Below are 65304 nucleotides of genomic sequence, written 5' to 3' on the forward strand. Positions count from 1 at the left end.
AAATGTAGTAGGAAACTTTGCGTTAAGCAAAGACTTCTTAGACAAGGACATAACGTCACTGCACCTAAAAGATGAAAGGGACACACTGGGTTCTATCAACATGAAATCTTAAAAGAATTAAGACAATTAAAAGGGCACTAAAAATCCAGGAAACCTTTTTGCAATATGTATTCAGCGAAGCGACTGGGGTAAGGAACTTATGAAAGTATCTTATAATTCAGTTAAAGAAAACAGAGCATTGAATGAATCCAGGTGGAAAACACACAGACAGCGAACCTGCTCTGTGGACGGTGAATGGGGCACAGGAGAAGTGAGGGGCATCATCTGGATTTGAGACTCCTTATTACCACCTGAGTAGTGGAAGCAAAGTCCGTGTGGGTGCAGCGAGCGCGGGGACAGATGGAGTGCTCTTGTTTTGCTGCTAAAGGTTAAAAGAAAGATGGTAGAGTTCATTTGGAAGTGGCTTGGTTTGTTAATTACAACATATATTTACTGTATAACTAACCCACAGGCACAATGAGGTATTTATTCAAGAGAGACAAAAACATTTGACCCAAGCTGGAGCTAGTTAAGCATGCCAGCAAATGGAAGACTGAACCCATAGAAGCCTGCTTCCACCTTGGAGTGTCAACTGGAAACAGAAGGATGAATCCTGGAGCTAAGATAAAAGGAGCTTATGGGCACGTGATGTGAGGCTATTGAAAAGACTTGAATTACTTCTAATACCTGAGAGGTATGGCCTACAACAGGATAACTTCAGTTCCAGGGAATTTGAGGTCCTCTTCTGGTCTCCAGGGACCACACATGTGCCCCTCACTCTCCACTCCACCTTTAATCATTAGGAAATTAAACATCTTTTAAAAATGGCATTATATGAGAAATTATGGAGACCAATGACCCTTAGTCATTGAAGACAGATTTCCGTCATATGATATGAATGCTCCAAGTATCAACTACACCATTTACACTTTGTCACCCACTCCAGTGAAAGTCGAGCAATCCCAGGAATATAAAGGTCACAGGACTCAGCTTCAAACAGGTCAGCCTTGAACCCTTGAACAATGGACCACATACTCACCGTGATGGCGAAGTCTTGGTTTCAGAGGCAAGAAGGGAGTTCTTGGTCCCATACCTCTATTCAGGTGCCTTGAATCCTGGGACCTATGCTTAGAGCCATGGGATGGTTGATCATTTTTTAGTAATAATTTAAAAAGAGTAATTGTATGTGCATAAATACGTGAGTTTGAATGCCCTCAGGGGCCAGAAGAGGGTGTAAGGCACCTGAGCAGGAAGCTGGGAACAGAACTCAGGTCCTTTGTAAGAGTAGTATACACTCTTAACTGCTGAGCCGTCTCTCAATCTCTGTAGTAATTAATGTTCATTATCACCTTGACTGCATCTGGAAGGAACTGAGAGACTTGTTTCTGGATGTCTGTGAGGTCATTTCCAAGGAGAACTTACTAAAGGTAGAGGATCCTCTCTCGCAGTAGGCTGTACCTTCCTGCCATAGCCCAGACGCACACAGGACGGATGTGAAAGCAGTCCTACCTGTCTGTCCACCTTTAGTTTTTGCTTGTATCCATCCCATTGCTGCTAAAGCAGCCATCTTCCACTGACGTCAGAAGCAAGCTCAGTAGGCCTTCCAGTCTTCCAACTTTGTCTTTAACCTGAGTTCCAAACAAGCGGATCTCTGAGAATCCTCTGGAACGTCAGCGCCAGATGGAAACTACTGAAGCAACCACCATTGCCGACTGAGTAGCCTCATCAAGGTGCAGAGAGGTTCTCTGCCTCCCCAGTGTGCAGACAGTTGCTGGACTCCCCGATACTGTGTGAGCCAATCTAATAAACTTCCTTTGTCATGTGTATTCATTCTGTTGTCTCAGTCCCTCTAGAGAACACTGATTGATACAATGTGTCATAAGAGGCGTTGAAGATAGCAGACACACTGCACCGGCCGGTGCAAATCCTTCCGCTGTTCTGGCCGAGTTAGCCCCATGAAATCTCGAGCTCAGCTCGCAGGCAGCACAGTGCCTACCTTCCCCTGATGATCTGGAAACCTTCCCAGCCTGTATATGTAAAACCTCTGCGATGTAAAAATAAAGGCTCCAGATTCAGCTGGGGGACTATTTGTGGTTTGGAAATGAGAATATTCCATTAGAGTGATTCACTCTTAAATTATTATTTTCTATAAGCTTTAGTGTTCTGCAAAGATTTTTATTTTAATGTAAAGTGCCTGATTCTGCAGTCCTCTCAGTAAGGCAATAACTTTTCATTAACTTCATTTTTCATTTTTATCTTTCTCTGAGTGTTGCAGAACATAGCTTGTGATTTTGAATGTCATGTAACAACAACTCTAAAATTATCTGCCCTTATTTGCATCTGACACTAATATTTGATATGTTAAGTTACGCAGATCTACAAATGTAGGTCTGCCTCATTCTGCCTTGGGTGACAATAAGAGCTGTCAGCTCTGCATTTCCGTGCTGAATTCATGTTGCTAATGACTGCTGTTTTTTTTTTTTTTTGAGAAATATTGTGTGTGTGTGTGTGTGTGTGTGTGTGTGTGTGTGTGTGTGCTCAGAGAGGAAGAAAAGGAAAGAAGGGAGAATGAAGCCAAGAAGGAGGGATGTAAGGAAAGGGAGAGACAGAAAAGAGAGAGAGAGAAAAGAGAAAGGAGGGAGGAAGGAAGGAAAGAAAGAGAGGGAGTGTGGGGGGCAGTGAAGTGAGAGGAGCAAGGGATCTCAACTGATTGCCTCCAGAAAAACTTAAACCACAGCATTTCCCCACTTTGGATGTGAATTACTGAGATTTTGCGTAAGTGGCCAGCAGTGACCCCTGACCTTCAGCAACACGCAGTCTCACCTTCATTTCTAAAATGCGGGTTCTCATAAAGTTTTCAACATCCCAGTGCTGATATTGTTTATTCCCATCAGCACTGTAAGTGCAGGTGGTTTGTAGATTGATGAAAAAAAAAAGGCCCCTCCCTTCCCACCTAATCTCTTCCCCAGGGAAGCCCTTTGAGGCACATATTAGCATTTTAATGTATGACATATGCGATTATTTTCTGGTTCTTTCTGACAGCAGAGGTGGATTCCGCTGCCATGCCAATGTGTGTTTCCTTTGCTGGCATGGTTTCCCTTGGGGGTCCTGTTCGGTGCCTTTGTGTATTTTCTGCTTATCAACTGTGGGCACTGTCTCTGTGAGGCTGAAGCCCTCAGGCCTCTGCTTCTCACCTTTTTAGCTCTCCAACTCTTACATGGCATCTGGGCTCTGTGACGTTAACATTCAGCCCTCAAGGTTGACCTTGCTTTACCTTGATGGTATTTCGGTTCCCAAGGGCTGGTAACATGTTGTGGCAGTGGTGAAGGTGGTCCTTTGAGGACCCACCAGGAGGCTTTGACTTGGTTTAGCTCTCCACCCTCTGGTTTCCCCAGAGGCATCCATCTGTTGAGAAGCTGCTTAGCTGTGTACCTGCAGGATGGCAGCGTCACTTGGCTCCATTGGTGTACCTTCATCTGCTTTTCATCTTCATCCTCCATTTCTCTTCTTCATAGTCCACACTGGTCCCAGGTTCCGTTCAGAGTGGGCTTTGCCTTACTCCCCAGTGGGGTTTTCTGGTTATCCAGATCTCCAATGTTACAGGAGTGAGTCACTTTGTAAGCACCAGGAGGTTCATGATCCTTGGCTCCTGTGTCCTGCAGAAAGTGTGTGGGCAGAAGCAATCCCTTCTGAGATAGTGCAGCTGGGTATAGAATCTGAGCCTAAAGCAAGCTTTTCTAAGACTTAGAAGTAGTTCTCAAGGATTTTGTTTGGGAGAAAATTTCTGTGGTTTAGAAGTAGTTCTCAAGGATTTTGTTTGGGGGCAGAAATCTAGAGATGGTCTGACTCCTTGTTTCCTTTTGTATTTAAATGTAAAGTCACAATCGATCAACTTTAGTGTAGGTGGGAGACAGGGCAGACCTTGAAAGCAGATACCCATTGGTTGTGAGTAATTACTTTCTTAGTTCTGTGTCACTATTTCGTCCTGGTGGTCTCTTCCATGTTCGTCCTCCATGGAAACTGAGAAGAGCAGCTTTGAGGAGTGTAAACATGTGCGTCTTCCCCTACCCCAAGCTTCACTTGACACTCTGGGTCTTACAGATGACAGCTTTATCCCAAGTTTCCCTTGACACTATGAGACTTGCAAATGTTAGCTCTCTCCCAGGCTTTGGTTGAGGCTATGAAACTGCAGATGCCAGAATGGGTCTGGGCAGATCCCATCTGGGTAGTGTGTAGTGTATTTCCAGAGAGGACCTATCTATGAAAAGTAATGTCCAGAACCAGAACGGTGTGACATTTCCCACTCTTGACATGCTCTAGTCTAAACCTTGTTGTCTAGCCCTATGTTTTGGTGATGTCACATGGGAATGGACTTCACAGCTCTGACCATGGTGGCTATTTTAGGTCAGCTGTATATGTCCAGTGAAGTCATTTGGATCCTTAGAGATGAGAGAGAGGCCACCAGACTACTGAAGAACAATATGCAGAAAGCTCAGGAACCAGTCTCAACAAAGCCTCAGTCCAAATATGGATGCCAGAAGTCTAAGAGGAATCTCCCTGCACTTTAGGGCACTAAGCTCTACTGAGCATAGGAAAGGTGTGTAACCTTCATGGCTCACTTAGGTGCTATCTCCATTCATCCCCTGCTGGGACAGCATCCAGTTACTTCAGCCACTCTGCTCATCTGGCTTTCCTACTCTTTGGACTCACTTTTGTGTATTTCTGACCTCCCTAAGAAGACTTAGGAGGGAAAGAAGGCAGGTGACTGTGCCCTATCTTCTTAAGGTGAAAGTCCATGGGACATAGCTTAAAAATATCTATTCAGATTAAGACTGCTGAGCCAAAAGTGCCCCATGATCCTTGGACATAATGCATTAATGCAGCAGGTGCCAAAATCCTGGACTTCAACATGCTGCGTAGTTGATTCTAGTTCCCAACTCTGCAAACAGCTGTGTGGCTTCAGGCAGGTCACTAAACCCATCTGAGCCTGCTTTATGGAGACACATATCTTCCACTTATAGCACTACATAGGGAATAAACAACGTGAGATTACTATCGAACCCAACAAACACACATGGGCTATAACCACACCTGTTGAGTACAGAAGTGTAGTGAGGCGTTCCTTTCTGTCTCTGGGGCAGTAGTTCCATCAGAAGGCCAGGGCCCCACCCTGTTCCTCTATGACATCACCCTGGAGCTTCACTGACTCAAAGCAAAACAAAACACTGGTAGTTCCTTTCTTGCTTAGGATGACTGTTGTGATCCCCATACATAGTAGAAAGGGTGACTTCCCTCACCCTGCCAAGGAGATGAATCCTTCACAAGCAAAGGAAGCATTCCCAAGATGAAGCCATCTCATCTCTCACCATGAGCATAGTGGAGCACAGCGTTAAAGGTTCTTCAAGATTAGGATTTCCATCATTGTGGAGGGTAGAGTGTTTTAGATCCAGAACCGGAATGATCTTGGGCTGTCTTTAGCTGCCTTAGAAATCATTCAATGCTCATTCCTGTGTAGAAGTTTGATCTGGTTCTTCCTCCCAGCCACATGCTACCAGATTCAAAATACATTTACAAATAACTTGGCCAGATAGCTGGGCTCTTCTCCGATTAGATCATTACTTAATATAACTCATTATAATCTGTATTCTGTCATATGGCTGGTTACCTGTGCTCATGAACTATACATCTATGTAGTCACATCTTCCTGGACAAATCTCCTGCATCTTGCTCTATCTCAGAATCCTTTCTGCCTCCCAGATGTCCCAACCTTTGTTCTACCCTTTCCTACAGTCACAGGCTTTCTAACAGACCAGTGTTGCATTCATACAACACACAAGCTATTCTCTCTACGCCCTTGTGTCTGATAGCCTTGTGACTGTTCCCGGTGTGTAACAATGCTGTGGGATCAAAACCTGGTGCCTGTCTGAGAAGCTCCCTTGTGCTGGATTGCACTGGCTTAGTACTCTGTGAATGCTCTCTGTAACACTGGGGCTAAACCAGACCCATCTGGCTGCAAAGTGTGGAGATTTTAATTGCCTGGGTAATGCCCCAAGCTGTACCCCATGGATCAAATACTCCGGGATCCCTTATGAGAGCACTATATCTTCCAGTAGGGTCACCTCTACTGTGATGGTGCTGTCTGCTTGAAGACGATGCCAGCTCCCTGCCAGCTCTTCTTGTCTCTCTAGGTCTCAGGCCCTTATTGGATCTAGCCAGTGGTCAGTCATGTAAGTATGGTTGCAACCAAGAACAATAGTGTGGTCAAGACCCTGAACACGAAAGTTGCCATCCATTACTTCCAGAGTCTTCTGCCAAGTGGAGGAATTCACCCTTCTTCCCACTGGGCCAGAGGATGTGCACTATGTGTAGGGTTTGCACGGAATCATTGCTGTGCTGAGAACCACTTAGCTCCACTGGTATAATCTTGGGCCTGTAATATGACTTTTGGTGGTGCCGAACCTCTGTCCTTTACTGTGCAGTGCCCAGTAGAGCACCCTCCATTCTCAATTACTCTTACTTAGTTGACAGAAGTCATTGAACAGCTACTGTGCATCCTGCGCCAGCACCTCCAGGCCTCTGGTTTATAATCAGAGTCGTCTTTCTAATGCCACTGGACTTAGAGTTGCAATGCAGAGAGTGGAGGTCTCATTTTCTGTTAACCCCATATTCAGGCATGTCTGTCCCCTTCTAAGGTGCAACGATGGAAAACAGATGTCACTCAGCTAGGTAAAGTCAGAGCTGACACCGACTCTTGTCATTTGCCCAAGAAAGAGTGGGTGCAAGCATGTCTTGAAATGTCTGTGTGCCTCTGGAGGGAGCCCCGCAAAGAATCATGTGAAAACAGAAGTGTCCTTATCTTCCTGAGTCTCAGTCTTCATATGTAGAATAGGAGCAGTTGCCCCTTGATGCCTTGTCTAGCAGCTGATAGTCATGAACCCTGGGACAGAATGAAAGGCCTGGTCTCCTGCCTTCCACTTCCTGTCATTGAACACCAGGGAGGGATCCAGTACCATCTAGAGTAGCTGTTCGGAACAACAGAGTTAGACATGTGGAGAGATCTATTCAAAGTCTGAGACTTTACACCTCTGTGGATATTTAAACTCTAGTCAACTTTAGTAGACATGAAGGGAAAGAAGAGGGGTCTAGGCTATAGACCATCCTCTCTACATATATGCACTCATATTTGTATAAAACACATACAGATACACACACTCTCTCTCTCTATATATATGTATATATATATATATTTATACATATTCTCTAGTAAAATACTAATGTGTGGCTGCATTATCTACGGGAACATATATGCATGACATATACATGCTATCTGATATGTGTATATTTGTTTGTATATGTATTATCCTCTGTGTGTGTGTGACAGAGAGAGAGAGAGAGAGAGACAGAGAGACAGAGACAGAGAGACAGAGAGAGAGAGGGGGGGGGAACTGCTCCAGCTGCAGTGCCTTTCCTCTCTATAGATTTCGAGCTTTTGCTTCAGTGCTGAGAAAGGCACTAGGCATGATAAATCCCTCCCACAAACAGAGAGAAATAAATACTTTCCACAAAGAGGATCATGAAGTATATTTTTCCCAGGGAGCTCCATTATTTTATAAGCAGTTCCCTTTTTCATCTTTACTGTGCTTGCTTTGACTGGCCAGACTCCTGGCCCAGTCTGGCCTGCTCTCTGCACCACCTCCATCATCACTCACATTCAGGGGATGGGGGGGTGATAGCTGGGCCCCAGATCATCACCCAGTTAGGCTCCCTTGACACCTCTGAAGGCAAGATGAATGGCCAGCTGCCTTTGTGGGCGGTGCTCCCAAGCAAGTGGTCCTGCCTCCGTGCTGCTCTTTGCTTTCTATTTTCTGTGTTGCAAGCTTCTTCTGTATTCCATTCAGATGCTGACTGATGGGCAGAGGTTCCTCATGATACAGAGACAAGGAATGAAAACATTGTTTCATTTGCATATGTAGATATTTGTATCACTTAGCTAAGAAAACTGTAGCTGCTGTGTGTGTGTGTGTGTGTGTGTGTGTGTGTGTGTGTGTGTGTGTATCTGATAAGCACAGAGGAGAGGATGAGAGATTCCCACTGTGGCTTGAACAAGCATGGCACAAACCACCAGGGAGCTGTTGTTAGTCATCCTTATTCCTAAGCAATGCCGGATGCAGGACCGAGTTTAGACGTCAACACATCATGTTGGGAGAGATAGCTCAACAAACTGCCAGTAGTTCCTGAGAAAGTCAGCTTTCCAGCTTTGTCCTGTAAGCCACTGATTGACTCAAATGTCTATTTTTCTCTCCTTGTCTCTTGTGTGTGGTGTGTGCGATGGGGAGGCCTTAGGTGTCAGTCCTCAGGGCGTCTGTCATACATGTCATTTTCTGAAGCAGGATCTCTTACTGAACCTAGACTTTGCCAATTCAGTCAGACTGGCTAGCCTAGCCCCTCTCTATGACCTCACACCTGGCTAGCCTGACCCCTCTCTATGACCTCATGCTTTGTGTGGAATAGAGCTTTAGCAAGGCAATACTTTCAAGGCAAGCCAGTGCCATGAAGGGATGCTGCCTTCTTTGCTTGGAAGTTTCAATGGTTAAAGCATGTTTTCCTAAGGCTGCAACGTTGGGCAGCAGCTGGAAACTGCCTTGCTGGTGAGTCATTTCAGCTCTGAGGGCTTCACTCTTGGGAAGGTTAAGACTTGTGCTCTTGTCAAGGTTCCGGGCATCCCATGATTCACATGTTGTAGTTTCCTATAGCCATGGCTGGATTTCAAAGTCTGCCGATGGGTGGCTGGACCAAGAATGAATGAGCCCACATAGGACAAGATGAAGTATTCTGGGTCCAGCAATGACAGGTTGGACATGCAGTGGCTTTGTGGTAAAAGCTATTTTCTGCCTTTGTGATGTTATGTAACTTGCTTTGGAGCTCGGTCTAAGGTAATAAATGCTATGTGTTTGTGTTTCATGCCTCAGACTTAATAGTAGAAAACTGTTTTGTTTCTCTTCAAATAAGTTAAGCTGTCTAGAGTGGGAGTTTGAATGAGAGTGGCTCCCCGTAGGCATATATATGTGAATGTTTAATTTCCAGTTAGTAGAACTGTTTAGGAAGGATTAGGAGGTGTGGCTTTGTTGGAGGAGGTGTGTCACTAGAGGTGGGCTTTGAGATTTCCGCCCCTCACGCCAGACCCAGTCTCTCAGCCTCCATCTTGGGTCAGATGTGAGTTCTCAGCCACCATTCCAGAACCATGCCTGCCTGTTACCATGCTTCCCACCACAACAGTAATCTACTAAGCCCCTGAAACCGTAAGCAAGGTCCCCAATTTAATGCTTCATTTTATAATCTGCTGAGGTCAGGGTTGGCGGAAATAGAACAGTGCCTTAGAGCAGTAGGGTGTTTTCACCTGGGTTGGCAGCTTCCAGATTCCTCCTTTGTATCCATCCGTACTTAGCAGAGTTGCCAGCACTGTCTCTTCTCTGGCAACCACACGAACCATCATCCTAGAAGTCTGGATGCTTTGGATGCTGCCTGGAAACTTTAAGGAAGATGTAGATCAGCTGCAAGTATCATAGTGGCCAGGATAACTGTCACAGGAAACTTCGCTCTGGTCCTGACCCTTCAGCCAAGCTGTGGATGGATGTATTGGTGAACACTGGACACCAGGCTCAACCTTCAACTCTTCTTGCTCTGGCCAGTGAAGGAGGCAGCACTTCCTCCAGCTGCTGCTGGTGCTAAACGAGGATTGGTCCGTACGGGAGGCCAGTGATTGCTGGAACTGGAACCTGTGTGACAACTGATGGGGATTTTAAGATGACCACAGCCATGCCACATTCCTCTGATCGTAATATAAGCTGTTTTCTTGCCACTGCTTGATGGCTGGGGAGGCTCTCTCCTGGGTTAGAAAGTTGGGCCAGATCGAAGCTCTCCCCTGTTTGTCTATGTGTGTATTCTTAGTATGAGCAAACCAGACTGGGAGGTGTGGTCCTGTGTTGTCCAGACTCAGCAGTAATAGTAACTGGCAGTAGTATCCCAGATGCTCATCAAGAGCGGAGGATGCCTTAGTGTCCTGTCTGGTGGCTGTGATAAAATTCTCCCACAAAACCAACTTAGGAGACAAGGCATTTATCCTTTGTCAGAAGTCCAGGTTACTGTCCCTCACTGTAAAGTTGCCACAGCAGCAGAAGCTTGGAGCAACTGGTAACATCCACCCTCAAGCACACAGAGAGTGGACTAATGGTCTCTTGGTGCTCAGCCTGCGTCGTCTTGTGTCTGCAGTCTATAACCTGAAGTCGCAGGAATGGTGCCACATAGAGTGGGCAGTCGCACCATAACCAAGATGCTCCTTTATGGATATGCCCAAGGACCAACCTAATCTAGACAATTTCTCTTCGAGATTCTCATCCCTGGTGATTCTAGATGGTTGGATTAAAGCTGTCGTGCAGTTGGAGATTGGTGGGAGGAACCTAGATATTCAAAGCTCAGAACTGAAATGACACAGAAAGTTCTAGAGAACCGCCGAGAGTTAAGGGTCACTTACCTGAGACCATGAGCTGTAACCCTGGACTAGGGGAAGGTCAAAAAGTTCTCGAGATTGGTGGAAGTCAGAAACTTCAGCGAGCTAAGACAGACAATGGAAAAGCAGAGGTCAGAGGCTGGGAGACCCCAAAAACCCAATGGTAGAGGCCTAGACTGCAAAGACTGGCCAGATTTGAGAGAATTTCCAAGGGCTGGAGCACCAAGTCCCAACACCCAAAGCTCAGAGACAAACTTCTAACTTGTGGGTTTTGGCCCTATAAGCCCCAAGCAGTCAGCATCTGCTTCAAGTTCCTACATTAACCTTAAGCTCTGAAATCTCAGGGCACAGAAATCTGATCCAAGTCTTGGCGCACAGGGCCTCAGTTTTGTACACCTGGTTCTGAAGCTCTGGAATTCAGAGATATCATTGCCGTGAAACCAGTCTTGCTTCTGAGAATGGACTTCTAAATAAAGGTCTCCACGCTGAAGCGGGAGGCAGAGCATGGACGCAGGATTTGTGATGAAGGAAGGAGCCTAAAGTTGCTAGTCCCCTCAGGATTCTCTGTCATGTTATGCTGTTCCCATACCCAGGCCCCAGATAACAAGGGCAAGGAACACTGACTTAACTTTGTGTAGAATCCCTAATTACAAAAGACACCTTCATTGGGTTGTGGAGTTATGTGCTGAATCTGAAAGTCCATAGAATTTGAAGTATTGGGGGTGTTTTCTTTCTGAAGAGTAGATGGCCTTCAGGTGAGTCAGGCCATCAGTGGCTCCTAAGTGGGGTGACCTCCAGTGCGGACTCCATATTCTTGTATTGTGTTCTGTATTCGTCAGACTGAGAGTGTCAGCAGAGATTCTGTCAAGGAGAAGATGGCCAGGCTTGTGGGTTCAGACAGGGCAGGGTGCTACACTCAGACCTGACAGTGTTGACAAATGAGAGAACAGTCACCTGACCACCTTGTCAAAAGGCCAGAGCCTCCTGCCTCCTGCCTGGAACAGCCAGATTTCTGGGCAGCACTTTCCAGAAGGAGAGAGAGTCAGCTCTGGCCTCTGCAGCACTCCAGGAGAGCCTCTGCATTCGGGCAAGGGACGATGAAGGTAGGGCTACTCACCAGAAAGCTCCTCATTAGTATCATGGGACCACACGTCTCCGTCTGGAGAGGATGTGCTAGCTGAGATCTCATGTAATCAACCACACAGATAGTGCAAATCGTCATTTAAACTCAGGCCCAAATGTTTTGCCTGGAAGCACAGCCCCCATTTGTTCTTCAAACAAAATGTAAATATTTATTGTGTACCGTAGGCTTCGTGAGCGTGAACCAAATTTTGGGAAATAGCTGAAGAATTACTCATCAGCACTGCCACCACTGTACTTTCTGGCCAGAACTTTGTGGTTCTGACGTAAAAGGCAAAGCCAACATTTTGACAAAGACAGAAGTCAGGCATTTGTTAAGAGCGGATCATATGATGGGGGGGGGGGGAAGCTACAGAAACTTAAAGAAACATGGAGGGATTCGCCACTCCTTTAAGTGTGTTATGACGTACAATCCTATGGGAAATCCTAAGAGAATGCCCAGAGTTCCTCCCTGGGAGAGTTAAAGAGGCAGCACGTTGACACTGTCTGCTGGCCCTGCACTGTGCACAGAAAGCATCCTCGGCTCCCCACTACACTTACTTAGATAATAGCAGTCCATTGAGAATATACCAAAGAACCAGAGCATGATTCCGCAATCATTTGGGATTCTGATCTTAATTTTGAAAGTTAGTTCTTATGATATGCCTTCAGATTGTATGTCAGTGACGGAAATTTTACATTATATTTAGAAAAGAGATTGTGTCTTTTAGTGTCTTCATTTTAGTATGGGAAGATAACTAAGTACAAATAAAATAAAGGCAGTGCCGTATATGTAGTATTGTGCAGGGAACGTCTGCATTTGGATGGACATAACCATGTCTCCATGTCAATGACTGATGGGTTGGTACAATTTAGAAAGTGGGACAGATGAGATACTAAGAACTTCTCAGAAAGGACACAGTGAAGGGCCCTTGGTATAGACATTGTCCAGAGAGTAACTTTGAGCATTATACACTGCTAGCATGTCTCGTGATGCTTATTAGGGGAACCACAGATATATTGACCATAGGCAAGTCCAAATATGTCACCACTAACTTATTCCCTCTGGATTTGATCTCGTGAAGGTCATTTTGACATATGAATACAAACTTCCAGTATCACTTAGAATATAATAATCTTGGATCATTAAGAAGGTGGTTGCCACCAAGGCCTAGACAGACGCCAGTAGAGCCAGAGGTCATGACGGTGGTGGTTGTGGTTTATCTCAGTATTCGTAATGTTCTGCCCAGGAGTCATGCCTGAGGTTAGGATCCCGAAGACATTCTGTGAGTAATTATTGTCCTTAAAAACTTACTATGTCTGCAAATAACAGGATTCAGAGACAGAGACTCCCATGTCCTGTTCAATGCAGTGAAGAAAAACTGGGTTGATTATATAATGATGGAATGTTTCCTTTCCCTCTTATTATTCTACGTAGCCTTGCTCTCTTCTCTCCCCCAAATATCTTACTCCAGCATTTTTTAATGAAGCCAAGCCAAGTTTAGATGGGGGCGGGTCAACTGAACATGTGGTTTGGAGGGGCTGTCTAGAAGGATGGGCTGTTTTAGAGTAAAGGGTTGGTAAGAGTGGTGTCTCTTAGGGAAGGGATATCTCTGTCACGTGGTTGCAGATAGGACCTCTGTCTGTCTGTGACCCGAAGGTACCAGGCCAATCACCAGGGTGTAAGAATGGCGTCCCTCTGTGGACTGCTGATAAGAAAACTGCAGAGGATGAGTAGACTTGTGGGAGCATAAGGGACAGACACTACTGCAAGACAGTCTGTGTCCTCCTCCACTGCTGGGACGGATACAACTGTGCTGAACCTGGATGTGCAGAAAAGATATATAAAAAGTCAACATGTAACAATAAAATAATCATCACTTCCCCTGTGATACTACGATGGCTAATATGGTCAACGTGACAGCATCCAGAATCGTCTAGCAGACAAGGCTCTGGGCATATCTATGAGGGAGTTTCTAAATTGGCTGGGTTAACGGTTAACTGAGGTGGGAAGTCCCACCTACATGGGCGTGACCCCCCCCCCAGGCTGAGGTACTGGGCTAAAGGCAAGTGAGAAAGCTGAGAAGCGCACTCAACTCTTCCCAACTCCTGCCCAGAGATGCGATGTGACCAGCTGCATCCAGCTGTCGTTGCCATGATTACCTGATGGTGAGAGGCCGAACCCCTGAGCTGTGAGTGAGTGAAACCTCCCTTCTCTGAACTGCTTGTGTCAGGCATTTTTGTCCCAACAGGGAAAGCAATGAATACGGCTCTCCATCTGGAATCTGTAGAGAGATTATTGTACTACTTCAACCAGCCAGTTAGTGGGTTGCGTTAAAAACATGGCTTGATCTGCTAATAAATGCTCCACACAGGTAGTGAATTAGAACCCACACACAGTGTCACTGTCTGCTTCTTTCAGAGTGATTCACTTTCAGGATAGGGCTGTTAACCGAACAACTTAAACATTATTCAAAATTTTACTTTGTATAAAGAAGACAATGGTTTTCGGCTGTGATTAATCTATTGTAGACGTAGAGGGATTCCCAGGTCACTGACCTCTGTATGGGGTTCAGCATCTGGACTCCTTCAATCCAGGGCTGGAGGGTAGAGTTGTCACCGTCTCAAGGAACTGTCAGTGGTATGTGGGATCCAATGCTGATAGAGATGCTTCTGTCTGTGAGTGGCACGCACCACACTGTCCAAGCTCATCGGTCAAGGTGAGTCCTGCGGCCAGGATCAAGGCTTCTAGAGAGGAGAAAGAACCAGAAAAGACAACAGACACTAGCATTTCCCTCAAGTACTCTTGTGTATGCACGAAAATATGATTGAAACAATTCCTTGAGAGATGGAGCAAGTCAAATTTATGAGGATACAGAGAATGAAACATTCACAGTCACAGAGTTAGAGAACTGCAGATACACCAGTGCCATACAGTGAGAGGCTGGAGCCCAGAAAGACCCAGACCGTAAGACAGCCATAGCCAGTACTGACTTCCCAGCATGCTACCTCAGAAGAGAAAGAACTGTTAAGGCCAACCTTTCTTTCATGATAAAGGCTGCCTGTAGGAGGGATTCAGGGTTCAAAACAGCCCATCCTAATGATGTGGGAAGGAATACAACAGGTAGAGTGGGTGGGGTTGGATGTGAGGTAACCTTGGGAGTCAAGGGAAACAAGAGAGAGAGAGAGTACCTCATGGCAGGAAGAATTCCTCCTATGGATAGGAATGAGTGTCAGTCTTGATTTTCCCAAGAACTGTGATCCGTAGTGTATAAGAGGAGCCGTGTGTTATAGTCATGAAATCTTTAAAGCCCTGAGCGTGTCGTGTGTAACTGTAGACTGAGGAAGATGCTAATGTTCCTCAGTAAGTCGGAAGGCCTGAGACCCAGAAGCTCAGAGGGTTGAGGACAGACTTCGAATCTCTCAGCTGGAGAGAGACAGGGTGTGGGGTGTTGCCCTCTCTGCCTTTGCATTCTGCTAGGTCTCTTGGCTAAAGCCTCTTGGGTTGGATGACACTGATCTCCTTCGCTGAGTTCACTGATTCAAATATTAATCTCCCGCCCACTCGCAGACATATCTAGAGACTGTTCCTATCAGTGCCATTTGCTATCTGTATGTCCCCTAACTTTGTCAAGCTGACATAAAATTAACCTTCAGGAGAGGGGACAGATTGCAAATTGATGGGGATGCGGGGGGCTGTGGGATCTTCAGACTCACTTTGTTGTTGAGACCTTAAGACGGCATAACGCTGGAGTTGTTGGTACTGGGGATTTCTGATATCCTGAGGGTCTGGGGGCCTTTTAACTCTGAAAAATAATAATGAGGAGAAGTGATTAGCTATTTTAATAACACAAGAAGCTCGGGTCTTCATCAGTTCTACTAGCTTTTTTGTCTTTGGGCAATGAGCAGATAAATAGTCTTACCCCAGCAAGAGGTGCTGACTTTGCACAAAGCAATGAGGGACACAGACAAATACCCTGAGCTGTGGAAGCTCCGTTGTCACCCCAGGACATGCAGCATGCCCGCAGTAGCCTGAGTCTGGCAATCAGCACGAAGCTGGAGAATGGGTGAGTGTTAACTGTACAGTAACAGACATACGTACATGCCATAGCGTGTCAAAGGGGACACAGAGCCTCCTCTTTTCCCTCCTGATACACACATGCCATCCAGTGAGTGAGAGCCCAAGCACAGAAAGACCCAGACCAGAAGACAGCCATAGTCAGTACTGACTTCCCAGTGTGCCATCCTGGGAGAGCATCTCTCAGGTTCAGAGAGAAGCCCCAGCTGAAGGAGCTGGGGGTAGAAACGAAGTGGACCCTCTGAGTCAGCCTTCTGCACTCTCAAAATCATGGTAATTTAAGCCATTGGATCTGAGGAATCCAGCTTGCAGCAAAACGTTTCTGAGACATAATTCATCTAATTGTTCATAAAAAATATTTATAGGGGACTCCCTGTGAAAAAGCAAGGCTGTGGCTTTTGGATGCAAACCCCCGATGCTGTCCTTCATGCAGGTGTAGGACCTGTTCCAGGAGAGAGAACATTCTAGAACACTTAATCCTAATCATCCATAAACCAAGTCTCTCCTTTTAAAACTACTACTTCATGGGTCCTATGGCTCTAGGGCACAGTAGCAAGAGTCCTTGTTTGGGCTTTCATACCAACATGAGCTTAAATCACACTTGTACCTCCAGACGTCCACTGTTCCTCTTCTCTTCACAGAGCCATGAAGGACGATGGAGACCGACTATCCTAACCCTACTTCCACTCTGTGGGATTTTGTTTCCTTTATTTGGTGTGTGTGTGTGTGTGTGTGTGTGTGTGTGTGTGTGTGTGTGTACGCATACATGCACTCACATGAGTGCTTATGCACTTACGCATGACCCGTTTATGGAAGTCAGAGGACAATTTGCAGATTCAGTCCACTAACCCTCCACTGTGAGCCCCAAGTCATCAGGCAGGGTGGTAGGCAAGCATGTTGACCCACTGAGCCATATTGTGAACTCAAATTCTGCAGAGCCATGAGCCACCATCTAAGTTTGATGTGTTGTCAGCCATGGCTTAGACCAGGCTCCCACTGCTTCTCCTCCTGGGCCTTAGACCTGAACATCCATGGCCTCTTCATGGGAGTGTGACCCCAAGAGGCATAGCAAGGGCTGTCTCTTCTGAGTCTATGCTTATCCAACATCTCCTTGGAATATCAGACTGCATCTGACTGACGTGGAGATCTGGTTCCTGACCCCATCTATCACAGGTCACTTTTCTGACCCGTTGCTGCCTCAGAACCACCAAATGCCCCCATTCCTCTCCACGACAGCCTAGTGCTTACCCAGACCTTCCTTTTCTTCTCATCCTCATCTGACCCTGCACTCAGAGAGTTTACGTTGAGCCCAATCTCGGTCCAGAGCACCACCCATGCCTCCCTTCTCACGAGGGACCCCACTTCCTCCGCTGCTCCTAATGGCTTGCCCCTACAGATCAGCCAGCAATGTTCTTCCATTTTAACAAAGCCCCGTGGACCTCAGTGCTGTAGCTGGCTTTCCATGGATCAGAAACTGACTTCCCGGTTCTGCCTGCATCGCTAGCTTTGCCTCTCCTGGTGCATTATGGTTGTTTTATAGACGCTGCCCTTGAGCTCCACCAGCTATCCAGCTCTCTGTAGGTGCTTAAAAAGCAGGGGTGGGTCTATGGGGTTTATATTCCAGGGTCCGGGGAGTTTGTTCTTCCTCACCCAGACTTACATGGAAGAGAAGAACATTGCTATACTCTTAGCCATTGTGACCTTCGGAAGATAGGAGGACGTAGTGACTTGAGCAGACTCCACTTGGCCAATGACTGCAAGTGAGGTGACAGTTCCCACAATATCTAACAGCGCTCCCAGTATTGCTTGTGATTACAAGAGGGATGTAAGGTGGAGATACTTGGCCAGGTCAGGGGAATGCAGGGTGGTAGGTGCTATGAGCCACAGGGCCTGGATGGGGCCACTCGGTGCCATAGGAAATGTGTTCTGATTGAGACAAGTCTCTCTACCTCTTGGTGAATCTCAATTTCCCCATCAAAATACTGGGTTGGCACTAAAATCTTTCCTAATGTGTATGTGGAAAATGAGCCATATAGACATGAAAAAATTTATACTATTTCCCCAGATACAAGATAAAATCCTGTCCCTGGGGCTATCTGGACTTCCACTATGATATTAAATGGAAATATTTTAGGACTCACCACTTATTGCAAATGGCTGCCCAGGTTTCTGCAGATTTACCCAAGATCCTCTCCAGAACAAGAACTGCCTTCCTGGGCTCCACAGGCTGGGCTGGGAAGTGTCCTTTACTTTTCTCACAAATAAGAAGTTTTGGGCCCAGCAGCCTGCCCATGACATCAAGCTACTAAATTCGTATGACAGTCATGAAAGTCTCCCATCATTGGGGACACGGTGTGATTTTCCGCCTCTGACAAGCCCGTGTATTGAGTATGATAACAGTTACTTTGTCTTCATCCACTGCCCGACTATCATATCAATCCATTTGATGATCCAGCCAGCCGAGCCGGGCACTTCTGTATCAATCTTCATAGAGCTCTGCCTGTTGTCTAACAAAGAGGCCTGAAATGAGATCACTCAATCACACCGCCGCTCGGCCGCGCGCGCGCCTGGAGGATTTTAGCTCCCTGTCACTTTTCCACTGCAGAGAGGAGAAAACGGGGCTAATTGCGATGGAAACACCTGAGAGCCGTCAGAACGGAGCTGACTGCACAGACTGCGCGGGAGCCAAGGCGCAGACTGGACAGCGCAGGCGCGTTAAAGCAAGGCTACGGACAGTAGTGTGCTGTGAGGTACTTCTGTTCAGTGATGCTCACACATATGGTTACTTGGGGCTGGGATGCTGGTTCCCATTTATTGCCTCTCTGTATTTTCTGGAAACATCTGGAGAATCCATTACTTGTTGGATGGACAGTGACAATCCAAAAGTGTGCTGGGGTTTCCCTTAAATTTAAAGTGGAATAAAAATATTTTATAAATCAGAAAATATGTCAAGAAAAAAATATTACATTTAAAAACTGCAATGGTGATATGAGAGGGTGGGTAACTCAACACGATCCCCGTGTTGTTTGCACATTTCAGTAGCTCTATGAATAAGGAGGGGGGGGGGAGAGAGAGAGAGAGAGAGAGAGAGAGAGAGAGAGAGAGAGAGAGAGAGAGAGAGATGGGAGGGGAAGCTCTTCTCCATCCCGTCTGTTCCTACTCCATTTTGAGAAGTCTGGGACTCAGGGAGAAGGCAGTTTCCCCGTGCTTAATCCAAGAAAATGCAAACCCCAATGACATCTGATAAATCTAGAAACATCTTTCCCAACAGGACCGAGGAAAAGGCTTCAGGACTGAGAAGGGTTTTCTTTAGTCGGCGGTCTGGACTCTTGTGTGAGCCGTTTCACAGACGGATGCTTCCGAACTGCAAGGTCTTCGGTGTCTCATTAAAGAGACGGGTGCACTGCTTTTAAGAAATGACGGGATGCCCAGTCACCGTCAGCTTGGGAGCACTGTTGACCTTCGGCGCCCTTGAGTAAGGCTCTGTGCACTACAGCACCCCTGCGCGTCTCCACACTACCTTCTGGGGAAAGGCATATCACCCAGATCGTTCTGAATCGGGCCGGGGCTCACTCCTGGAAACGCGAGATAGGAAGGGACTTTGTCATTTGCAGGTACTGCCGCGTCCCTGCGGGCCAGGTGCCGAGGAACATGTTAATTATTCCCCTTCATACCAAACCTTTATGCTTTAAATACAGTCTCTCAGAAACCCACGAGCAGATGTGCAGCGGCATAACACAAATGAAGAGGCACACTGAGGTTCCTTAGGCATGCCGGTGGGAATTCTGGGGTGTCGGGAGGTGCACATGGGGCTCCATTGCGCATCTGTGGCTGAGGCTCTGACCCCTATTTGGCTTTTCGTGCATTTGTTTTTCTCCTATTTTAAGCAGCACAGGGACAAACAATGTCGCTAATGATTTCTCTGTGACCCAATTTGGCTATAGTTTACACACACACATAAAGTTCTTGATGCAATATTGGAAAGACACAAAGTGACATTAAACCCGAGTTCCTGCTGCACAGCAAAAACAAAAAAAACAAAAAAACAAAAAAACAAAAAACAAAAAAAAAAAAAAAAAAACGGAGCAGAGGAAAGAAGACCCCAGGAATGGCTTTCCTTTTCCTGAGGAAAATGTCCTTTGTTGTGACCTTGGATGTTTGTAAGGGGTGGCAGACGACGGGAAAAGTGCCAAGGATGCACAAATATGAGGTGTAGATTTTGCGCAAGATGTTGTAACAAAATTGATGTCTCATTTAGTCTACACTCTTCCTCCAGCTCCACATAGGCCGAGAATCCCTCTGCTCCGGAAAATTTAAGGACCAGTTTTGCAACGTCACCAATTTTTTTTCCATCATCCAAATACCTCAGCTTCAATTAAGCTCATAAACCTCCTACCTATGGTTTGGTTGGGTGAGCAACGGCTTGTAGGAGGGGAGCTGGATGAGTGTGCTGTCTGTGTGAGATATAGTCCAATCAGGACCAAAGTTTTCCTTGTCAGTTTTGATATATCCGATAATAGCTGTAGGTTGTCTCGCAATGTCCAATGTCCTGTGAAGATGGGCTTTTCATATTCTTTACTGTTTTTTGCTGACAAAACGTTGCCTGGACTTTTGCAGTTTTGTGAAATGAAACAACAGTAAAAACAATACATAATTCAGCCTCCTTTGCCTGGCTGGAGCCCCATCCTGTGACTGGTTTTGGTAGGATGTAGAAGTCCTATTGATTTGCCTTATAAGCAAAGCCCCGTGACCAACAACACAGCCCATTGCTGTCCTCTCCGCACATGTGTGCCAGCACATAACTGAGAGTCACCTAAGGTCTTATCTCCTGACATCTTGGATTCTGGGGATGGAAAAGGAGTACAATACAGGATGAGGTGTCATGCTGTCCCTTACCTGGTTCCCGTGGGTCTCTTCTGTGGGTGGCCTGTTTCTTAGGAATCCCAATCCACTATTCATGCCCCGCCACTCATCCTACTTTTGCAGGGACAGTATCTCCAGGGAATTGACAAACCAGCCAGCAAATTCTTGTGTCAGTGAAGCCAGCCCTCATGGTCATGTCCACAAGCACAGTCACACTGATGTGCATATGGTAAGTTGTCGGTGAACTCATGTGAAAGGCATGCACGTGTGGATGTATGCAGATTGAGCACACATTTCAGGCTCAGTCCTGTGTCAACGCCCTCTTACACACACACACACACACACACACACACACACACACACACACACACACACATAGCACATCCATTGTCTAGGTCTCTTTGTAAATTACAAACCTCTATAGTCAGAATGATTACTTAAGATTCACTTACTTCCATCTATTTTAGTGCGGAGAACCAATGGTTAAAGGGTGTGTTTGCTGAAGGCACTGCTCATGTTTTCTGTACTTTCTTTTTCACAGCAGGTGTGAATTGGCTGTGGTTAGCATAGACTTCCTGCTGTGGCCTGGCCTCCTCCCTTCACTATGTCCAACATACCCAGCATTTCACCTCCACAGCACTGGGTGGTCTGAGAAGTGCACTTCCGTTGGCATGGGTCATATGTAGATGCTCTGTGTGGAATGCACAGAGACTGGGGATATGCAATGCTTCAACGGCGAGGAACCAGCCCTCAGGGGTCAAGCCCTGCCCTTTGGGTGAATCTGCAGTCAGTGAGCCCGGCTTGGCTGCAAGCCCAAGAATTGGGGTTGGCTTTTGGATGTACAGGAATGAAACCTTCATGGTGGCCTCACCTAGATCTTCACAGTCATCCACAGTGCGTTCCCTGAAGCAGAGAGCTCCAAGGCTCAGAGACCTTTCCAGATGGTACAGAAAGTCTAGAATTGGAGATTGGGATGAGGTCAGTGGTCTTGCCATTCTCCCTGAGCTCCTACCACATTCAGCTTCTCTGTCAATGTCACCCTTACTGAAAACCCACCATACCCTCGAGAAAGGGACTTGCTTGGCTGTCTGTCTTTGTTGAACAGTCAGAGCTCATGACTCTTACGTTTTATGATTTACAGAGCAACATCTCTGTCTCTTCTGGTTTTGTCCTCCTGGTCCAACAATTTTTAAAAATTATTTCATCGTAATCACTTTACAAGTAATAAAATGGAGACCAAGAGAATTACATACACACCAAAGTCATAGGGCTCCTTACAGGCAGGGTTCAAATCTTCAGCAAGGGCTTAGTCTCACAGCATAGGGAAGGTAATGCCTTCTTCTCTTTGAGGGGAGAAGGTCAGAGCCAGGACTACAGGTTGGAGCAAGAGCTAAGAAATGGTGAGCTGGAATTGGGTGAGTTTCCAAAGGTAGACATGGGTTAGGAATGCCTGGAGCTTTGCAGGTGGGGCAGGTGGGATATGGACAGGTGGGGCAGGTGCAGGTGGGGCATGTGCAGGTGCAAGGGTGGGCAGGTGGCCAGGGTGTGCAGGAAGAGACTAGAAGAGTGTACTCAGGATGGAGCAGTTGTCCCAACAGGTAAATACAGGCAAGTGCAAAGGATGAACAAGGAGAGAAGTATATATGATGATGTGGGTCTTCCGTGTGTATGTGTGTGTATGTGTGTGTGTGTGTGTGTATGTGTGTGTGTATGTGTGTGTGTTTGTGTGTGTATGTGTGTGTGTTTGTGTGTGTGTTTGTGTGTGTATGTGTGTGTCTGTGTGTGTTTGTGTGTATGTGTGTATGTGTGTGTTTGTGTGTGTGTTTGTGTGTATGTGTGTGTTTGTGTGTGTGTTTGTGTGTGTATGTGTGTATGTGTGTGTGTTTGTGTGTGTATGTGTGTGTGTTTGTGTGTGTATGTGTGTGTGTTTGTGTGTATGTGTGTGTGTTTGTGTGTGTGTTTGTGTGTGTATGTGTGTGTCTGTGTGTGTTTGTGTGTGTATGTGTGTGTATGTGTGTGTATGTGTGTGTGTTTGTGTGTGTGTGTTTGTGTGTGTGTTTGTGTGTGTATGTGTGTGTCTGTGTGTTTGTGTGTGTATGTGTGTATGTGTGTGTTTGTGTGTGTATGTGTGTGTATGTGTGTGTATGTGTGTATGTGTGTGTGTTTGTGTGTGTATGTGTGTTTGTGTGTTTGTGTGTGTGTCTGTGTGTGTTTGTGTGTATGTATTTGTGTATGTGTGTGTGTTTGTGTGTGTGTGTTTGTGTTTGTGTGTGTATGTGTGTGTCTGTGTGTGTTTGTGTGTGTATGTGTGTGTGTATGTGTGTATGTGTGTGTGTGTGTTTGTGTGTGTGTGTGTGTGTGTGTGTTGGCAGTAGTAGGTACTGCCTGAGGTTACAGGAGCTACATGAGATAAAGTTTCATACAATGTGAGGAGAGTTCACCTTTTATTGGTTTTCAAAGCTTATTGGCTTCACAGGATGTCTCAGGAGACATCCCGTAAAGGAGAGAGAATGCACAACAACACTCATGGAAAGAATGCAGACTGAAAGGACACTGGGCTTACGGATGAGTGTGCCTTCTTCTGTGGGACCACCTAGGACCATTTGACTAGTCACGCCAATGTCGACTGACACATGGTGCATTCAAGACTCCTGATGCCAGCAAGTGAAGACCCCACTCTAGTGCTCCAGCCTACGTTAGATACAGGAAGAAGGTGTGCAGAGTCTTAACAGACTGAGCTGCGGATGCCAGTGGAAGTGTGGACTGGGGACTTGGGACAGGGGTGTGCACTTACGAGCAAGAAACGGGGGTGAGGACAAGGAGCGGGTCAATGGGGAGCAGGACAAGAATGGGGAAGAAAACGAACAGCCGGAGGAAGGATAACAGGAGCAGGAGGAAGGACACGGATCGGAAGAGGGGAGAAGGGAGAAGAAATGATGAAGAGGATGAGGATGCAGAGCAGGAGCAGGGGCAGGGCCAGGAGCGGGGGCAGGGGCAGGGGCAGGGGCAGGGGCAGGGGCAGGGGCAGGAGCAGAGGCAGGGGAAGGAGCAGGAGCAGGAGGAGGAGCTTGGGATCAGGAGGATGGAGAGCAGGAGGAGCAGGAATAGGAAAGAACTCTCTGCCCAGCACACACTCTCTGCTGGCTCCTCCTCCACAGTCCTTTCTGTGATGTGTCTCTGCTCTGTGGGCCCTTGAAGCCTCAAACACCACCATGGGCATCTGCAATCCTTCATCCTCCCCAACCAGCCCTCTCCCCCTGCAGGGCTCTCCCTCCCCATTTCTCTTAGGTTGTCCTGATCCTCCTGTGGTCTTCCTGTGCTGCTCAGACTCATGCACGCCCGTGGCTGCTTCCATGGGCACACTTTGGCTTGATGGGAGAACCCACAGCAGCATGCTGTATTCACAGAAGATTCCCCATTCGAGGGGAAGTTTTCAACCTTGTTCAGTATGTTAGTCATTCAACATTACGCATAGAGGATACTTCAGGTGTGCTTGAAAATGTGACAGGTGTTCATGCGTGCTTTAAAATATTTTAGAGCTTTTTCATCCGTAAGTTTGCCCAACGCACAGTTATTATTGTACTGGGAGTGTGGGGTCTTATTTTGTTGTTGTCGTTTTTCAATTCATCTAAATTTTCCAAAGTAAACTCTACAACCTTGTAAGGCCCTTAAAAGATCATATTAAAGAGAATTGAACCCTAGGAAAAATCAATTGAAAAATGGTAGTTCTGAGTTTTGGTGCTCTATTTAAAGTTTTTTTTTTAACATTTTTTTAAAATATACATCTGGTGTGAGAGCAATGGTCAGGTAGACAAAACTGATGTGTGAGGCAGAGAGAGGGCTTAGCTGGTAAAGTGCTTGGTTCATGAGTGTGCAGACCGGAGCTCCATTCTACAGTCCATGTAAAGAGCTGTGTGTTCAGGGGAGATAGCACCAAATGGAGCAGCTCCTGTATCGCCCTTATCTCTTAGGTTCGGTGAAAAATGCAGGAGGAGGAGAGTAGAGCAGAGGACCAGGCCACTTGGTGCGATGTAGCATCTTCTGGACATGACAGGAAAACTGTACCTGTGAAATCTCAATAATATGATCACTAAATAAAGCTTGCATAGCGATGCCATTCAGTGTGGAAATTTCATATTGCCTTATCCCTACACAGAAAGGTATAGATAACTAATGACGTGAGTGAGTGAGTGAGCGACACACACACACACACACACACACAGAGAGAGAGAGAAAGAGAGAGAGAGAGAGAGAGAGAGAGAGAGAGAGAGAGAGAGAGGCGGAGACAGACAGAGACAGAGACAAAGACACAGATGCAGACAGATTGACAGACAAACAGATAGACAGAGAGAAAAAGAATGATGGAATCAGTTTTCCTTGAGCTCAGTTCCCTGATTATCTGCCAGCAATACTAAACAGATTCTGTAGGTTACACACACACACACACACACACACACACACACACACACACACACACATTGTGTCCATTCTTTTTCTCTTCTTGATAAAAAAATACCTCAAAACAACTTAGGGAAGAAAGTGTTTATTTTGGTGTTTCCAGAAGGGAAACTGTCCGTCACGGCCGGTAGGATTGGCAGCAAAATAGGCATGGCCACCTGAGCAGTGAGGTGAGACCTCACATCCTCAAATGCAAGCACAGAGCTGAGAAAGGAAGCAGGAAGTGGGTGAGGCTACATGTACTCCAAGCCCCACCCCCTGTCACTTCTTCCAGCAAGGTTCTACCTCCCAAAGGTTCCACCACCTCCCCACACAGCAAATAGTGGCACCAAGTGGAGACTGAGTGTACCAGTACCTGAACCCATGAATTACTTTTCTCATTTTAACCATTCCATCTAGGTATCAACAATAAAGAAGTCACGTGTGTGTGGTGGGACATGGGAGGAGTTAGATGGAGAAAGAAAGGGAGGAAAGGATATAAACGGAGAAAATGGAGAAAATGGTGTATTTATATATGAAATTCTCCAGAAAAAAATAGGTGGGTGATGGTGATCAAGTTACCACAAAACCAACCAACCAGCCAACCAACCAAACAAACAAACAAAAATAATGCGAGGTGTGGTAGTTCCCTTCAATCCCAGTAGTGGAAAACTGGAGACTGGTAGATCTCTGAGGCAAACCGAACTGGCTAGCTCCAAGCCATCGAGAGACTGCCTCTGAAAACAATATTGGTTTAGTGTGATGGCTTTAATCCTAGAGCTTGGAGTGGGGGAGGAGGTGGACCTCTGGGCATTCCAGGCCTGCTGGGGATACATAGAAAGGGCCTGTCTCAAAACCAAACAGTGCGACTGTAGTTGAAGGGACAAGCGAGATGGAACTCTCCTGAAGAATGACACCTGGGGTTGGCCTCTGACCTCTACACAACTTGTGTATGCTCATACATGGACCTGCACACACATGACCAATACAGAAATGCATGCACATACAGGTATCAAATAAACTGTGTGTCTATAAGCATGTTTTTGGTACAAGATGATGCTTTATATCAATGAAGAAAATGTTCTAAACCCTCTTTTCAAAAGAAAATCTAACTCAAAAGTGGTTTCTAAAAAAGAGTAGATTGGAGAGCTGTCTCATGGGCTATGAACAATTTCTATTCTTGTAGAGGTCCCGAGTTCAGTTAACAGCACCTCAAACGGTGTGTAACTTCAGTTCCAGGCCCTCTGATGCCTCCTTCTAGACCATACAGGCACTAGGCATAGACATAGAACACATACATATATGTATTCACACATTCATACACATAAAATATAAATAAATAATTTTTAAAGGAGGCACTGAAATTGGAAGTGTGTTAGTTGGGGCAGGGGCCTTCTGAGGTAAAGAAAGGATAGGGTAGAGGTTGGGAAGTTGTAAATAGTCCCTGGGTAGTCATTCTGAGAAATTGTGGATAATCCCCAGGTAGCCATTCTGCACACAAGGGAGTATGTAATGCTGTTGGAACCCATGGCTGCTTTTTGAGCTGTGAAGTGAACACCCTCTGAACATTTTCCCAGAGTTCCTGTGGTTTTTTTGAGGGGCCAGCACTGGATGAGAGGACAGGTACTTTACATGATGAATGGAAGGAGTTCCCCCACTTTCAAGGTGCTTCCCACAAGACGTGAGGCGGCGAGATGCCCGTGTAATAAAAGTATTCATCCGTATCACCCATAGCAGCTCACGTCCCTAATTAGACCTTTAAGTGTGCAGTCAATGCAACCCGGATGTGAGATGAGTTCAAGCGAAAGCTACAATTACAGCATCGACGTTCACATTTGCTGACGTTTTCGTGCTTAAATTTGTAATCTCAACTTTGCCTTAAGTTTTCGTGCTTAATTTCTTCTCCATTTTTTGAAGTCACAGACAGCACTGATGTTAGCAGCAGGCAACCTATGGGCTGCGAGTGGCTCTTGGGGACTAGACAGGCTGAGGAAGGACTTGTTTTGGGGTGCTCCTGTTGCTTTTACTAGGGACAACTATTTGAAATGCTGTCATCCCCGTCACAAGCAGATGGCATCTAGAAACCCATTACTGCTAAGTTTGGAGACAGTTTCTAAGAAGTTTGGGGCTGACTGAAGGGGTCACTAGAGTGAAGAGATCAAAAGAGATACTAAATCTTTCCAGATCACTTTCTCCCCTAATATAGAGAGTCTGTGTAAAGTTGGTTCAACTAGTAGCAATTGCACTAGGTAAGAGCAGGGTGTATAATCCTGTCATATCTTCATGTTATTAGAACTCCATCTGTGCATATCAAGAAATGGTTAATTATGGAAGAAGAAAGGTGTGGCAGGGCACGCCTATGTCTCAAGCTGTTGGGACTGCAGATGTCTGTGGACCTGATTTCACTAAGGACCAGCCTGGGGTCCAACTAGGCTGGGGAAATGGAGTGGGGCTCCTATTTGTGTTTCTCAAACCCCTCTTTGTCCATCTCCTTCCTTCTCCATGTCTCTACTGGCCTTGCAGGACCTGGAGGGCTAAGGGTCAAGGCTCTGCTCCAACCCTCGGATGCTGTGATCTCTGAGTGAGGCCTGTAACTGACCTGTAGTGATGTTAACACCCATAGCAGATCGCTATGGGATGGGGAATTGCGAGACGGGATGGGGGGGAGCAAGGCTTCCGAGATCGATGTGTGTGTTGGTGTGCACAGGAGTAGGTTGGCTAGACGTTGGGAGTCATTGTGAGAAGTGGATGAGGTTCTAAGTCTGATACTGGCAGATATCTGCTAGGGCTGAGTTCTGGTGGCAAAGGAAACTCAGCCGTGGCCTCATACGTCTCCCTGTATGGGATGAAGATGAGTCTGAGCTGCACTCCCATGCATTTCCCCTCTGCCTTTGGGTCCTTACACTTTTCTAGTAATAGGTACAACGATTACTAGAAACAATACTTTGTATCTTCTGGAGACACCTCAAGTCCTTATACTTTTCTAGTAATAGGTACAACGATTATTAGAAACAATACTTTGTGTCTTCTGGAGACACCTCAAGTCCTTATACTTTTCTAGTAATAGGTACAACGATTATTAGAAACAATACTTTGTGTCTTCTGGAGACACCTCAAGTCCTTATACTTTTGTTGTAATAGCTACAAATATTTCTACTTCGTGTCTCTGGAGACACCTCAATAAACCACCCAGAGAAGGTTGGCTCTGGTCCCACAGGCCGAAAGTTGACTGCCCTTGTATAAGCCCACTGGAGATGCTCGTTCCTGTGCCCCATCCCCCTTTGCCTGAACAGGAGAACGTGAAAAGTTTTGTGCTCCATGACCCCTTCTTCGAACATTATGGGGATGCCTGGCAGGCCCTACAGAAGTTTCTGGAAGGCCATGATAATGCTACTCTTGTTCTTCAAGCCTCAATTAAGCCAAGCTAGGACACAGACCCTGGATCCTCTGCCTCCAGTCCTTGCTGCCTCTGAACCTTCTCTCTATAAACTTTAGAGAAACTGATGCCTGTGTAAACAGAATCCCCATTCGCTGTACAGAAGCTGCCTGATGGGAATGGTCTCATCTCAGTCAAAGTGAAGTTGCTTCTTGAGAGGAAGACAGGTTGGCCTTGACTATTACCAAATTTCAGGTTAGTCACAGAAGCCTAAGTGGTTAAAAGTTTCATTATAGAGGTAAACAATACTCATACATGCATTGCCTTGAATGTATATGTATATGTATATGTACGTGTACGTGCACATGAATGTGAATGTGTTTATGTATTTATGTCAACTGTGAGTTTCGATGTTTCTATTTTCAATATAAAATTGCTAGTGTAAGCTATAATCTTATGCTTATACATAACATTTGACGTCATATTTTCAATGAGTCTCTATATTTCTTCATAGTGTTTATAATCACTGTTATTTTTGACATTAAACGTCATTTAATAGCTCACACTTTGTCCAATTTAGGAGTATCAGCATTGGGCTAATTGCTATGGATTTAATAATATACTTAAGCTTCACATTTGACATTAAGCTTCGAAGCCAAATGTTTTGGGGTTTTGCAAATCACAACTGTTTAAAGATCCAATCTGAGGGGCAAACGGAGACATTTTCATGTTTGCTTGGGACTGTAACAACGTCGATGCTAAACCAAGGTGGGAACTGGAGTGAGAAGGAGTGGCTGTGCAGACTCACATTTGAAAGTGCAAGGGGTCTATGGGAAAGAACCTGGCAGGGGTCTATGGGAAAGAACCTGGCATTTCTATGGACCACAGAATAGAAGAGTTAAGGTCAAGAGCTTCGTCTCACGTTCTCCTTCTTGGTGACATCTTCCAGGCCAGGATTGTACTGGAGCAAGGAGAGCTGGCTTGGGATCCAGACCTTGGATCTTGCCTGACATCAGTACACGCCTATAAAAAGCTGTCTTAGGCTTTCTTCCCAGTGTGGGAATTTTGGGAACCAAATTGAAAACATTTAATCAGAAATAAATCATTTCGCTGAACTATGGGTCACTCATGCACATAATATATGTCTTAGGGATACATTAGTCTTACCTACATTTTTATTGGGCTCCCTTTTCACCTATAACAAAAACGATCAACACAGCTGACTGTAGGCAAGCAGCTTGGTGCTTACCACGGAGACACTCACCTTGGAGAACAGCAGTTGGGCTCTTGTATTTACTGGTGGCCTCTCCCTTCCTGTGGGGAAGGCGCTGTCCTTTCTACCCATAAGAATACATCTCTTTGCAAGGAACTGGCAGAACTTGATGGATTTAAAAAAAATCAATTTGGGGGGTAATTGCGTGGTATGTACTCAAAGTCGTTTTCTAAGAGGTTCATCCCATTTTTGAGTAGCTTGGCCCTAAATACTGAAGCTCATTCACTTTCCTGTTTTGGCTTCTAAACACAGACTATTAGATACAGAGATTACACGGAATCATCACGCAGCCAGGAAGTACGTAGCAAGCAAATGCCAGCTGGAATTAGTCGACCTGCTGTAGTGAAGGATCCAGTTATCCCAGGAACTTCCGCATCATGGTCCACCTCCGCTCACTTTCTTTTGAAGTTTGCCATAGGAAAATATTAGGATCTGGTTGATGCATCTCTGAGAGGACAATGCTGGTCCTTAGTGCGAAATAACGGAGCCACGTGTGGAGACACCTTACCCGGAGCGGCAGATCTCCGGTTAAATTATCCGTGGTATTGGGAACGCGCAGGTCGTTGACTATCCCAATTTAATTTGGGCAGTACAGGACATTTCTAATAATTAATACTGTAATAACACTTAATGATCTGCACTCATGCAATCTGAAAATCCAGCTAATGGTGCAGTTTTAGTGATTGCACAAACAGCAAGTTTTAAATGTGTCAAATGCTGCTATTTCAGCATCCTGATGCCAAGCAGGAGACCCTGCCCGTGGGCTCCAGCTGACCCCGGCCCAAGCCTAGCCAGGACTGTGCTGGGGCTGGGTGGGTCTCCAGGGAAACCTTCTGTGTGGCTTGAAGCTGGGGCAGGGGATGTCGAGGGAATGACACAGTTCTTCCAGATGGAAGACACATTTAAAAGCTGTGTAGATAGTCAGAGCGAGGGGGTGGGGGGTGCCGGAGAGTGGAGATGAGGTTCGGAGTGGTAAGGACTGTGCAAACTTCATTAGAAAGGAATTAATATTTTGGAGACTGGCCCAATAGATAGCGCCGTGTTCATTAACCTCAGCCTCTGCTTGTCTTGCTGTTTCATTTAGCACACACAACACTGCCCTTCGACAGCCTTTCAGGGCTGATCTTAGACACTTCAGTGACTGTTCTTCCACATCCATGGGTGGTAATATCATGCTCTGTTGAGGACTATAGTACAGTTATTATTGTTGCTGTTGTTGTTCTATGGGAACATTTTATTCTCCACCACCCATCATCTCTATAAGAAAAACTGAACTTAATCAGCATGGTTAGTGTAACCAGGGCAGTCCCTGGCAGTTTGCTCAGTTAACCCCACCATCATTGCTTGTGCAACTCCCTCTGGGATTCTCACCACCAGCCATTCTACAGAGTAAGAAGGGACATATAGAGAGAATGCCATTCTGACACCACCACTAAGGAAAACCTGCTTCCTCGCACCCTTTCCCCGCACTGATGGGATGCAGGGACCCGATGACGTCGTCAAGCTGCTCAACTCCTCAGAGCGTGCCGATCCCTTATCGGCTACTGATACAGATCCAGGAGAGAGATGGATCCGGGTGATGCCAGCAACACATGAATTGGCTTTTCTCTCACACACGCATAGCCAATTCAAAGCAGCGTTTCAAGTTAACTTTGGTTTCGATGACACGTTTACATGGGGGAGCCATTTGCAGAAGGAGGCGATAACTCCGACATGGTCAAGTTCCTCGGGTCCTCTTTCCTGTTATGCTTTTATCTTTAACGTGCTATCCTGTAGTTGCCGCTCTGATGCTGTTAGGATATCACCAGCCTCAGGGAGGGACTGCCGGCTCATTGATTGCCATGAGGAGAGTCTATTACAGAAGTCTTTAGAACCCAAAGAGCAGGAAGAAGACACCGGATGAAGCATCGCTAACAGGCCAAGGATGAGAGAAGAAGGTTTAACGTAAATCAGTACTCTTGCCCAGGATGCCCCAGTGGAACAGGTTATACCTTTCCAGAAAGCTCCATCCTGCTTTGGTACCCTTTCCTCTCCACCTCTGTCCTGAGGCCTGCTTCCTCTGCTTGCAGAGGGCAGGTCTCATTAGCAACAGGAATTAAATTAACTGTTTAGGAAAAAAAAAGCCTCAGCCCCATTAAAGCCACATTAAAGGTGCATCGTACTCATGGGCTTACAGAGCGAGAGGTAAATTCAGACTGAAATCCTGCCTTCGCTTTAATCAAACTCGGGTCTCCAATAGTGTGATTCATCTACTAAGTACATTCCAAAATTTCACCTAAATGAATGTCTAAGATCATACTGTGAGTCAGATGAGATTAACCCCATTTTATAGATGATTAAATCGAGTCCACAGAGACACTCCAAACCTGGTCCAAAACCACAGTGGGACAGGAATCTAGGAAATGTGGCTCTTCCTACACTAATGTTTATACCACAGTTGGGGACATAACACATTTCAGGACTACTGACAGCTGGATCCACAGGGACTGGCTCTCGGCTTCATGCTTCCAATAGGATGCTCACTTCAACTCGGATTGACGGTCCAGCTGAGGTAGGTAGGATCAAGGTGGGGAAAGCCTAGGGACTTTGAAGGCAGCGTTAAGTGAAGGACAGTGACATTTCCATGCACAGCAACTAGCAGTCCTTTTATCCCTAGCAGAGCACCTCTCCGGTAAAGGGCTCTGCACCAGGTACTGTAGTGGTACATCCGTGAACCCTGAGCAGAGCAGACAGCTCTACCCCTTGACCTGCACACCCCTAGGACAGGTGTGAAAGGCTTAGGGATCACAGAGAAGATGTTAACTGTGGAGACATGGGTCAGGGAAATTCTGATTCCTGGCAACAAACACTAGCACCTGGGATCAGACTGCTGTGTCAATCAATCGGCTGACAGTGGTTGTCATGGCACAGATGTGGTCAGGGAGAGGAAAGACTACAGTGGTTCAGAACACAGGTACGGGAGATGTGCACAGCTTTTTCACTGTGCAAATACGGAAGAGGAAGAAAGCTGACTTGGCCTGGGGCTTCCCCATAGTATAGAACCCTAATTTACATAAGAGACCTCTTTTACAGCCTGGATGTCCTGCAATCCACATGAACCACCACATTTAATTCTAGGATGTGCTCACAAGTTAGACGTGCTTCTGGTCTGAATTTACAGACAGGGAAACTAAGGCCCAGACAGGCTATCTTACTCAAGAAACAAAAAAAACGATAGTAGATATTGGAATGTCGTTAGCCTCTCTGCATTCTGTAGGCCCTAGTCAGGGAGTGGATGTTTACAAGTGTGGGCAAGGGTAATAGTCACCATGATGAAAGCTTTGCATTAGTACCACCCCCATCCCCTAATCCTGGGTAGCTATGTTAGATAGCTGTCTGCTACATGCATAGACCCCCTCTTCTGTCCTTAAGCGGGAAGAAGCTCAGATGCCACTTCTGGTTCATGGCTTACTCTTATAGACATAGGTCCCGGTGGTGGATTCCTTATCCTCGTCTCTCCTTCTTGCAAATGGTGAGCAGACCTGACGGTTTGCTTCAGGACACCACTAGAGGATGGGTATCAGGAAGAGCCCAGAGTCTCCCAGTCATATCTCAAAAGCTCTGTGCAACCTTCCCAGGAAAGAAGTGTCCTGTGCTCAGCTCTTTGTGGTTTATTTTTCAGTGGAAACACTAGACACTGAGGGAAGTATTTCATGGTGACTTAAGTGGTTCTAGGGAGGCTGCCCACATTATCCAGAGCCTCATGCATTTAGATACACAACTTACTGTACTTCGGCTTAAATACTTTCTGTAAGAGAGGAAGCAAACCTTTTCCTGGATGACTGTTAGATAATTGTTCCCAGTGACTTACATAATTGTTCCCAGTAGCAGCGTCTCAGCCTGTAGTATCCTGCCAGCTCTAGAAGGGGCCATTCTAACTCTGCTCCCAGTGAGGACAATCCATGACCTGGAGGCAGGTGTGTGCTTTTCTGGCCCGTCCACAGCAAGTCGCAGTTCCAATCCAGGAAATTCAGACGAGCCAAGATATGGTGCCTAAGTATCTTAAGCCTCAGATTTGTGGAGCAAAGAAAGGAGCTCTTCCTGGTGTTCGGAAACACGCAGACAACCTTGCTTACATTGTGTGTCATAGCCACACATCCATGTCACAGGGGTTTAGAGCATGTGCATGGCTGATAGATTGAATCATAACTGATGTTAGGTGTCATGGATAGACACAGCTGAGATGTCAAGGTGTAACGATAGCATGAAACAAGTTATCAATGTACAAAGCAGCTACAATGTACGTAGGTCTCCCAGCTAATTAAACAAAGTACACTGTCCTAGGAAATAATCTATCTCCAGGTTTAAAACACACAGGAGTTGGAGGATGAGGGCCCAAATAGCCAATTCTAGGTCAGCTTGATTTGTGTTGCAAGACGCTATTTACAAACAAACACCCCAAACGCCAAACCATACAATACTCAATTAGACATTTGTAAAATGTTGCCCTTAATAATAAAATGGCAAGACATCATAATTATACTTAACTCATTCCATAAATTTCAACAATTAAAAATCACAAATATTTAAAATGTTGAATTTATTTCATTCTTGAATTACCTAAAATCAAACTATTGTATGCTGATAAAATGTAACATTTTAAAATCTTAAGTGAATAATGGAAATTAGAGTGCATTTATATTATCATGGCTAACTCCAAATTTACAAAAGCAGGAATAGTCTAACCCCGTCTTTGCAAAATTTCTTGCATTAAGAAATATCCTCATTTGTTTGGAGAAGCTACTGCTAGCTTTAAATTCTTCTCTGTGATATCCCCCACAACTCTGTTCCTATCATACCCTTCGCCCCACATCTACCCTGTCCCATCTGGGCTCCATAGCTTTGTTGGAACCTCACTCAGTCCACGTCATTCACTTGGGCTACTTCCTTTTGCTTTTGTATCCTGACCTGTCTGTTTCAAGCACAGCAAGGGGCAGTATGCAGTGGCTGTAAAATCTGAGGTCTAATATCCAAGGAGCAGCTCCCAGAGACAATATGGCCAGGGCTGATTCCTTTGTTAGTCTCCCACTTTGCGTGAGAAGAGCCTTTTTAATTTCTTCACGTTCAGGCGCGCATGCAGACTGAAGCAAATGAAAGCCGCTTCTGCAATAACACAGCACAACTGGGAAGGAAGAGGCCTCCGAAGGCGGACAGCCACTGAGCGGACCATAGTCAATGCAATGTAGCTCTGTGGAGTGAACAATATTTATTTGTAGAAGAAATTATTGATATAGGCATAGATTCAATTGAGTATTATTTGGATTAGAAGATGCTACTTGTCAACCAATTGATCTTGATGTGTTAATAAGGCAGTCTCTGCTTTAGCACAGCATCAGGCTAAAAAGCTTTCACTGTTTTCTTAGGTTATTATTTTTCTCAAGGGTGGGGTGGTATCTCAAAGCCTTACCTCACAGCAAAGAGCTCAAGAAATTTGCAGCCCTCAAATGCACAGCTGCCTTCCTGCAGATCTGTTCTTACGTTAAGACCCTTTTTCAGTGCATGCCTTCCCTGCAGGATCAACTGATGACTGCAGCAAGGATGTCTTTCAAGCCTGGTGTTTTTAACCTGAAGCTTCCAAAAAAAATATTATGTGTTCCAGAAAGTACTCTGGCTTCCATCAAGCAAGCCTCTTTTCTATTGTTTGCAGATTCCTTTCAACGTTGGGCGAGAAAACGAGTAATTACAGTTAAATCTAGTAACGGGAGTGAGGTCTTACAGAGGAGACGTCAAAAGTGGATAATTTCGGAGGTTCTCTGTAGCAAAGGTTAAACAGCAGGGGCCTCTTCAGTGTGTATCTGCTACAAAATGACTTGGGAACCAGTGAAAGATCTGCTATAGAAAGATAATGAGGGAGAAGTAGTTCAAGGGGATGGAGAGGGTGTGATTATCAACCATCGTTCTGGCTCTGTGCTTTTTTTCTTCTTCCAGTCCAGGCGTTTTACTTGTATTCCTTCTCGGTAGGTTTATCTTTTCTTTTTGTTTACCAACACCATAAACAACATAAGTGCAGATTCAAATGGCCCCATTGAGTCATCAGTCCACAGTGGATGTGGACTTGAGAAGCACACCTCCTGAGCCATGATCAAAATACATTGTATTTGACTTGTCTTAGTTAATTCTCAAAATAAGTCGCGACACTGTGGAACAGTACTTGCTTCCTTGTTTCTTTTCCTGGTCTTGACATGAAAACCTAGTTGCACTTTCAAGTAAATGTATCCTTGTGTGCAAACAGTTCTGTGTCGACCAGAATGTAACTCATCAACTTCGCTGTCTGATCTGCTGGCTGCAGGGACAATCTCAAGCACTTGGAGCATGGGTTTCTTGAATCCTTCACTGGCTGTGCCCCTGATAAATGAGGGTGGTGTCCGCTTTTTTTTTTTTTTGAGCCTCCCTTTCTTCCTCAGTGGAGAGGAAAAGTCATAATCCTGAGCCAAGGTTTCTGTAAGAAGGGGTACCCTGCATCTGCCAGTCACTCTCAAATGTCAGATTGAACTGTTTAGTTCACAGGAGTTGCCAGGCCATCAGCGGTACTCAGTGAGGGTATTCTAGAAGGGACCCAAGTTACCAACTCGTAGGGCCTGGTTCTCTGCCTACAAGCTTCTGCCCTGAGAATGTGATTGGCAGAGGGTGGGAGGAGTCTCAGTCTGCATCCCTGCACCTCCAACTTTCCACTAAGGCACCAGGAGCACCACCCTCAGAGCCAGACCATCATTTTATGTGCAGGAGAAAAAAAATGTAAGCAGCATCCCCGTGCACTGCATTAGAACACAGGCATCTCTTGCTGTATTTGTTTATTTTAATCCCTGGAAATGGTTTGCCTGTGAGATATACGGGGTCTGTCCGCATTTTAAAAGCAGAGAGTGAACTCATTAACTGCTCATCCCCTGCCCATTTTTACTATGATGAAACCTTGACCCTACATAAGTGTCTCATGCCTTTACCAGTGTTAGAGCAAAGACAGAATCGCCTCTCTCCCTATGACTGAGTTGCAGACAACCTTCATTGGAAACACCAGGCTTCAGGTGTGCTGATCTGATTGGGACCCTACCTGGGATGTCGTTGACTGTTTTAATCACCTGACCTTGGCTTGGAAAGCGTGTGTTTGTAGGCACTCTTAAAAGGGGAGACTCTGTTGGCCTGCGTGTGACAGGCCACCAGGGATAAAGCCTCCATGAAATGTTTGCTGTGGGCAAAGAGGGCTCTGCCATGACCTTTCAGGAGAATGAAAGCCATGCAGAGAGCCAGATGCCAACGACACCTGCTCAGGTAGTCCTTCTCAACCTCTTGCCCATCCACATGTGTCTGCCTCTCGTCAGCTTCCACTTTGCAAATCATCCTTCCCTTTGAATCGGGTGACTTTCAAAGGCAAGAGACATTGACTTGGAATTGGCTGGCATGCGTCCTCAAGATGCCTGTGAACTTGGGGTCTGTCACCACACACGTGGTCTTCATCTGGCACCCTCGGAGTAGCCAAGCATGGCAGGCTGCTCTGTTTCCCCTTTTGAAATCCATAGGTTGGGTGGCACTGCCCGATCATTTTTCAGAAGCCGTTTTTCCCAGTCAGAGTGTCATAGTCAGTGAAAGGGCTCTTATACATTTGTAAATCTGTCCCCAGCTTCATCTCCCTGCTATTTAATGCCACTTTGCTTGGCCACTGGGCTTATGAGCAGAAAGTGCCTGCTGCTGGGGGGAATTTGTTCTTACTATGATTAGTAAAGAGTTTGGATGTGATTTCCCCCAGCACGAGCTGACAAGCCGTCCAGTACATTGTCATTTATCATTGTACACTAGATCTGTCAACTAGAGAAACAATTTCAATAAAAAAAAATTCTGCATGAAATTACTTTCCCGGAGAAGAAAACAATGAGCGGATGTGTGTGCCCATCTGTGTCTGTGTCGTGTTTTGTTTTGTTTTTTTTCCCCCTTTGACTTTTTTTCTTTCTTTCTTTTTTTTAATTTTGGCTGTGAAAGGTACTTAATGTACCAAAAACAATTTGTACAGACATTATTTTACCAATTGCTAAGTGTGTACGCCTTGCTGAGGCCTCCCTTATCTAACTGTTGCTAATACATTTTCATGCTGAGCTCTTACGGCTTCATTTTACAGTTGAGGAGATCACCCATTCCATGCTGTGCTGGAAATGGGACCCTCGTCACTCAGGTCCACAGAGTACACTTAACAGAGGAACAGGCATCAGCATCCTACGCGTTGCGCCATCTTCTTGCTGTCAGGCTTCGAGTTATAAACAAACACGGGGCCTGCCTGCCTGTTGGCTTCTGAAGACCCGTGGAGTTCACCGTGGCGTGCAGCTTAGGTGCCCTACTCAGAAGAGAACCACAGACCTGAATGGATTGGGCAATAGGTAACCCTGTCTGGGACCAGGGACCCTCTGGGACTGGAGTTAGCGCTGTTTTTTGGGCGTGTCCTGGGAGCTCAACATCTAGCAGGGACTCTGAGGCCCACAGGTGAGAGAGCTAGCAGGGCCAATAATTGCTGTGGAATTATGATCCAGGACAGCTGAGGGGCCGAATCAACCTCGGAGGCCCTCGTTTTCCACCCTGTCAGCTCTCCACCCAGCTACGGATTTCTAGTCTTCGCTGCTGCCACCCGTATCAGAAAATGAATTTTTCACTCTCCAGTTGGTTGACTCCGTTCATAGGTTGCAACGTTGTCAAAAAGAAGTCACCCTCCTGCTCCTCATTCATCATTTGCTTGTAATTCTGATAGTCAGAACCTAGCCCCTTTAGGATACCACCTCCGTCTCCTGGTACAGCCCTGGTTTTCCCATGATACCTTTGGAGATGGGTTTTTCTATCAGCATAATCTGGCCACAGTGGGGAAAATTATACCATGACCAGAATTATAAAACTGTACTGAATCCACAGGAATTAGAAATTTATAAACCAAACCTTGATTCAAAAATGGAGTGGGTTTAGAGATCGAGTCCTGTGTACATGGAATGGTCCTTGGCTTTGGGTAATATGGTTGCCTTGCATATGATGTCTCAGTCCTGGTACAAAATTTCTCTGGAGTCAAGAAAAGGATAAGAGTCCAAAGCCACCAGAGAAATACAGAGGGAAATGCATTGTCCCTGGACAGAGTGTTTTTCTTTTAGTATTTCTTTTTAAATTTTCTTGTTATCCCTACCGATTTGATACAGAGGCAATAGTAATCTCAATGAAAAGTCCACTCTAGTCCTGGAGACGTAAGAGACTTGTCATCAAAGCACCTGTCCACTCAGCTGTATTTTCAGCATATGACTTGTATGTCAACCCATGTGTCAAGAGACTGAGAATGTAATCACATCGAGTTAACATATGGTGAAGGCAAGAAAAGCACAGACAGAAATGACAGCTCGGGTCGGGGTAGGGACTGTGACGGCCATTTTATAGAGGTGAGTGCAATGTGCTGGGGTCTCTCCCACATTCAGGCCCATAAGAACCTTACTTTGAAACAGTGTCTCTAAGGTTGTGGTACGTTAGATGGAGTCACACTGGGTGGCGGTGAGCCCTAGCGTGATGCACTGGTGTGCTGATAAGAGGAGGAAGAGCTAGGGCTTCGTGGGCAATGTGCCTGGTGTGCAAGAGTTAGGGCCTGGTTCTAGTACCAAGAGCAGATTTAAAGTTGGTGGCATACATTTATAGTGCCAGTTCTACTTTGGTAAGACATGTGGTGGGAGCAAGAAAAACCTTTGATGATTAAGGGAAGGCTAGTATGACACACTCACTGGTGAATAAAAGACCCTGCTTCAAGCCAAGTCCAAAACAAGGGACAAACCTGAGGTTGTGACCTGTCTTTCACATACACATTTTAGCATGTTCATACCTAAATACACATGTACATGCACAGGCACACTTGCCCAGGGGTGTGCGTGTGCGTGGGCTCGTGAATGCGCACACACACACACACACACACACACATACACACACAAACACACACACACACACACACACACGGGGGTGGGGGCAGGGGTATTTAAATAAGATAAAGAAGATAAGAAATTGAAGAAGACATCAGAAAGCAGAGAGATCTACCATGGTCATGGATTGGTAGCATTAACATAGTAAAAATGGTCATCCTACCAAAAGAAATCTACAGATTCAAGACACATTCCATCAAAATTCCAGCGCAAATCTTCACAGACGGAAAGACCAATCTCAAACTTCATATGGAAAAACAAAAAACCCAGGATTGCTAAAACAATCCTGAACAATAAAAGAACTTCTGGAAGCATCATCATTCCTGACCTCAAACTGTACAGCAGAGCAATAATAATAAAAACGGCATGGTATGATCAATGGACTCAAATCAGAGACCCAGAAATAAACCCACATACTTTTGGATACTTGATTTTTGACAAAGAGGCCAAAACCATACAATGGAAAAAAGAAAGCATCTTCAGCAAGTGGTGCTGGTCTAATTGGATGTCCCCATGCAGAAGAATGTGAATAGATCTATTTTTATCACCTTGTACAAAACTCAAGTCCAAGTGGATCGACCTCAACATATAACTGGATACAGTAAATCTAATAGAAGAGAAAGTGAGAAATAGTCTTGAGTGCAGTGGTACAGTAGACCATTTCCTGAGCAGAACACCAATGGCTCAGGCTCCAAGATCAACAATTGATAAACAGAACTTATGAAACTGAAAAGCTTCTGTAAGACAAAGGACACTGCCTGTAGGACAGAACTGCACCCTGCAAATTGAGAAAAGATCTTCACCAACCCTCAATTCAACAGATGTCTCATCCAAAATATATAAAGAACTCAAGAAGATAGACAACAACAATCACGTAACCCAGTCTAAAAATGGGTACAGAGCTAAACAGGGAATTCGCAACAGAGGAATCTCTAATGACCAGGAAGCACTTAAATAAATGTTTAACACGCCTAGTCATCAGGGAAATGCAAATCCAAACGACCCTGAGATTCTATATTACATCCACCAAAAACTCAAATGACAGCACATGCTGGCAAGGATGTAGAGCAAGGGGAATACTTCTCACTTGCCAGTGAGAGTGGAAACTTGTACAAACACTCTGGAAATCAATCTTGTATTTTCTGAGAAACCCGAAGACCCAGCTATACAGCTCCTGGGCAAATACTCAAAAGATGCTCCACCATACCACAGGAGCATGCACTCCACTATGTTCACAGAAGCTTTATTCATAATAGCCAGAAACTGGAAACAACCCAGATGCCCATCAACCAAAGAATGGGTACAGAAAATGTGGTTTGTTTACACAATGGAATACTCTAAAGCTATTAAAAATGAGAACATCATGAATTTTACAGGCAAATAGATAGAACTAGAAAGTGTCATCCTGAATGAGGTAACCCAGACCAAAATGGACATGCATGGCTTGTACTCACCTATAAGTGGATATTAGCCATAAAGTACAGGATGCACACAGTACACTCTACAGACACAAAGAAGCTAAGCAAGAGGGAAGGCCTAAGTGAGGATGCTCCAATCTTACTTAGAAGTAGGAATATGCTAATTGTAGGAGGCAGATGGAGGGGAGAAACTGGGTGGGTGAGGGGATGGGGAAGAGAATGAGGGGGTTTCAGGATTAGGCGTGGGGCAAGAGACAGGAGAGAGGGTCAGTGGGCCAGAAGAATGAATGGAAATCTGAAGCTCTCAGGGGAGGGGGGAGGAGAGATTGGGGAGGCTCCCAAGAATCTATGGGGTTGACTTTAGCCGAGACTCAACATTAGGGATATGGAACGTGAAGAGGCCACCTCCTGTAGCCAAACAGGATCCCCAATGGAGAGATAAGAACCCCAACCCACCTACGAAACTTTCGATCCAAAATGTATTCTTTCTACAGGAAACGCAGGGGCAAAGATGGATCAGAGACTGAGGGATTGGCTAACCAGTAACTGGCCCAACTTGAGACTCATCCCATTAGCAAGCACCAATCCCTGACACTATTGATACTCTGATATGCTTCCAGATGGGAAAGAGCCTCACAGAACTGTCCTCTGAGAGGCTCCATCAGCTGACTGAAACAGATGCAAAGACCTACAGCTAAACAGTGGATGGAGCTTGGAGACTCTGTGGAAGACTTGGGGGAAGGATTGAGGGCCCTGAAAGGGATAGGATCTACACAGGACTAACAGAGTCAACTAACCTGGGCCCTTGTGGTCTCCCAGAGATGAAACCACCAACCACAGATCATACACAGGCTGGACCAAGAACACCACCCCCACATATGTAGCATATGTGCAGCTTGGTCTTTGTATGAATCCTCCAACAACTGGAGTGTGGGCTATTCCAAAAGCCATTGCCTGTCTGTGGAATCCATTCCCCTAACTGGGCTGCCTTGTTTGGCCTCAGTGGGAAAGGATGCACCTAGACTTACAGAGACTTGAGGCGCCAGAGTGGAGGGATACTCAGGGGTGCCTTCACCCCATCAGAGGAGAAGGGGATAGGGCTGGGGAAAGGACTAGGTGAGAGGGAAACTAGGAAGTGGAGGGCAGCAGTAGTGATGTAACCAGAGACTACTGAAGCCCCCTAGAGATGATGGAAACAGGAAGAACCTTTCCCGAAGCCCCAAGAGGAAGCATAGATGTGCCAACACCCAGAATCAGATTTCTCACCTACAGAGCTAGAGACAATCACCATCACTTTAAACCACTCCCTCTCCCCATCCCCAGCTGTTACCTTGTCACAATAGCAGAGAAAGCTACTAGGAGGACCAAAAAGCATCCTGTTCTAAAGCACTCTTGCATCAGTGTTGCTATGGATGCCTCAGGTGTGCCCGACTACCTGTTATCACTTGGATCTGACCTGTCACCTAGAGACTCATATTTTGAAAAACTTGGTCCTGAGCTCATGCTATTAATTTGAAGATCTTGGGTCTTTAAGAGTGGAGTCTGTTTGGTTGAAGTGGGTCACTATACCCACACCAGGTTCTTGTGTACTCTTTCTTACTTCTTGGTTCTTTATGGTGGGAAAGACTCTGCCCCACAATCCTGCTACCATAAGTATCATCATGTCTTCCCTGCCATGATGGATTGCAACCCTTTAAATTCATGTGCCAAAATAAACACTGCTTCCAACAAAATGTTTCTGTTTGGTGTGTGGGCATGGCAGTACTAACTAGCTAGTAAAATAATAACCAACTACTAAAGCAAGCTGGTATTGGAAGACGGAGTCAGCACTGTGGCAAACCTGCCTTTGTGGTTTCCAGGCTTGTAGAACTAGGGTGTGGGAAGAATGTGAGCATTCAGAGCCATAGGCTGTAGAAGCCCTAGAATGTTATAAGCAGAGCTTATCGGGAGATTCTGGTGGAAATTAGAAGTTTTCAGGCTAAAGCGAAGACTTTACTGAGAATTTATCTAGAGGCAATTTCTTTTAGACTCTGGCAGAAAAAAAACGATGACTGACTACATTCTGTCTAGGTCCCGAGAATTTGCATCAGGTTAAATTCAAGCAATAGGCTAGTTTATTTGGCAGAGACTATATCAAAGGCATCAAAACATCAAGGTGTAGAGCCCGGCCTTTACTTTGTGGTTTTTAATGACAAACGAGAAATATGTAGAGGAGAAGTGCGATTTAATAGGTTTGGCCCCAGGAGAGTCATGTGTGTGAATGTTCAGCTCATAGGCAGTTGGGGAGTGGTAGTATTTGGAGGTGTGGCCTGATTGCAAAAAGTGTGGCTTTGCTGGAGAAAGTGTGTCACTGTTGGGGTGGGCTTTGAGGTCTCCTATGCTCAAGCATTTATCCCAGTGTGATAGTTTGTATATACTTGGGCACTATTAGGAGGTGTGGTCTTGTTTGAGTAGGTGTGTCACAATGGTTATCGGCTATATTAGCCTACCCCTGGCTCCCTGGAGGTTAGTATCCTGCTGGCAATCTTCAGACGCAGATGTAGAACTCTCGGTTCCTCCTGTACCATGCCTGCCTGGATTTTCCCACCTTGATGATAATGGACTGATCCTCTGAATCTGAAGCCAGCCCCATTAAATGTTGTCTTTTATAAGACTTGCCTTGGTCATGGTGTCTGCTCACAGCAGTAAAACACTAAGATAGAAGTTGATACCAGGGACTGGGGTATTGCTGTGATAGGCCTGACCATGCTTTTGTTTGAAAGAATGTGGATTTGGGGACGTTGGATTTGGAAAGCAGTGGGATGCTTTAAGTGGGGCTTAATGGGCTATCCTGGAAGGAATATGGAAGACTGTTGCTGTGAGTGATTTGAACTGTGCAGACCTGGCCCAAGAGGTTTCAGTGGCCTAGAGACTGTTCTTGTGGTATTATTGTGAAGAATGTGGCTACTTTTTGCCTTTTTCTGAAGAGTCTGCCTCGGGGACTTTGGGGAAAGATCCTACCCAGCTACATTAGATCTAGGCATAGTGGCCCCCACCTTTAATCCCAGGAGACTACTGGGACCATGGCTGCTTGTTAACTGGAGCTAAGAAATTAGCAGTGATTAATAGGAGACCAGCATCTCTGAGATGAAATCTTCTGGGAAGTATTTTCTGAGAGCACAAAGAAGCTGTGTTCTAGAGATAGCCAAGGATGTAGGATGTGCCTCATGCTGCAGCTGTACTTGATAATGTGTAAGAGTCACCCAGGTGGTACTGGTTTTGAAGGCTTGAAGGCATCATGAGAAACAGCTGAGTCTTGGCAATGTGAGATGCCATCGAAGGCTATTGGTGAAGGTGCAGCCCCAGTTGTAGTTGATGGCCCAGGACTGAAGGGGTCGTGCAAAGGAGTTGAGGCTAGGCATCATGAAGACAGCCTATGAGAGGCTATTGGTGAAGCCCAGTTTCAGTGGAAGACCCAGTGTATCGGAGATGCCAGTACCATGGGGCGATCGCCAAGAACAGCAGCAGCAGTGGAGTAGATCAACCTGACTTAGAGCGCTACAGAGGGCAGAGCTGGGGAAGTGATGCCAGCCCTTGGAGGAGCCCAGAAGATCATGTGTGGATCCCAGACATTGAAACAAGTAGCTGGAACATTGAAGTTGCCTTGGAGACCCCAAGATGTACAAGATGCCAGAGCCATGGGCTATCTGCTGAGGAAAGCTGCTAATAGGGAGTTGAACCAGCCCAGGAGAAAGATGTTTGTTACAGTCAACAAAGATGAAAAAGGGTTGGAGATCTGAAGGCTGCTTTGACCTCAGATGTGGAGATGCAGAGTTGGGAGTTTACCCAACTGGTTTTCTGTCTTGTTCTGGGAATTACAGTTCAGTGATTGGATGAATCTCAGAAGAGACTTTGAACTTTGGACATTGTTGAGATTGCTATAGATTATGGAGACTTTTGAAGTTGGACTAAATATATTTTATTTTTTATGCTATGTTTAGGTGTGGCTCCCATAGACTCATATGTTTGAACAAGCCCATGGGGGCCAGGGAGTACATACTTGGGCCAGGGATTGACACTATTAGAAGATGTGGCCTTGTTTCAGTAGGCGTGTCACAGTGGGCATGGGCTATAATATCCTAGTCCTAGCTGCCTGGAAGCCAGTATCCTGCTAGCAGCCTACACATGAAGATGTAGAACTCTCAGCTCCGCCTGCACCATGCCTGCCTGGATGCTGCCATGTTCCCACCTTGATGATAATGGACTGAACCTCTGAACCTGTCGGCCCCATTGAATGTTGTTCTTTATAAGACTTGTCTTGATGTCTGTTCATAGCAGCAGAACCCTAGCTAAGACACCCAATGCTTCTGCTGCCTTCGGATCATGGTATAGAACTCTCATCTCCTTGTCTCTCATCATGTCTGTCCGTGTTCTGCCATGCTTCTCGCCATGTTGTTAATGGACTGAACCTCTGGAACTGTAAGCCAGTCCTGATTTAATGTCCTTTATAAGAGTTGCTGTGACCATAGTATCTCTTCTTAGCAGTAAACCTTAACTAAGCCAAGAAGGATTCCAAAGCATGTTATTTGTCTAGAAAAGGGGTCGTGTGTGATGCAAACTTGGTGTGGGGAAACTGGATCTACAGTTAGGTGAAATCAGTACAGTTGATGAAGAGACATAAGACTTGATTAAGGAAAGTATCCAGGGGCCTAGATGTCAATGGCTTCAGGATGTTTGAAGGACTTTTAGTTAAAACAGAGAGCTGAGGGTGGGGGCAGGGCTGCTGGAAAAGCATTGCTGAAGAAAGTGTCTTCCCAAGTTCATACAGATTTAATACAGATTCAGAGGGTGTGGCAGCCACCGTCCAAGGAGCCAGACTGTAAAGTAGACTAAAACAGACAACAGAAATGGCGTCAGCTATGTGGTTCTTGTTTTGTTTCTTTTTGTGGCATTCAGGATCCAAGAGTTAGAGTGTCACTGGAACTTGCATTGGAGTAAGAAAAAAATAGCAAGTGAGCCCAGGCAAGTTGTGGCAGAGTCATTGTGCTGGAAAGACACTCAGAAGAGGGCTAAGTGTGAAACCGTGGGGATGGAGCCTGAGCTGAGGTGTAGATTTTAGAATTTTGGAGATGCCAGGAAAATAAGATGTCTGCCAAGGAGAGGTGACAAAACCTCATGGAACTGGCCTGGGAGAGGTCACTTGCACTGCACTTGCGTCCTAAAGGCAGGGCTGCCCAGGCTCTTGAAGCTCAGAGGGTAGCACCAGTTATCCTAGATTCGACACATGGAGTTTTTGGATGAGTCACCCTCTTCACACTGCTGGGTTTTGATCTTGCTTTGATCCAATCTTTTCTTGATACCCTCCTATTCTTCCCCTTTTAAGGAATGGGAGTGACCGGTCTGTGTGCCACTGTAGTTATAAATACAAAACTTTGCTTTTGATTTTACAGAGACTTACAGATAAATGTATGCTGAGTCTCTAAGGAGACTTGAATATTGGCTTTAGAAGGGGTTTGGAACAGTTAAGACCATGAGAGACTAGTGGAGTTGAAATAAGTGCATTTTGCATTGGGAGAGGCCCATGAGCCCCTGGGAGACAGTGGCAGGATGTTACAGTTCAGATCTGAAGTGCTCCCTGTAGGCTCATGTTGAAACACTTGGTCCCAGCCTAGTGATTTTGAGGGTGACGGAGGTGAGGCCTGGCTTGTAGAAGTGGGTCACTAGGGACAGACCTTTGAAGTTTGAACTCTTTGCCTGCTGGTCTGGCATGATGTGAACAGTTCTGCTACACATTTCTGCTGCAGGCAAAGAGCTGAACACCCCAGTGTCTTTCCTGCTCTGATGAACCACAACACTTTGACTCGAAATAATCTCTCCTTTCATAAGTTGTTTTATCGAGGATTTGATTGAAGTGATATAAATGCCATTACTATCCCATTTGACTTCAATAATAATCTATACCCCTGACCCTTAATGACACGGGAAGATAGCAGAAGGGAGAGACAGCAGATGAAAGACACAATGACTTGTGCAGGATTTCAGCTGTTCACAGTGCATGAGACCATTCATTCTTAAGGTGCTCACAGAAACCAGCCTCTAAATGCCAGGCAGTACAATGGGTGGGATAAAAGACAAAGAAACATAAGTCTATGATCAAGAGAAGTATAATCCCTCTCCACTGTTGACACAGAAGCAATGTTTCCAAGCATTAGCACATCCATATTGCACTCAACCATTCCATGAGCATATGGTTCAGAACGAGTATTTCTGGGCAGGGTGGGGAGTATGTATCCCTCAACAGCCTTTAAAACAGTGCCAGTCTCTCCCTTCTGCAAGCTTCATCAGAATAGTGAGAGTTGAGACAGAGTCACTTGGAAAATGCCTACTCCCAGTGGCTGGTTAAACTCTGACTAGATACTTTAAGTGTATCTTCTTACCTCATTCCCATGACACATGTCAGTTATGTGAGGATGGAACAGGTGCATCTGTTGCTCACTAAGGTGATTGTCCTGCCCCTCTGCTTGTTAATTTCCAGAACCCAGAAACGATAGCACAGCACCTCCAGGCCGTTACCTCCACAGGAGTTTACGACACTCTCTATTTGCCACGTATGTATTTGCTAGGCTACACTTTTCCGATAGACATGGTTCTGTGTGGAAATAAATGTGTATAACTCTGAGGGTGGGGGCATGCAGAAGAGATAGCACCCCGATATTCTGGACAAGTTCAGTAGGCAGTCACAAATGGCTGTACAGGATAGCAAATAAGACCACCGGGGATCCTAGTGCATACATAATAGAGCACATTTCGTTAGGGTAAGATTTCTGAAAGTTCCACTTCAGAGCTATCCTGGAAGCTCCTTTAAGTGGCTCCTTATGAAGAGATCTCTGGGAATTTCCTGCGCAGTCTAGTAGAGCCAAGTCCGCTGTCCATACCCACAACCTTGCTGGCATGGCCCAGCATAGCATCCAGTGTTGGCTCTGTGTCATACCATAGCTCAGGAGTAGTATGGAACTGAAGTGGAGCACTTCAGCTGTGCCTGGAATTATGCTGGCAATCTCCAAGGAATATCAGGGCTGTCTTTGTATGGAAGCTCTCAAAGTCACATTTGAGTGGCAGCACAAGGTCCTTAAATCCAGGGCAGGGGTCTAAACACAATTCAGGATCTATATTTTAAGAAGTCAGTGATAAAGTTGTGCTTGAGTAACTGGGGACTAGGAAGCAATCATGACCATGCAGGGCAACTGCCCAATCCAGTCCTTTATCCAGTGGCTGGCAAGATGGAGGCAGGAAGACAGGATCGGACCAGACAACATTCTGAGCACGCTCTGCACAGGTTCAGATCTGCAGAACTGATCTCAAATCTAGAATCCTGCTATGGGAAATAAATCCAAAAGCCTTGCTCAGTCTGAGCTGGAGGACGCCAGGAGGGGTTTGATTCCACTCAGGATCTCTGATCCTTTGCCAAGCCCTCTGCCCCTACAATAACTACAGGACACCATCAAAAAATCACACAGATCAGCACATAAGGGAAGGCCTGCTTTGTCCTTGATGACCTGGACTCTCACCGAAAGTATCCACGAAATATGGAAACAATATAGAGAAATCAGAAAACAGCCACCCAAGTCCCAGTCAACTGGTACTTGCTTACTTTTAGTTTCACTTTGAGTCTAACTTTCCTAAGAACAAATGCTACCTATTTTTTTTTGTAGGAATCATGAAAGTATGAAATTATAAATAATTCGGAATAAAAAATACACTTAAATACATAAAATCATCAGGAAAAACACTTCAAAAGTAGTAGTAGATACATTTCCAAATGTTTTCTTTGGGTTTGTATACACAGAAGGACGAGTGGGCACACTGGTAAGAGTGTAACTTGAATGAACTTTGAACAATGGACGATACATGATTTCTTTTGAGTTTCAGTGCATTGAAGGTGTGGTGGAAATTCAGATGACTTCTGTATTGCCAGAGAAGATAGCTTCTCAATATGCTATAAAAGAATAATGATACATTAAAAAAAAAGATCAGACACTGGCAGCCCTGTTATGCAAGATAAACGATCCTTCCAACCTCCACACATGAATGAAGGTGGCTGCTCCGGGTCATACTGCACAGCACGCTCTGAGTGGTACCCTCCGTCATGTGTGCTGTGCTGAGTTACTCTGAGGAGATGACATTCACAGCTGCACCGAGGTTAGCTCTTCAGATAACCCCAGTTTGCATCAATCTCTGCTTTCTCCACAGGTATTTCCAGCACTGATACATTTGAACTTACATTTTGTAGCTAAACCTGGCGGTCTGGTTTTACCTCCACCCATTCCACTCCTGTGTGAACCCCGCTTTGGTGATCCTGACCCCAGTTCTGCTGGAAGAATGTCAGACATGGCCTTGAACTCTGTCCCTCTGGTCTCCCTGGCACCATGTTTTCACTACTTCCAATCTTCTGAGCTGACAGGATCTGAGGAAGCCACTAAGGCCTGGCTGGAAGCATCTCAACATCATGGTCTCTGGGCTGTGGACTGTTTTGGGGCACGTGAGCAGGGCATACTTTTAGTCCAAGGTTAGGTTTCCCCCCCTCCAACTAAGGATAAAAGTCACCTCTTTTTAAATTGGGAAATGACACCCTTCACAATAGTCACAAATAATATAGTAGCCTTATTTATAATAGCCAGAAGCTGGAAAGAACCCAGGTGTCCTTCAACAGAGGAATGGATACAGAAAATGTGACACATCTACACAATGGAGTAGTACTCAGCTATTAAAAACAATGACGTCATGAAATTCTTAGGCAAATGGATGGAACTAGAAAATATCATCCTGAGTTGAGGTAACCAAGTCACAAAAGAACACATATGGTATGTACTCACTGATAAGTGGATATTAGCTCAAAAGCTTGGAATACCCAAGAAACAATTCACAGACCATATGAAGCTCAAGAAGAAGGAAGACTAAAGTGTGGATGCTTCAGTCCTTCTTAGAAAGGGGAACAAAATACTCACAGGAGGAAATATAGGGACAAAGAGTGGAGCAGAGACTGAAGGAAAGGCCATCCTGAGACTGTCCTGCCTGGGGATCCATCCCATATGCAGCCACCAAACCCAATCACTATTGCTGATGCTAAGAAGTGTTTGTTGACAATAGCCTGATATGGATGTCTCCTGAGAGGTTCTGCCAGAGCCTTACAGATACAGATGAGGATGCTTGCAGCTAACCATTGAACTGAGCACAGGGACCCCAGTGGAGGAGTTAGAGAAAGGACTGAAGGAACTGAAGGAGTTTCAACCCCATAGCAAGAACAACAATATCAACCAACCAGACCCCCAAGAGCTCCCAGGGACTAAACTAGAAACCAAAGAGTACACATGGAGGGACCCATGGCTCTAGCCACATATGTAGCAGAGGATGACATTGTCGATAGGAGAAGCTCTTGGTCCTTCCCCAGTGTAGGGGAATGCCAGGGTGTTCAGGTGGGAGTGGATGGGTGGGAGAGGTAACTTCCTCATGGAAGCAATGAGGGGGGAGGGGATAACATTTGAAATGTAAATACATAAAATATCCAATAAATATTTAATGTAAAAAAGAAATGGATATTAGAATAAATGACATATTAAACTTCAGTAATACTAAAAGAAATTCCTCTTTGTACTATATTTATATAGAGAGATTCATTCTATATGTTCTGTTACTCTATAGAACACTGACCAGTACATGTGCCATCACAAACCTCATGATGTTCCTATGCAGTTGTAGTAAACTAGGACAGCCACAACCACACCACGTTATGGAGATCATGTGCCTAACTGTGCCTAAAATAGTCCTGACTTTCTGTTACAGACCTATAACACTTATGGTAGTTATTTTATCTGGTAACTTACCATATTAAGTCAAATTTCGTATTTATATACTTATACGATGTGGTTTGTTGATAGCCTGTCAAGGAGAACATATCTATATATCTTCCCCTCTCGCGCTGGCAAAACACATATTCTTCCTACTAAGTAGGTATAATATTTTGTTAAATCAGAATTAATACAAATAGCATGACATGAACATAATAGCTTATTACATGGAAATATAACAACGATCAGATTTAAAAAGTTACAATTATTTCTTTATAACAACGATTAGATACAAAAAGTTACAATTATTTCTTTACATCTGGGATGGGGAGAAAGCAAGTAGCTGTGTTCACCCAAAGTTCTTCACCGGTCGAACTCATAGGTTCGAGCATTTGGTCCCTAAATTGGTTATGTTTGGGGAGGCTTAGGAAGTTCTGCCTTGCTGGAGGATGTTTGTCACTGCAGGGAGAGCTTTGAGATTTCAAAGTCAAATGCCATCTCCAGTTCACTGCCTGCTTCCTGTTTGTGGTTTGGGTTGTGACCCCCTCAGCTGTGCCTGCCACTATGGCTGCCTGCTGCCACATTTTCTTGCCCTAAGCTTCTGTGTTAAGAAAGCGAATCACTCTGGAACTGTAGCCCAGGTCCTCCTTCCTCCTACGAGTTACCCAGATCATGGTGTTTCAGCAATAGAAGAGGAACTGGGTCAGACACTCGTGCCAGAGAGTGGGGTATGGCTGTGACGGGCTGATCGTGCTGTTTCATGGAGGGATATGGAAGATGTTTGGCTCAACATCGTAAGTAGAGCTTAGTAGGACACCATAATAAGAGCTTGGAGGACAGTAAGCCTGAGAGAAATGAGGGCTGGAAGCTCAAGAGGTTTTTAGAGGGAAACAAAAGGAAGAGCTGGGCCCATCCCTGTGACATTTGACAAGGAATGTGATTACCTTTCTCCCCTTGTCAGAAGAACTTGCCTGGCGTTACATTTAAAAATAATTTGCTGATTTCTTTGGTGGAGGAGATTTCAAGACAACCTAATGTTTCCCGTGCCACATGACTATTAGTCATCACTCTAAGTCAGGTCTCCAATAAAAAGAGAACATAAGGCAGAAAGATACACAAAACGTATGGTTAGAGGACTGGAGGGCGTAATCTCACAGCTGGAGCTTGTGCTGAGGCAGATAAGGAGAGTCCTGAGCCACCCTGGAAGTAGGAAGGGGAAGGGAGCCTTCAGGACAGAGCCCAGCTAAGCTTCCAACTTGTAAAAGGAAAATGCAGAGGGGATTTTTCTCCCCTAGAAACAAACGATGAACAGGGGCTGCTGCAAAAGTAATTCAAAGGACCAAGGTTCACCCAAGCTGGTGGTTGAACCTGGATGTGTCCTCATTTGTGTCGTTGGCTTTAGAATATAAAAGGATTCAAGAACTTGATAGATTCAGATATCTCCTGAGGCCATGTAGCATGTGTCAGGGAAGAATGTTTGAGAAGACCCAGAAGGGACCAGAGGTCCCAAGAGGCCATTGGATAAACTGTGAAAGTGAAGCCTGGGGAACATTGGACACGGTGCTGAAGATGACAGGCACATGGTTTGCCAATGAGAGCTGCACACACAGAATGGAACCAGACCAAGATGTTCTTTACCAACATCAAAGCTTGAGAGGCAAAACCGTCTAAGCCCTTTGATGCTACTCATAGAGCTCCAGGATTTGGAGTTTGCCATGCCATGGTTTGGTCTTGCTTTGGTTCGGATTTTCTTCACTATCTCCCCTTTGGAACGATCAAGATTATATTGTGCTGTTATATGGTAGAAGCATTTAATTTGCTTTTGGATTTTTATAGGGAATTGTGATTAAGAGATCGCCCTGAATCTCAGGAGAGACTTTGGACTTTTAAACGGTTGAGACTAAAAAACTATGTGGGGACATTTGCAGTTGGACTAAATTTCATATTTTGCAGATGAGGTCCAGGGAGTAAGATGTAGTGGTTTGAATGGAAACGCCCCTCTCCCTCAAAGGCTCTGATATTTGAATATTTGGAATCCATTTGATAGTACTAGTTAGGGAAGCTCAGGAGATACGGTCTTGCTAGAGGAAGCTCATCACTGGGGGTGGGCCTTGAGGATTCGAAGCTACATGACTTTGTTGTCAGTCCATTCTGTGTTTCCTGCTGGCAGTTCAAGATGCGAGCCACAATTCTCTGCCATGATGGTGACTGAGTCTCCTCCCTCTGGAATCATAAACCCAAATAAACCCTTCCTCTGTGAGGCACCTCAGCCATGGCATTTCATCACAGCAGTGGACAAGCAGCCAATGGACTCACAGACCAGCAAGGCTGCAAAGGCTCCATGCAGGGTGCAAGGAAGCTGGGGGAGGAGGGAGGAGCAGGTGCATGTGAGACACAGGGTTCTAACCCCTTCCACCTTTTAATTTTCTCACTTTGGAAATGAGAGCATTAGAGAAACACTAGCTAGTGTGTGTATGACCCAGTAATATATGTAACATATTCCAAGTCAGAGAGCTTGGAGAAGATGTCTAGTCTGCATCCACATCCTTCAGGGATGCGTGCTTAAAGTAAGAGAGGCAGAGAGATATCATCCATGTTTACACGCAAAGGATGCTACTGGAGCTTGTGACAGTCCTGCAGATGTCACAGTGCCAGACATCCTGGTTCTATGTGGGGCAGAAGATGAAGCCCTGGCTGGGGCCAATTTCAGGCAACATCTATCATCTGGAACATATCCTAAGTGCAGAGGCTCTCATGAGAAGTTCTGTAACCATCATTGCTTTAAAGTGTGTGTGTGTGAGTGTGTGTGTGTGTGTGTGTGTGAGAGAGAGAGAGAGAGAGAGAGAGAGAGAGAGAAGGGAGGAGAGAGAGAATCTCCAGGGACAGCAAACAGTGACTTAGACTGTGCCCTGTCTATCAGTTATGGCATGATCTGCCGATAACACCCTGGAAAGCTGGATGGTTAGCAGATAAACTGAAAATACAAGCAGAGACACTTACTTGTCTGAGACTAGACTGACTAGTTCTTGCCAGATTTCCCAGGAAGCTGGCATACTCTCTGGGTCTTACCATCCGTATGGTAGAGAGCACACCCTGCTCTTGGGACAGCTGAGGTATTGGCGTATGTGTTGTTCTGCCGAACACTTTATCATGTTGTGGCACTCATGCATATGATGTATGTCCTTTTCCTGATGAGCTGTCTCCCACTACACAGATGGTGACGTCACGAGCTGGCATATCTGTCATGGTTGTCTCACTTTGTCACACACTGGCCATAGATGAGGCACAGATCTTGCTGTGTGGGATGCCTTCCCATACTCAGGCTAGGAGTGGCCACTGTGTGCTAAGGGCATGTTTACTTCATTTTTTCTAACAAAACCATCTTGCTCTACAGGCTTGCTTTGAGAGAGAATCTCCAGAATGCTACAAATTCTCCAGTTTGTAGAAATATTAAACAGAACATAGTACCCTGTCAACTCATCTTGCACCTCCATGGCTCTCCACATAAACTGACACCAGAGTGGTTGCCCTGTCTTCAAAGCAGCACAGACACATTATTACCAGAAGTTTACCCACTATAGTACCGTCTTTCTGTTGCATGCCCTCTGGTTTTGATAAATGAAAAATTAAAATGACACGTGACTCTCCCGTGGCAGTTTAGAAAGTACCTTGACTAAGCACGGACGCTTCCTGCCCTCCCCCTCTCCCTCCCCTCCCTCTGCAATATGGGAGAGTACTTCTATTTTCCTGTCTTGATACCATTGTCTTTTCTATATTGTCACATATGAGGAATCAGGCAGGCTTTTATTGGTCTGGTTTCCTTCAGCAATATGCATTTAACTCTCCTCCTGGTCTCTTCCGGCGTAGCAGCTAAATTGTTTTTTATTTTTTATTTTTTCTAATCACTGAGCACTCTTCTATTGAAGTACCACACCACAGATGACTCACACGTTCAATGGTTGCAGGTATTCCAAAACATTTTTTTTAATGTTCTTTTCAATCTAGACTCTCACTAAAGTATTCGAGAGTTCCAGATGCTCCACGTCTTAAGTGAAATCTAGTTTGCCTACTAAATACTCTCGTGTAGAAGTAGGCTCTGTGGCTGGAACTTGCATTTTCCTTACAGGAAACAAGGTTAGAAAATAGTCTTGTTTTTATTTAACTATTCACAGATCTCAGGAAACATGTCAAGGATATTTGTTTACTAGTCGACTACTAGTTAAATGGTAGTTAATGTAACTACTAGTTTTTTTGTCAGCTGCATCTCGTGCTATTTTTTTTCTGAATTGATGTTTGACCTTTTAAATATTGCCGGTGTGTATACGTTTAAATTTTTAAATTCAATTCATTGCTTTATAACAAGTTGTTTCTTCTCAGAAGATTCCCTAAAATTCCAGCTCCTAAAAAGAACACCGGTGCTTTCTCAGTATTGCCGTTTTAGCTCACACCTGAGCTAGTGGCTGGTTTTAGCACATCTGTCCCATGGTGTTCGGTGAGAAGTCAAGGTAATTACTATGCATTGGGATATCCTGTGTTCTGATATAATAATAGAAAACATAATTTCATTCTTGAGTTTATTTGGACATTGGTATATTGCTTTATTTCTGACACATTGAATGATAGTAACACATTTCATAAATGGAGATGAGAGAAACTTCTGTAGGTAAAGGAAGTGTTACACTGATTTCTTATCAGCTGACAGAACGCAGAGGAGGGCAGAGGGAGAGCACCTGAAGAAAATGCCCTCCTGCAGAGGAGAGCACCACCATGGCAAACACGTGAGAACGTAGAACATTTTCACTCTGGCTTTTATGACTGAGTTCTCAGCGGTTAAAAAAAAATTAAAAAGTTAAAAGAATTTTTAAAAACTTTTGTTGTGCAATGTATGACATTCCCAAGTCAATTGTATGATAGTCTTCAGATAGAGGCCAGGAGAGAAGGAACTGAAGTCAATCACAGCTATACAGCAGGCAGCAAACTATGTACTTAAAATGCAGTGTAGTGAGCCTCCGATTACAGCTGAAAGTGGTTGGTTACCATTGTAACACTTGTGCCACTATTGCCCTGGTTGGCAAGCCTCGCTTGGCAGATTGGTAGTATAGAACAGATGGATATTTGACTATACATAGGTGGCTTTTCATGCGAGACTTGCTAGGTCTTAGGCCGCAAGACAGAGAAACAAAGTAGCAGGTGGATAGAGTGTTGTGTCTGGAGGTCTAGGGTATAATGCAGGGGATGGAGTCTCAGGAGCTGGGTGCCTGCATTTGCCTTAAAGCCATGAGCTAACTATGTGAGCTGCTATGATGTTGCAGCATGAACAGTGACCATTCACGACAATGTTTATTTTAATAGATAAAGTTTGGTAAAAGATAAAGGAAGTGAAACTTTTGAGAGATGAACAATTACAAGGTTCCCAGGGGATGATTACCCTCTAGAATCAGGCTGACCCAGTGCTTCCAGTGACTCAGGCAGGAAGGAACGGTGGGCTTGCTTCTGGACATCGTACATGAAGAGTTCTTACTGGTAGCTCTCCCTCTGTTGTGCCTGACCAGGGCCTGGTGGGCAGCAGACAAGTGTCTAAGACTGCAATCCATCTGAAATACTATACAGATTTGCACATTTGGCTATAAATGGATATTTTTCAGGATTGAGCACCCGGAGACATTATTTTAATAGCTTTGGATATAAGCCCTTGACAGGACACCCTCAAGAGCCATTTAATATCCCGCAAAGTACACGCTTCTCTCTCAAGCTCTGTGTTCTGCTGCTTGCTAGCCTTTGACCCTTTCGTGCATTCCCAGCCACAGTGGGACATTTTAATGTATCCTTCCACAATCTGGTATTATACCGTCCTTTCTAAACTATGTGTAAACAATTTGAAAGACACAAACAACCAGAAAATACCATGTCTTTAGGGATTGGGACTTCACCGTAACCTTCAAACATTGTATCAAGTATGTTGGACTGTTGTCAACGTCGTTATAAGCGCAAATATTGTCTTGTGCCTGCAGAAGCAGATCCTATTTTATTAGCCCAGAAAAAAAAATGGGCTCAAACAGATTCTTGAGAGATAAGTGAGCGTTCCATGGGCGAGAAAGCGAGTATTTAATATGAACAATATCCGTGTCACTGCAGAGCATCTGCTAGGAGGGGGTGCCTCCTGCTTCCTCTCATCTGCGCACAGCCTCCTCTGGAATTATCTGCTTCATGATTTTACATAAAAGACAGTTTCTGATAAATCTGGTTCAACAATTAATATGCAGTGTAACTTGTGATTAGAGGGAAGAATTAGAAGTAATGAAGGTTTAAAAATAGAAAACAGATGTAATATTTTAAATGACATTTTCTTGGTACTGTATTTACTGCCCCTCTTTCAGTAATTAGTAAAATGTTTTCAGATTTTTAAAACAGCTTATTACTGTGAACACAATAAACCCATATGTGTAAAAAACAAATAAAAAGGCCGTGAGAAACAGATGACTTCCTTTGGGGTGGGGAGTGAAAAGACAGCGAGAAAGGATACTGCCGCAAAATACAGAAGGACAAAGAGCGGACCCTGATGGTGACTCGGAGAGAACCCAGAGTTGAGCATGGCTGTGAAGCCACCTCCTGTCACCGAGTAAAAATAGCCTATGGGCTATAGAAGGAGATTCAGAAGATACAATTTCCCCGGTTTCTTTTAATCGCTACAATTTTGAAAAGCAGAAACGAGTTCAAGGTTGACTTATACAACATCTTCCAGTGTGTTGCATGGAGTTCTTTTACTTTTTAGCTTCAATCTTTATTCACGTTTATTCTTTAATTGTAGAAATGCGTGGGTTACTGTGGGGGAAATCTGATTCAGTGTATAATGATAAAGTCTAGGGAGTTAAGATTCCCATTTCCCTAAATACTTTTAAATTTCAATTAAATAGCCAAGGAAGATGAAGGAGCTGTGATAGGCAGACAATGCTATATATCTATAAAAATAAATAATCTTCTTTTCCTAGTAACAAGTTAAACAGAAGTGGGCAGATTTTAATAATTGAAATAAGTTTGGCACACAAGGACAAATCCCGAGTGCTATTCTTCTCATGGGTGGATGTCAGGTAACATCCACAAGAAAGCAGCATCATGATTACCAGAGACCAGGGAGAGAGGATACAAAGAGAGGTCAGCTGAGGCCAGCCGATGTGTGTCACTGGGAGAGTTGGAGCACCCCATTGCCCAGAGAAGGCAAGAATTCACAATAGTCAGGAGCAGGTAGATGACTTCCAAAAGACAGAAGTCTGATGGCTCACCACTTCTTTAAAAAGATAGAAGTACATGGATAGTCATGCCTTGGGTCTGTAATTTCAGCACTCCAAAGGCTGAGACAAGAGGAGCTGTGAGTTCTAGACTAGCTAGGGCTAGAGCGAGACCCTGTGTTAAATACAGACAGGATGGACAGTGGGCGTGGAGATGAGGAATCCTTTAAGGAACCTTGGGAAGCAGATGCCAAGCTTCATCCCATCTTCCGTGGCATGTCTGTGGCTGCTGGGATAGTCATCTATGAGACCCTGTGGGACCGCCACAACCCACAGGTTGCCAGTAGCAACAACAAATATTCCTGTGACACCTCCTGAGTCCAAGTTTATTTTATAAAAATAAACCATGAAGATAGTTTCCTTTTGACAGTGCCATCATTCACCATTTTATTTTACTCTTTTCACTGGGTCAGAGCCAGCCTTCGCTCAAATCCAGTGGTAACTTTAAAAACAAGGGATCACCACACCTTTTAACTAATGCAGCAGAAGGGAGTGGAATGTATCTGAAGACACTCTTTCCTGATGCTGCTATGTCCCTGGCTGTCACTGGGAAGGTAAACCTCAGGAAGCCAGAGGGACAGATGAAGTAGGGGGTGAAGGCAGAGGGAAGGAGGGAGCTTAACTCACAAAGAGAAGCCACGAGCATTCCCAGTATAAACTGATAAACTGTTTTTTTTTAAATCCAGACCAGGCAACTGAAACAGGTTAGTGGGGGAAACTGTTCTTCCATTTCTGCTGTTAGTTACAGGATTCGTGGCCACAGTGAGATGGGCACCCAAGGCTGCTGCCCTCATGCAGCCTCCCAAGGTGCTTATGGTGTTAATTTAAAAAATGCTAGAATCTTCTGCAATTATGGTGTCCAACGTGCTATGTGTGGGATTAAAATGAAGTAAGAGGAGGACCAGGGTGGAGGGGAAGAGAAGCAGAGATCAGAGGAGAAGGAAGAAGGGAAGGAGGAGGGGAACAAAGGGGGTAGGAGGAGGGGGAGGAAAAGAAGGAGAGGAGAGGGAGGGGAGAGAGGAGAGGGGGAGAGCGAGAGGGAGGGGGAAGAAGGAGCAAAGGAGGCAGGGGAAAGGAGGAGAAGGTAAAGCAAGGAAGGAACAGGAACTGAGAGCAAGGAGGGGAGGGGCTTAGGAGAATCAGGACCAAGAGCTGACTGCAGTCAGTGCACCAGGGGAGGATATGGCAGGATTCTCTACCCCTCTTCTAAAAGGACAGAGAAGTATGTTCCTGGCATGCATCCATCAGTGATAGGCAGAACCGGTGTAGAACCTGTCACAGGCCAAGAATCAGCGTTGAGACAACATGGACCCAGTCTGACTTGGAGCCCAAGATGTCAGGACTGGGCCCCCAGTGTAAACAACTCCCAGTCATTTGTCAGACAAGCAGGAACAGAGCCAAGGAGCCACCTCCTTAAGGAGACTGAAGGTTCAACATCCAAATGGCTGGCAACATTAAGTATCAAAATGGTTAAATAGCCACCAGGCAGTGCAAGGCAGGTGAGTCACATGTCCCCTCACCCAGCGGACACAGGACTCCCAGCACTGCCCACTTTTCCCCTACTCCGCCTGAGTCTGGCCTCTTGTTCTTCCCTTTATGTGGAACCAAGCGCTACTCTAGGCTGCCTACAGCTGCTACTGAACAAAACAAAGCAGAAACAAAGAGTAAAACAGATGGAGAAACAGAGGGTTGGAACCTGCTGGCAACGTCCCCTGTTGGTACACTGCGGGGAAAGTAAGGGGGCAGAGAGTCCTGCAGGACAGATTTTGCACGGGAAGTCCATAGATGAACCCACTCAGACGAGGAGTGGCGTTCCAGAAAGAGATCATGGAGGAGACAAGCATCTAGTAAGACTGTAGTTTCTCGGGGACAGACGGCAGGTTCCCAGAACACAGCTATTCCTTAGGAACTGGAGACAAGACTCTGTCGGTAACATGAGCGCATGCTCGGCACCCATGAAGGAGTCGTAGGTACAGGGCTGTGCTTCTGGAACCCCCAGCCTGGAGCCACTGCTACCCAATCAGTCTGGCCAACATCAAGGGTCCCAAGTTCCACTAGAGACCCGTGTCAAAAATTAAAGTGGAGAGTGACAGAGAAAGACGCCAGACATTTATCTCTGGCCTCTACATGTGCTTTTATAGGCACACACACAAGTGGACATAGACATGCATGAACACACAGATGCACAGATGTGCTTTTAGAAAGTCCAGATTTATTTAAAATCTCATCGAAGTTCACGTCTCCACCACTCTGACTGTGTGCATTGTTTGGACCGAAGGTCGGTTTTACATTAAAGCACAAATCAGGTTTGTTTTCAACGTTGACATTGTTCAACTTACAGCAAAATCTATGGCTGGGAACTAGTTGGTTCAAGGTCAGATTCTGAAGAGCCAGGCTTAGAACTAAAATGCATGTTGCCCTTGCTCTTACCTACCTAAGCTCTTCAAACTATGTCAAATAGTTAGGAAAAAAATTAAGTTTATGACAGCACTGAGAAAGTACTTCTCTATGACACTCTCACTTACAGTGATGTTTTATATAGATCTGTATGATTAATTATATTTCATGACTTTCTATGCTTCTGCTTGCACAAAAGTATTGGCAATGTGATGTCAGTGTGAATACTGAAGGTATATATTACACTGTTTTGGGTATTCAGGGATAGCAATAGTAATATTCACGGGTTTTTCTAAGACTCGTTTTTAAATGTAAGATCACTGATCCTAGGAGATACGGTTTCAGTGAGGTACTGCTGATGTCTCCGGATCTTTCAGTACTTTGACTGCCTCACCAGACTTTCTCCGTGCTGACGTAGTTTTGAACCTGAAGTTGGCTGTGATTCTCACCCTAACTTCTGCCCAGGTGATTCTTTTCCTTCAATCTCTGCTGGAGCCATGCAGTTCCTTTTCGATATAGCACATTGTTTTTATTCCTCTCTCAGCTGTCCGAGCGAGCGATCGGATCTGTGGGTTCATGTTTGTCACTGATTTTGAAATGTTGCAATTTGAAAAACAGCTTTAACTATTTCTTCTACATTTTCTTTCTTTTTTATTGTGGTAATGAGTGTTGCTATCTTTTGATATAACACTTAAATATTATGTGAATGTGAAGAAATTATGTATGTGTAGATGAATAAATGGATATATGTGTGTCCTGTACACACACACACACACACACACACACACACACACACACACACACACTGCCCTAGAAAACCATACCACTGGTCTCCTACGGAAGCTTCGGCAGGCTCGTCTTTAGAAGGTTAGTAGTTTGGGCTATGCTGCCAAGCCCCCTGGTGTGCTGTGATGACATTTCTCTGAATGGTTTCTTTCCTTGAATCAATAATTATTCTAAATTTTCCTTTATTTAGTTTAAAAGCATTTTCTTTATTTTTCCAACCTCACAGCCATAAACTCTGCTAAGGATTTAATCACATGGAGCCTGATCCGTCCCTGAGACCCTCCGTCTTGGAGCCCCTTACCCCATTGATCCCCCGGTCTTCGACTCAGAGGACTTCCCACTGAATGTTCAGTTCTTTGACAAACGGTCATGTCACAACGAATAAAGTTCTATGGGTTTTAGAAAAATAGATTAAGTCTTCATTGAAGGAATTACATCTATATAGCTGTAGTTTTTTTTTTTAAGTTAAAACCTATAGTTATCATGTATTTGTGGGTTCTCTTAAAGTTTCCAGTGAGTGAAGTAACCTTTAATGTCCAGTATTTAATTATGGGTACAGTGATTTGTCTCAAAAAGCATCATGGGAAGAGCTGCTTTAAGATTGATTAAGACACTTCTAAAAGAAATGAAAAAAATATGTTGTAGTAATAGCAAGGAAAACTAGTTTCAGAATAGAGCAAGTTAGTCAATGTGATTTAAATATATTCAAGTAAGTAACGTAATGAAGTCACAGTCTCAATAGCCCCGGTGTCTCCTCTTCCTTCACTTGGCTACAGTGGATTGCAAAACAAATGTGAGAATTCTTCTTTTTAAAAATATTTACTTAGGCTTTCTTCTCTAAAACACGCGGAAGCTCTTTTTGTGACTGTGTATCCATCGGGTGTTACACTTGTAACAAAATGGTCCATTTGGCATAGGAAAATGCTCTTCCTTTGGACCGTTTACTTTCTTTAGTAGAGAGTATGTGTCGTCCCCACTCTTGACTATTTTCTCTGCATCAGATGTATCTTCTCTAGAGATACTCCTCAATGATGTCCTGTTGGAATGAAGTGATAGTCCTTCATCCAAGCTGCCTCACAGAGGAAAACGGAAGTCCCCCTAGGGGGAAGGTAATTTTGTCTTCACTTCTGCACCGCCCCCACAGGCCAATTCAGAGTAAAAATAATGGTGTGAATTTTCAAGAATTTTACCCTCTTGTTATCAAATGTCATTGATAATGGAAACAAAACCAATAGAGGTCAGTAAAAATTAGGGGTGAAATGATTGTGCCAAAGAAACTGACCCCTCAAAATATGGATTAGATGAATATAAAATAGAGATGTTTATAAGGTACAAACATATAATCTAAACTAAGAATTAGTAGTCTAGAAAATTAAAAATGTTTAGTATCATGAAATAAGAATATTTAATCAGAAGATTAAATAATAGGAAATGGAAAGTGCGTTTGGGAAGAGGTTGATAGAAATCTGTAAAGTGATGCCCATTCTTAAATAAACAGTAGAAACAACAGAAAAGCACAAAGCATAGAGCGGCGGGATGGCCTGAGGTACGTGAACAGGAGTCCCTAGAGGAGGAGCATAGAATTAGAACCACAAATGGTGACAACATTTTTAAAAGTTGCATAATGATGTTACTCTAAAGGTTCACAAGTGCCAGCAATGTATAAGCAAGTCTAAATAAATAAAAACATTCACAGAAACATTCCCAGGCCGCACAGACATCGTTCCCATATTTTGTTCATGAAGAAATTACTAGGAAGCCCCTGTTTGAAGTTTCCCTATCACAATAAATCAGTAATCACCACCAGGAGTATTGCTGGGTTGGGGGCTGAGGAGGACAACCCTTCTTACCTTCACAGAGGATGGAAAGAGATTCATCAAATGTGCCATCTTACGTTAAAACAAGGCTTCCCACAAAGGTAGACATGTGATCTCACTGAGGTGAATGGCCACCACGACAGAGTGGCGGATGAAAACACACAGAGCTTGCAGCTAAGGGCAGGGCTCATCCTTTATTTACTGTGTTACATGTGTTCACACATGTGTTCAGGCGTGGTCCTAATCAGCAGCTCACAGGTGGGAGTGTGTCTATGCCGACTACTAGAGCTATGAATGCCCCTAGCGAGCCACAGGTAAGAACCACGCTGCTGTATCCAAGGCAGATTCGTAGCCAATGAATTCTTGAAGGGATACCTGTTGTACCTGTGCCTCACTACCCAAATCGATGTTCTCCAGGTTGGAAGGAGAATGAAATAAATTTGAGAGGCTCTACTACTAGAATACAGAAAGGGCTGGGAACTAACAGAGTACGATAAAACGCTCAGAGTTCTCACATGTGTTGTAAAGCAGAAGGGCAAAGAGGCAGATTGTCTGAACCCTGGGTCTCCCATCACAAACTGTCACGATTAGTAAGTTACACATGTAGTACTGGGTGGGAGCAACTGCAGCTGCGTGGAGAGTAATACCACACGTGATTGTCACAGCTTAACACCAGGATGCATTTGCCCCTCCAATACCTGCCCTGGGTATCAGCGAAGTTTCTGTGGCCCTATGTCTACCGATGGCATAAAACACTTTTCTTCTTTAGATCTGAAATTTAATTGTTGATGACCTCAGACCTGACAAAGTTTTGGCTACACCTTTTCAGTGGAACCTCATGCAGAATTCACAGAGAAACACCCCATGCCTGCTTCTAAGTACAAGAAAATTTCCCTGAAATTAAGAAAATTTACATCTCAGAAAGGAATACTAAGATTTCCCCTGCTCTCATTCAAGGTGATTGCTGGGTTGGTGCTTTAACACAGCATCTGCTATTTTTCCCAAATCCTGGGCTCCTTCTTCCTCTGAATGGACAAGTACAAGTACACAGCCATCACCTGGATCGTGAAGTGATGGATAGACCTCATCAAATAAGTCTCTAACAATGTAACAGAAGTGACCCTGTCTTGTGGTCCAGCCCTCTGTATTGGCATTCATACTGAGCCTGTCCAGTGCAGACAGACAGACAGACAGACAGAGAGAGAGAGAGAGAGAGGGAGAGAGAGAGAGAGAGGGTGCCATAAATAACAAGTGGTAGACAGATGCAGTGAGATGGGGGTGAGTGGGAAGGGTGACCTGTCCCTGCAAGTGGTTCCTGGATATCACAGAGGGGGTTAGTGCCTCTACTCCTTTTTCAACATTGTAGAAGCACAGACCAGAGAGTGGTGAGAAGAAGGGCTGGTGAAGAAAAGATCCCCATCCTGAGATGAACAGTGCCTTAGCTACTGTCTGTTCCTGAGAAAGGACACTATGACCAAGACAACTTATGGAAGAGTTTACTGGAGGCTCACAGTTCCAGAGGGTAAGAGTCCTTATCATGACAGGGAGCATGGCAGCAGATAGATATGGCACTGGGGCAATAACTGAGAGCTTACATCTGATCCACAGATCCACAAGCACAAAGGCAGAGAGAGACAGAGAGCCAGAGAGAGAGAGACAGAGAGAGAGACAGAGACAGAGACAGACAGAGACAGACAGAGATAGACAGACAGAGACAGAGACAGACAGAGATAGATAGACAGAGACAGACAGAGATAGACAGAGACAGAGACAGACAGAGACAGACAGACAGAGAGAGAGACAGAGACAGAGACAGACAGAGAGACAGACAGAGACAGAGAGTCAGAGTCAGAGAGACAGAGACAGAGAGACAGAGATAGAACTGAGAACGGTGTAGCCTTTAGGAACTTCAAAACCACCTCCAGGGAAACACTTCCTCCACTAAGGCCACACTTCTCAATCAGTTCCACCAGTTGGGAACCAAGTATTCAAATATATGAACCGATGGGGACATTCTCATTCAAAACACCATAAGCAACCACAAATGCCCTGTCAGCCTTCCATGTCATCCTTCATGGTGAGAAGACAGTAGAGGAGGGCTGCCCATCTCTGTATCAGCAGCTAT

The 65304-nt window shown here is 45.1% G+C and overlaps 1 long non-coding RNA gene across 2 annotated transcripts; it reads left to right on the forward strand.

Moving 5' to 3' along the window:
- The first annotated feature begins 2516 nt into the window (after nucleotides 1-2516).
- On the forward strand, nucleotides 2517-24723 carry LOC120098186 (uncharacterized). 2 transcript variants are annotated; one of them, XR_005496252.2, is made up of 5 exons: nucleotides 2517-8687; nucleotides 18349-18493; nucleotides 19015-19218; nucleotides 20730-20835; nucleotides 24578-24723. It is a non-coding gene; the product is annotated as an uncharacterized LOC120098186 (long non-coding RNA). The 2 variants fall into 2 exon arrangements; XR_005496253.2 differs by lacking the exon at nucleotides 24578-24723 and adding an exon at nucleotides 21148-22043.
- Nucleotides 24724-65304: the final 40581 nt, after the last annotated feature.

Source organism: Rattus norvegicus, chromosome 18 (assembly GCF_036323735.1).
Source record: "Rattus norvegicus strain BN/NHsdMcwi chromosome 18, GRCr8, whole genome shotgun sequence".
NCBI classification, from domain to species: Eukaryota; Metazoa; Chordata; class Mammalia; order Rodentia; family Muridae; genus Rattus; species Rattus norvegicus.